General features: G+C 37.2%; 1 protein-coding gene across 1 annotated transcript; it reads left to right on the top strand.

Moving 5' to 3' along the window:
• Positions 1-38,803: 38,803 nt before the first annotated feature.
• PCDH10 (protocadherin 10) lies at positions 38,804-61,386 on the top strand. Its single transcript, XM_003410438.4, has 5 exons — positions 38,804-42,269; positions 43,866-43,924; positions 44,470-44,576; positions 52,878-53,183; positions 61,346-61,386. Exons 1-5 carry the CDS (start codon positions 39,639-39,641, stop codon positions 61,384-61,386), a joined length of 3,144 nt encoding a protein of 1,047 aa, XP_003410486.3. The 5' UTR covers positions 38,804-39,638.
• Positions 61,387-72,089: the final 10,703 nt, after the last annotated feature.

Here is a 72,089-nt window from a genome sequence, read left to right as displayed (position 1 = left end):
AAGCTAGAATTTCTGAACTCGAAGATAAATCACTTGGCACTAACATATTTAAAAAAAATCAGATAAAAGAATTAAAAAAAATGAAGAAACCTTAAGAATCATGTGGGACTCTACCAAGAGAAATAACCTATGAGTGACTGGAGTACCAGAACAGGGAGGGATCACAGAAAATACAGAGAAAATTGTTGCGGATTTGTTGGCAGAAAACTTCCTTGATATTGTGAAAGATGAGAAGATATCTATCCAAGGTGCTCATCAAACTCCACATAAGGTAGATCTTAAAAGAAAGTCACCAAGACATATTATAATCAAGCTTGCCAAAACCACAGATAAAGAGACAATTACTAGAGCAGCGAGGGATAAAAGAAAAGTCACCTACAAGGGAGAGCCAATAAGAATAAGCTTGGACTTTTTTTGGACTACTCGGCAGAAACCATGCAGGCAAGAAGGCAATGGGTTGACACATTTAAAAAATTGAAGGAAAAAAGTTGCCTGCCAAGAATTATATATCCATCAAAACTGTCTCTTAAATATGAAGGTGAAATTAAGACATTTCCAGATAAACCAAGTTGAGGGAATTTGTAAAAACCAAACCAAAACTACAAGAAATGCTAAAGGGAGTTCTTTGGTTAGAAAATCAATAATATCAGGTATCGACCCAAGACTAGAACACTGGGCAGAGCAAACAGAAGTCAACCCAGACAGGGAAATCCAAAAAAAAAAAACAAAGCAAGATTAAAAAAAAAAAAAAAAGCCCACACAGGGCAACAGCGATGTTATTATATAAAAGAGGACAACATTAAAATAATAAAGAGGGACTAAGAAATATAATCATACACCTTCCATACGGAGAGGAAGATACGGTGATTCAAAGGAATAGAAGTTAGTTATAAACTTAGAAAAATAGGGGTGAATAATAAGGTAACCACAAAGGAGGCAAACTATCCTACTCATCAAAATAAAATACAAGGGAAAAATAGAGACTCAGCAGAAACAAAATCAACAACAGCAAATGTGAGGAAAGGACAATATACAAAGAAAATCTACTCAGCACATAAAATCAAGTGGGAAAAAGAAGCTGTCAACACACAAAAAAAGACATCAAAACGATAGCACTAAATTCATACCTATCCATAACTACCCTGGATGTAAATGGACTAAATGCACCAATAAAGAGACAGAGAGTGGCAGAATGGATCAAAGAACAAGATCCATCTATATGCTGCCTACAAGAGACACACCTTAGACTTAGAGACACAAACAAACTAAAACTCAAAAAACTAAAAAAGGATGGAAAAAAATATATCCATCAAGCAACAAGCAAAAAAGAGCAGGAGTGGCAATATTAATTTCTGACAAAACAGACTTTAAAGTTAAATCCATCAGAAAGGATAAGGAAGGACACTATATAATGATTAAAGGGACAATACGCCAAGAAGATATAACCATATTAAATATTTATGCACCCAATGACAGGACTGCAAGATACATAAAACAAACTCTATCAGCATTGACAAGTGACATAGACAGCTCCACAATAGTAGTAGGAGACTTCAACACGCCACTTTCGGTGAAGGACAGGACATCCAGAAAGAAGCTCAATAAAGACACGGAAGATCTAAATGCCACAATCAACCACCTTGACCTCGTAGACATATACAGAACACTCCACCCAACAGCAACCAACTATACTTTCTTTTCTAGTGCACATGGAACATTCTCTAGAACAGACCACATATTAGGTCATAAAGCAAGCCTTAGCACAACCCAAAACATTGAAATATTACAAAGCCTCTTCTCTGACCATAAGGCCATAAAAGTAGAAATCAATAACAGGAAAAGCAGGGAAAAGAAATCAAACACTTGTAAACTGAACAATACCCTCCTCAAAAAAGACTGGATTATAGAAGACATTAAGGATGGAATAAAGAAATTCATAGAATCCAGTGACAATGAAAACACTTCCTATCAGAACCTTTGGGACACAGCAAAAGTGGTGCTTGGAGGCCAATTTATATCAATAAATGCACAATCCAAAAAGAAGAAAAGGCCAAAATCAAAGACCTATCCCTACAACTTGAACAAATACAAAGAGAGCAACAAAAGAAACACACAAGCACCAGAAGAAAACAAATAATAAAACTTAGAGCTGAACTAAATGAAATAGAAAACAGAAAAACAATTGAAAGAATTAACAAGACCAAAAGCTGTTTTTTTTAAAAACTCAACAAAATTGATAAACCATTGGCCAAACCGACAAAAGAAAAACAGGAAAAGAAGCAAATAACCTGAAAAAGAAATGAGATTGGTGATATTACAACAGACTCAACTGAAATTAAAAGAATCATATCAGATTACTATGAAAAACTATACTCCAACAAATTTGAAAACCTAGAAAAATGGATGAATTCCTAGAAACACACTACCTACCTAAACTAGCACAAACAGAGACAGAACAACTAAATAGAGCCATAATAAAAAAAGAGATTGAAAAGGTAATCAAAAAACTTCCAACAAAAAAAAGCCCTGGTCCAGACAGCTCCACTGAAGAGTTCTACCAAACTTTCACAGAAGCGTTAACACCACTACTACTAAAGGTATTTCAGAGCATAGAAAAGGATGGAATACTACCAAACTCATTCTATGAAGCCACCATATCCCTGACACCAAAACCAGGTAAAGACACCACAAGAAAAGAAAATTATAGACCTATATCCCTCATGAATGTAGATGCAAAAATCCTAAACGAAATTCTATCCAATAGAATTCAACAACATATCAAAAAATAATTCACCACGACCAAGTGGGATTCATACCAGGTATGCAGAGATGGTTCAACATTAGAAAAACAATTAGTGTAATCCACCACATAACTAAAACAAAAGAATCACATGATTTTATCAATTGATGCAGAAAAGGCATTTGATGAAGTCCAACACTAATTCATGATAAAGACTCTCAGCAAAATAGGAATAGAAGGAAAATTTCTCAACATAATAAAGTGCATTTATACAAAGCCAACAGCCAACATCACCCTAAATGGAGAGAGCTTGAAAACATTCCCACTGAGATTGGGAACCAGACAAGGATGCCCTTTATCAGCACTGTTACTCAACATTGTGATGGAAGTCCTAGCCAGAGCAATTAGGCTAGATAAAGAAATAAAGGGCATCCAGATTGGCAAGGAAGAAGTAAAAGTATCTCTATTTGCAGATGACATGATCTTATACACAGAAAACCCTAAGGAATCCTTAAGAAAACTACTGAAACTAATAGAAGAGTTCAGCAATCAGGATACAAGGTAAACATACAAAAATCAGTTGGATTCCTCTACACCAACAAAAAGAACATCGAGGAGGAAATCACCAAATCAATACCATTTATAGTAGCCCCCAAGAAGATAAAATACTTAGGAATAAATCTTATCAGAGATATAAAAGACTTATACAAAGAAAACTACAGTACACTTCCCCAAGAAACCAAAAGAGACATAAGTGGAAGAACATACCTTACTCATGGATAGGAAGACTTCACATTATAAAAATGTTTATTCTACCAAAAGCGATCTATACATTTAATGCAATTCCGATCCAAATCTCAATGACATTCTTTAATGAGATGGAGAAACAAATCACCAATTTTACATGGAAGGGAAAGAGGCCCCGGATAAATAAGGCATTACTGAAAAAGAAGAAGAAAGTGGGAGGCCTTACTTCACCTGATTTTAGAAACTATTATACCACCACAGTAGTCAAAACAGCCTGGTACTGGAACAACAACAGATACATGGACCAATGAAACAGAATTGAGAATCCAGATATAAATCCATCCACATATGAGCAGCTTATATTTGACAAAGCCCCCAAAACAGTTAAATGGGGGAAAAGACAGTCTTTTTAACAAATGGTGCTGGCATAACTGGATATCCATCTGCAAAAAAATGAAATAAGACCCATACCTCACTCCATGCACAAAAACCAACTCAAAATTGATCAAAGACCTAAATATAAAATCTAAAACGTTAAAGATCATGGAAGAAAAAATACGGACAATGTTAGGAGCCTTAATACATGGCATAAACAGTGTAGAAAACGTTATAAAGAACGTAGAAGAAAAACTAGAAAAATGGGAGCTCCTCAAAATCAAACACGCTCATCCAAAGACTTCACCAAAAGAGTAAAAAGATTACCTACAGACTGGGAAAAAGTTTTTAATTATGACATTTCTGATCAGTGCCTGATCTCTAAAATCTACATGATACTCCAAAAACTCAACTGCAAAAAGACAAATAACCCAATTAAAAAATGGGCAAAAGATATGAATAGGCACTTCACTAAAGAAGACATTCAGGTAGCTAACAGATACACGAGGAAATGTTCACGATCATTAGCCATTAGAGATATGCAGATCAAAACTACCATGAGATTTCATCTCACTCCAAGAAGGCTGGCATTAATCCAAAAAACACAAAATAATAAATGTTGGAGAGGCTGTGGAGAGATTGGAACACTTCTACACTGCTGGTGGGAATGTCAAATGGTAAAACCACTTTGGAAATTAATTTGGCACTTCCTTAAAAAGTTTTTAAAAAGTTAGAAATAGAACTAGCATACGATCCAGCAATCCCACTCCTTGGAATATATCCTAGAGAAATAAGAGCCTTTACATGAACAGATATACGCACACTGTTTATTGCAGCACTGTTTACAATAGCAAAAACATGGAAGCACCCAAGGTGCCCATCAATGGATGAATGGATAAATAAATTATGGTATATTCACACAATGGAATACTACACATCAGTAAAGAACAGTGAGTAATCTGTGAAACATTTCATAACATGAAGGAACCTAGAAGGCATTATGCTGAGTGAAATTAGTCAGTTGCAAAAGGACCAATATTGTATAAGACCACTATTATAAGAACTTGAGAAATGGTTTAAACTGAGAAGAAAACATTTTTTTGTGGGTACGAGAAGGGGGAGGGAGGGAGGTTGGGAGAGGGATATTCACTAATTAGATAGTAGATAAGACCTACTTTAGTTGAAGGCAAAGACAGCACACAATACAGGGGAGATCAGCACAACTGGACTAAACCAAAAGCAAGGAAGTTTCCTGAATAAACTCAATGCTTCGAAGGCCAGCGTAGCAGGGGCAGGGGTCTGGGGACCACGGTTTCAGGGGACATCTAAGTCAATTGGCATAATAAAATCTATTAAGAAAACATTCTGCATCCCACTTTGAAGAGTGGCGTCTGGGGTCTTAAAAGCTAGCAAGCAGCCATCTAAGATGCATCAATTGGTCTCAACCCACCTGAATCAAAGGAGAATTAAGAACACCAAGGACACAAGGTGATTACGAGCCCAAGAGACAGAAAGGGCCACATGAACCAGCAACTACATCATCCTGAGACCAGAAGAACTAGGTGGTGCCTGGCTACAACCGATGACTGCCCTGACAGGGAACACAATGGAGAACCCCTGAGGGGGCAGGAGAGCAGTGGGATGCAGACCCCAAATTCTCATAAGACCAGACTTAATGGTCTGACTGAGACTAGAAGGACCCCTGTGGTCATGGCCCCCAGACCTTCTGTTGGTCCAGGATAGGAACCATTCCCAAAGCCAACTCTTCAGACATGGATTGGACTGGACAATGGGTTGGAGAGGGATGTAGGTAAGGAGTGAGCTTCTTGGATCAGGTGGAGACTTGAGACTATGTTGGAGGGGAGGGGAGATGAGAGGGTGGAGGGGGTTAGAAGCTGGCAAAAAGGACACGAAAAGAGAGAGTGGAGGGAGAGAGCAGGCTGTCTCATTAGGGGGAGAGTAATTGGGAGTGTGTAGCAAGGTGTTTTTTTTTTTTTTTAGCAAGGTGTATATGGGTTTTTGTGTGAGAGACTGACTTGATTTGTAAACTTTCACTTAAAGCACAATAAAAATTATTAAAAAAACTAAACTAAATGAACAGTCAATGAGCAACACACATAAAAGAATTCCAAATAAATAATAATGAACAAAATCAATGAACAGAGAATAGGATCTTGGAGGAAACAGAAGAAATGTAGAAGAAGAATAATTCTGAAGAAAAAGTAGATAATATTTTCAGAGATAAAGTAATATTTGCCAGGATGATGGTGAAAGAACGTCCTGGGATGACAGCTGTGCTGCAAGTGGAGAAATCGTCTGTTGCAGAGTGGGATAATTAGCTGGGAGGCTTCTAGTGAACATAATCCAAAAAAGAATAAGAAAAAAAAGAGAAAGAGGAAAAAAAAATGTGTTTGATTGTCCTGAGAGAAATTTTATAGGGTTTTGGAAAATTTGGCATAATTTTTAGGTATATACAAATTAAAGACATAATAAAACAAGTTAACTGCAGAAAAAAAATAGTTGTACAAAAAAGAAACCCACACACAATATTTTATTCACAATATAAGTTGTATCCAAAATAGAATCAAATGTATGTGCTCTAAAATCATGTAAACACTGAATAAAATTTTAACAAAAAATTATTTGTTGTTGTTATTAGTTGTGGAATTGATTCTGACTCATGGTGACCCCATGTGTGCAGAGTAGAACTGTGCTTCATAGGGTTTTCAAGGCTATGACCTTTCAGAAGCAGATTGCCAGGCCTACCTTCCATGGTGCCTCTGGCTGGGTTTGAACCATCAACCTTTTGGCTAGTGGCCTGATGCGTAACCATTTGTACCACCCAAGGACTCCCCAAAATTATAATAGCATAATACAAAAGTATACATATAATAAACAAAAACAAAAACCAAACCTATTGCCATCGATTCCAACTCATAGTAACCCTATAGGGCAGAGCAGAGCTGTCCCATAGGGTTTCCAAGGCTGTTATCTTTAAAGAAGGAGACTGCCACATGTTTCCCCACAGAAACATGTAGGTTTGAACCACTGACTTTTTAGTTAGCAGCCAAGCACTAACCAAGGCTTCTCCATGTAATATGTGTACTAGAAAACACATAGTCTAATACTATATAAAATATAATTATATAAATATAATAAAATGTGACAGTATTTTTTTCTATAATAATAGTTGGATAAGGCAGGTAGAGGAAGTGTTTCCATATGCGTAGTGCAGATGGCTAACAAGCTTCCATTCTGGGGCGTTAATATATACATACAGTCTAAAATTGAAAAATCAAGAAATAAAAATAAAAAACATGTAACTTAGGATAACAGAAGGAACAGCTTATACACTGGAAAATACTTGTCCCTGAGGATATGGTGTCTAGGGTGGGAAGGATAAGAATAGAAGATCTCTTTGGCCCATCTATTTGACTTAAATTTATGCTCATTTATTACATTAAAAAATAAATTTTAAGAAGTCACATTAAAAAATTCTGATAATGTGAAACATATTAAGATCTAAACCAAATAATTCTTAGGAGAATAAATGCTATAATTAACAAGTGAGTTGTAACTGTCATATCAAAGTGATTGAAAAATAACGAATGCTACTATTTTAACACTGAAAACTGATTTCCAACTAAGCATACTTTCACTGGGGCCCTGGCAGCATAGTGGTTAAGAGCTTGGCTGCTAACCAAAAGGTCAGCAGTTCGAATCCACCAGCTGCAATACTTTCACTATCTAACTTTTACACTACTTATTTGTTTTGAATAAACTCCCCACTGTCTCAATAAAGTCTGTCAACTCAAACTATGAGACATTCTAAATTAACAAAATTTGAGTTAATACATGGCAGATGCTAAACAGCAAAATTCCAAAAACTCATAAACACTGCCTTTGAATCAACCTCAACTAAAAGAACCCAAACTAGAAATAATATCCAATATTTTTTACAAAGTTAAAAAAAAAAAAAAAAGAAGCTCTATTAAGGAGGAAAAAAAGAAAAATATTCCCTACTATCTATCACAAGTTGAGGTAAGAAACCGTCAAAACAAATATGTACCCCATTCTATTACTAGTACATTATGAGGAGACTTCAGTTCTACAATTTATATGCCCACTGTCATGTGTTAATTTTCAGAAAAATTATTCCTTGCTGAATTACCAAAGTGAGAGTGAAATGAAAACGTTACTGGGGTTGGTCTGGCGTAATGTATTTAGAAAGGTGAAAACAAAGTAAAATTAAATGGAGAACAGGCAATCAAATGAGCCTAAGAATTTAACTATAACCATGGAATAAAAGGTTATTCATTTTTGCAAATTCAAAGCAGTCTCTGACGAGTCTAATTAATGAATAAAATTCTTGTTTCTTTTACAATAGACCTTTAAACTATTTCTACTCAGTAGTCTCAAAATGATTTCACTAGGAGGTACTGTAGTTATTGAGCCGAAAGGGCAGCTGCTATTTTTCTTAGTTTTCTTTATCCCATAAAAGAACTGCTAACTTACATTTGGCTTTAAAACAGTTCTCCGCTGGCAACTCCCCTTTGCTTTGTTTCTCCCCCAAAAGTTTAATCTAATTTAGAGCATTCAAAGGGGAAAGAATTAGGGTTCTTTTAAAAAGTAATTAAAAGCATGATGTCTTTTATCCGCTTGCTGCTAAATTAGGACTGCCCTTTAAAAAAATATTAAATTGAAGTAGAGAATGTTCATCTTAGAAAATACTGTAATTATCTGGGGAAGGAAGGATCCAATGTAAATCAAGCTCTGCCCACCTGTGGTTCAGCAATAACCACATGAAAGAAAGATTAAGCAGCTCTCAAACTGCATTTTGAAGTGTTTGATGAATGTTAACATATGAAATCCTTCATTCTTAAAGATCAATAACATGTATTTTTTATATTTTAATATTTCTTTATCCTAAAAATATATTTTGTGCCTTTCTGGTAACAAAATAAGGTTGATATTGACCCCTAGATTCGACCATAGGTTTATAGGATTCAACAAAATATTACTTAGACAAAAGTATGTAGTCTGGAATTTTTTGGTGGGTCATTTTTGAGCGAATAAAACTAAACCAAAAAGTGGGGGGAGGGGGAGGAAGGATGTAAAAAGGTGAAAAATCCTCTGATTTAATTAATTAAGGGCAACTCCCTCAGACTTTTCACAAGTAAGTATTCTTCTGAGAATATGGATAGGTTAATTAAATAAGTGACTTTATGTTTCTTAATTACTCTCATTTCTCCCAGAAGGATATTCATGACACTTAACAATCTTGCTACAGAATCTAAGACACACAGTCCCAACTTCATGGGATGAAAGGAAGTTAGAAACATAGCATCCACAGGCAAGTATACGTAAAATAATCCTATTTTAAGTATACATAAAATAATAGGTTGTGGAGCCGTGGTGGTACGGTGGTTAGGAGCTCAGCTCCTAACCAACAGATCAGCAGTTCAAACGACCAGCTGCTCCTTGGAAACCCTATGGTGCAGTTCTACTCTGTCCTATAGAGTTGCTATGAGTTGGAACTGACTCGACAACAATGGTTTATATATGTATATATGTATATATGTATATATGTATATATGTATATATGTATATATGTATATATGTATATATGTATATATGTATATATGTATATATGTATATATGTATATATGTATATATATATACACACACACATATATATGTTGTATTAAAGTAGAGCTCATTGCATATGAATGGAAGAATAATTTAAATATGATTCTTCAAAGATTGTAAATCTATAAGGAACAGAATATTCTTTATAGAAAAAAAGCAGGGTTGTAACAAATCAGGCATGGCAAGTCATATGCTAAATACATATGGAGCAGATTTTTAAAATAGACAGTGAATACAATCTGTAATGGTGTAATTTATCTGTCAAAGTTAAAAAAAGATAATCCATCAAAAGTATTTTTTTCAACAAGAGAAACTTAAAAATAATTAATCAAGGATTTCACAAATTATTGATATATAAATGTAAAGATTACTATCCTTAATTTCTTATTAACTTTATATGAAAGTGGACCACTATATTGGAATCATTCTGCAAATGCATTTGAAATGTCTCTACCTTATTAAAAGGACTATGGGCAACAACATTTAACCTTTTCTCTTTGATCTTCACCATGATGAACATATGTAGCACTTCACTGAATTCATTCGGATTTCTGTTTCTCTGTAACAAAAGTCAGCAATGTTTCTGCCTGCCTCCTCACTGTCATCATTTCTTCTTTTCTAATCTATGTTTAACTGTAGCCTAGAAAGAATTAAAACAGTTGTTCTCAAGGTGGGTACTTGAACTAGTGGTATCAGCATCAACTGGGAATTTGTTAGGAATACAAATTCTTAGGCCTCTCCCCAAACCTATAAACTCTGAGGGTGGAATTAGATACTGAAATACAGGAGGATAACAAGCCACCCAGGTTATTTTGAAAAACATCAAATTTGAGGATCACTCAAAGAATATTAACTAGAAAGAAATACATTATCATGTTCATGGAACAATAAAAATAAGTTTTATTCATAGCTCAAATATAATTGGCTTTGGCCTAAAGGGACATCTTTGACTATTTTAGAAGTGGTATATTTTCTTGATTGTTAAGACCTATTTTCTAAGTGGTTAAAATTTTCAGAATCTGACTCTTAGATGTTTCCATAGATTGATAAGAACGTGCAGGCTGCTGAGCTTCTGGATGCATCAATGGAATCACTGCCATCTAAATATGAAGATGCAGCTTTGCACCTTCAAAACCTTAATTCTATAGGTTTGCATGGAGATAATCACACCCTTAGAAAGCTTATTCAAAAGAAACCAGAAAAACATGTATATATTTTAATGTTCATTAAAGTTTTATTATCATTTTTAAAGTATATGAATATAGCTAGAACAGTCACTAGCACTTTTTTTTAAAAAAATCTTTAAAGCAGGAAATTTCATTGAACTGGGGGAATTAGGACAGTATTTTGGTTAACATATAACCAAATATAAGGTAAAATTAAGGGAAAAAATATATATGAAGTTAATTTAGCCTGGTGACTTTATCCTTCTCTACTTTGGTGGTGTTTGACTGTAAATTCTGAAGAATTCTTTCTATTATGGCTTAGCAAATTCTTCTTTTGTCATTTATCTCTAAAAATCTAAATGGTTTGAAGAATTTTTTTTTTTTTTTTTTGGCCAGCATATGAATTATTATGTTGCAGTTTTTTCTACAGTAAGTTGCATTTTTAAATGATTGCTTAGTGTATTCAAAAAATGGGAGGGCATTTTAACCTTGCAAAGTCATTTCCAAAACACAGTGACAAAAAAATTGTGAAAAACTTTGCAATGGGCAAAACAAATGCTGGATGTCCTTTTAATGTAATGCTCAGAATTATCTCTCAGACGTTTCTGGGCTATATGACTCCAGTAGTCTACAAAGATTTTTTTGTTTTGTTTTGTTTTTGTCTTGGAGCTTGTCTTAGGCTGGGTTCTCTAAAGAAGTGAAACCAGTAAAGCATATAAATATATATACAGAGAGATTTATATCAAGGAAATAGCTCACGTGTTATAGAGGCTAGAACGTCTCAAGTCTACAGGTCAGGATAGAGGCTTCTCCCGATTCATGTCACCACAGGGGCTGGCAAACTCAAGATCTGCAGGTCAGAGAGCAGGGCTCTGGCTCACGGACTGCGAAGTTTGATGAATCCCAAGATCATCAGGCAAGATTGCAGATAAGCTGCTAGCTCCAGTCCCAGGAATAGAAGGTTATAGAAACAGGAGCCAGCTGCAGGATCCAGAGCGAGCAAAACCTCCCAAACCTTGCCAGAATGTCCACTTATATTCGATGCAGGCCACACATCCAAGGAAGCTACCTTTCAACTGACTGGTTACTCACAGCAGATCCCATCATGAAAGTGATCGCATTGTATCAAATCTCATCATGGAAGCTGAGTAGAAGTCAACTCCAGGGCTCCTAACAACAGTTATTAATATATGTCTATTCTTTGGATTCTCTTTTAAAATGATTGTGCTACCTTACTGGCTTCCTCATTAATTAATTCATTAAATACAATCTTTGTCACCTGTTCATACTATAGTTATGTAAGTGTCATGAGCTTACTACTTAAATTACCCCTTAGTGATTTTATAGGCTTAAATATCAATGATTTAATCTAATGTATTGAGACAGAAAGTTCCTGGTCTTAAATATGCAAATTACGATCTTTAACTATTAAAAACATTTTCTAAGAAAAAAGGAAAGAGATAAAGTAAGAAGTAGAATAAATTAAATAAATGATAATTAGATTTTCATTGTCTGCTACACGCTGAACATCTGTTTAATTTTTTCAATTCATGAAATAATTACATTATTTTTAATAAATCAATAAAATCAATCAAAATAAATAAATTTGAAATGCAAGTAGACATGCATATGGTAATAGTGTATCCTCTTTTACCTAGAAATATTTGGTCATGGGTTCAGTTTAGAACTGAAATACATCAGTGGAAAAATGTAGTAATTATATTATTTCATATATTATTTCAAGCATGTTCATTGATGAGTATTTTCAGTCTTTAGATTTATACTCTAGATTCTTCTCCTGAGTACTAATTACAAGCATATATATATAATGTTAGCAGGTACATAGAAAAGTCAATGACAAATATTTGTATTATTTATTCTGGTTTGCTGAAATCTCTGCCTATTGTCACCTTCCTCAATCCATCAATTCATCAATTTTACACTTTCCAAATGACTTCATTAGACTTTTCACCATTAAAGCAAATATCTGTGTATTAATGCTAATACCAAATATACCACGTTGAGTTTACTATTACTTTAGTAGATTTCCCTTGGGCACTTAGGGGCATTTGTGGGAACTTGCTCTAATTTTTAGCGCAGTCTTCAAGCACTGACAATAGAGTTAAGAAACCAGTGTGTGATATAGACAGCTAATGAAGACAAATACAAATATAAAAATTTAACTATGCCTTATAGCAGAGTGAACAAATGTAATGGAAATTTATAAAAGCTTGTACATCATAGATACAGAAGCAACAGAGTCCAAGTAAACACCTTCTAGAAACTAATAGCAAAAGTTAGTCTTTACCAATTCTGTTTTATTTGGTGCTAATTTGAAGAATTTATTTATCTAAAATTGTCAACTTAAAAGCCTAGTCTTATATATTAGTAATTATAAAATTAAAATATTTGCCAGATACTTTTAAATAAAATTCTAAAAAAGCTGTCATTACTTTCATATTTTTTAAATAAGTACTCTAGAATATTGTAATCAAAGATCAATCACTAAGCATCCTTTCATATATGATGCTCTTCCACAGTTAAAGTTCTTCAGTGGGAAGAGCAGTGAATGAGCAGATGCACAAACACATGACAAACTAGATATTCAAGCAGGATGAAGGCTCATCTCCAACACAATGGAAAAATAGTACAGAGACAGTTAATTTATGAGCTCAACATGATCCTTCTCCATCCCAGAAAATAATACCAAAAGATGATAGCTTTCCAAAATAAGATACTATTGATTAATCATGACAGTCTTCTTAAAATTAATTCTGTGGCCAAATCCTGTTTTATCTTTTACGTTTCTATATCTTCTGATTTTTTGTTTTCTCTCCACAAATACAGTCAAATGCTGAATCTAAGCAAGAATAATATCTGATATAATATAGCTTCCAAATAACAGGACAATGGGTTCTAGTATAGCTAGAAGTGAGGGAACATTCAGCAAAAGTAGGAGATGATATAAAAAAGAAAATGGGTGCTAAAGCATGTCCTTTTTGGATATGACAAAGAGTTTAGTGATATCACGGTGGGATTTTAGTGAAAAGTAAAGTGACCTGACTACAGGAGATTGGTTAAGTAAGTTACTATAGTAGTCAAGATGAGATGACAGTGGACTGATATGGTAGTGCAGAGCTGGTGTCAATGGTGGGATTTGAGGGACATTTTAAGGGTAGAAACAAGAGGCTTGGCTGATGGTTGCAAGCAGGATGTCAGTTATGAGAAGTTGACTATTTGCTTTTTGATCTGAAAAACTAGGTGAATAGAGGTGCCATTTATTTGTTTAGGGAAGAGAACATTGATGAAGAATTCACTGAGAGACTGGTAAGTGTGAGGTAGCTATTTTTATGCATTACATATTTAAATAGAGAGGCTGAGCACCCAATTGGACATATAGCTTTCTTTTTCAGAAGGAAAAAAAAAAAGTTGTAAGTCTTCTTTATAGAGATGATATATAAAATCATGGGATTAAATGCAGTCACTGAGGGAGTGAGTATTGAACCACATGAGAAGTCAATGAGTGCAGCGCTGGTAGAATCCAATATTTAGAAGAGAGACAGAGAAAGAACTAGCAAACAGTTTAAGACATCATCCAGTGAGTACAGTGGCATATTGGATTGAATTGTGTCCCCCAAAATATGTGTCATTTTGAAACCCTGGTGGTGTAGTGGTTAAGTGCTATGGTTGCTAGCCAAAAAGTCAGCAGTTCGAATCCACCAGACATTGCTTGGAAACTCTGCGGGACAGTTCTATTCTGTCCTATAGGGTCGCTATGAGTCAGAATCGACTCAACAGCAAAGGATTTTTTTTTTTTTTTATGTTAAAGTGGATTAGGGTGGAATTGTAACACCCTTACCCATGGCACATCCTTGATCCAATGTAAAGAGAGAATCCTTGGGGTGTGGCCCGCATCACCTTTTATCTTTCAAGAGATAAAAAGGAAAGAAAAGTGACCAGAGAAGGGGGATCTCACACCACCAAAAAAGCAGTGCTGCGAGCAAAGTGCATCCTTTGAACTCAGGGTCCCTGTGCTGGGAAGCTCCTAGTCCAGGGGAAGATTGATAAGAAGGCCAATAGAGAGAGAAAGCCTTCTCCTGGAGCTCACATCTTGAATTTGGACCTTTAGTCTACTTGGTGTGAAGAAATAAACTTTGCTAAAGCCATCCACTTGTGGTATTTCTGTTACAGTAGCACTAGATGACTAAGACAAGTGGTGTCCTGGAATCTAGAAGAAACGTTTTTTTAAAATTGAAGGTAATCAAGTGTTAAACGCTGCTTAGAAACTAGTAAGGTGTTACTTAGAATCTATGACTTCACAATATGGATGTTGTGGTTGACTTGGAAAACAGCAGTGAAGTAGCAGGCCTGAAGTTGGAATGCAGGGGATTAGGAAGAGGAAAGGAAGACAGTGGAGTTTGAGGGTCCTTCTATACGATCTTTCCTGTGAAAACTTTTTATCAAGAAAAAGTATCTGGGGGCCAAGATGGCTGACTAGGTAGAAGCTACCACGGATCCCTCTTGCAACAAAGACTCAGAAAAACAAGTGAATCGAACAAATACATGACAATCTACGAACCCTGACCATCAAATACAGAACTAAGGAGTTGACCTGAGTGACAGGGGAGCGAAAAGCCACGCAGTAAAGCAGAGACTGCTTCTGGAACTGGCACCCCCCGCCACAGCCTTGAGCCCTCACGGTTCCCTGGTGCCAGAGTGGTTGGGCTGATCGTAGCTTACTGAGATGGGGCAAGCACAGGACACAGCCCTAAACCCCTGGAGTAACCTTGGTCGGAAACCCAGCCAGCGCATGCAGGCTGCACACCGACATGACTGACAGGAGAAGGAGAAATCACGGGGAAGCAGTCACAGGTTTTGGAGCCTGGAGCACAGAGTCCCAGCCAGAAAACCTTGGTGCTGGACTTTGGACTGGAAGTGAAGGAGCTGATCATGACTTCCTGAGGCGGTGCAAACGTGTGAAGCAGGCCTTACCCTCGGGGGCAATTTTGACCCAGTCAGTGCACACAGGCTACATGCCCCTTCTGGAATCTCTGATAAAACAGTCTTCACCAAACAAGATCAGTAACTTAGTCTATATTGCTGTGCAAAACATTGGAATTTCCTGGGCCAGGTGGTGAAGTGCTCTGTGGAGGGTTTTTTTTTTTTTCTCTAACCCATTCTCCTGGCCTGAGAGAAGCAGCAATTAACAATCTGGGAGAGAAAAATCCCTCCCTGACTTCTCTAAACTGGAATAATAATACACAACCACCTCCAGCCAAGCAAAAGAGATCCAGTCTCTGGCTTTCATCCCTACAGGGAACCAGGTGGCTATTATAATACAAAGGCAATTCTGATAGAGATCTGACTGTAATTGTTTTAGCAAAGCAGTGGAAAGACAAGTTTTGGAGGTCTGATATCTCTCTACCTATTAAACAGAGCCCCCACTGATCCACAGCAGGGAACTGAGGGCTAAAGCTCCACCCACACCACCTAGCCACCTGCTAAAGGGGTCTGAGGATAGTGACGCCTACCAATCTTTAGAGGTACAAGCATTGGGTGCCTAAGGTACAGTAGCAAAGCCCACCCACCAAAGTGCTCTGGGAATAGAAACACTCCTACCTCACTGGCACATGGGGGAAGGTGGTCAGCATCCTGCCCTCCTTGGAGTGTGACCCCCTGCCACTACTAAAGTCTGGTGAATACAACCATCACCACTACTCCTCTAAATAATAGGTGATAGCCTACACCGCACAACATGTGACCCACAATCAGCACACCTAAGCTGATTCTATTCAAGAATAGTGAATGGACTCATAGGCTCATATATCTGGTAACAGCTCAAACCAGCTGGTAATAGGACATAAGTAATTCAAAGGTACAACAATCAAAGTAGCACAATCTAGTAGCCCATCTGGGTATACTGAAACAAAACAAAACAAAACAAGAAGACTCAGTGAGCAAATATAAAATAAATCATTACAATATCTTATAGATGGCTCTGAGACAGCAGTCGATATCAAATCACATAAAGAAGCAGACCCTGATTGTTTCTACAAATTCTCAAATTAAAGAAACAAAATCTTTCCCAAATGAAGATACAATCCTGGAATTGCCAGATGTAGAATATAAAAAACTAATATACAGAATGCTTCAAGACATCAGGGATGACCTCATAAATGAAATGAGGCAATCTACAGAAAAAGCCAAGAAACACACAGATAAAGCAGTTGAAGAAATCAAAAAGATTACTCAAGAACATAGTGGAAAAATTAATAAGCTGCAAGAATCCATAAAGAGACAGCATTCACAAATCCAAAAGATTAACAGTAAAATTACAGAATTAGACAAGTCATAGGAAGTCAGAGGAGCGGAATCGAGGAAATGGAATGCAGAGTGGGGGAGTTAGAGGATAAGGCAATTGACACCAATATAGTTGAAGAAAAATAAGATAAAAGAATTTAAAAACATGAAGAAACCCTAAGAATCATGTGGGACTCTATCAAGAAGAATAACTTGTGTGTGATTGGAGTTCCAGAACAGGGTGGGATAACAGAAAATACATAGAGAATAGCTGAAGATCTGTTGGAAGAAAACTTCCCTGGCATCATGAAAGATTAAAGGATATCTATCCAAGATGCTCATCGAACACCATACAAGACTGATCCAAAAAAAAAATCACTAAGCCATATTATCATCAAACTTGCCAAAACCAAAGATAAAGAGAAAATTTTAAAAGCAGCCAGGGATAAACAAAAAGTCACCTGCAAAGGAGAATCAATAAGTTCAGACTACTTGGCAGAAACCATGCAGGCAAGAAGGCAATGGGATGACATAAATAGAGCACTGACGGAGAAAAACTGCCAGCCAAGAATCATATATCCAGCAAAACTCTCTCAAATATGAGGGTGAAATTAAGACATTTACAGATAAACACAAGCTTTTTAGACAATTTGCAAAAACCAAATGAAAGCTACAAGAATTACTAAAGGAAACTGGTCAGAAAATCAATAATATCAGATACCAACACAACACAAGGTCACAGAACAGAACACCCTGATATCAACTCAAATAGGGAAATCACAAAAACAAGATTAATTTAAAAAAGAAAAAAAATGTTCAAAACAGGGAATCATTGAAGTCATTATGTAAAAGATTACAATAATCAAAAAAGAGGGGCTAAATACAGGAGGCATAGATCTTCCAAATGAAGAGGAAAACAAGGCAATATAGGATGATATAAGTTAGGTTTTTACTTAGAAAAATAGGGGTAAATATTAAGGTAACCACAAAGAGGTCTACCAATTCCATACTGCAAAATAAAAACCAAGATAAACATATCAACTCAGCAAAAATGAAGTCAACTACTATGAAAATGAGGAACACACAATTTACAAAGAAAAACTTCTCAGCACAAAAAAGTGGAAAAATGAAATTGTCAACAACACACAAAAAAAGGCATCAAAATGACAGCACTAAACTCATAAACTCATACTTATCCATAATTACGCAGAATGTAGATGGACTAAATGCCCCAATAAAGAGACAGACAGTCTCAGATTGGATAAAAAAAACGTGATCCATCTATATGCTGCCTACAAGAGACACACCTTAGACTTAGAGACACAAACAAACTAAAACTCAAAGGATGGAAAAAAATACATCAAGCAAACAACAAGCAAAAAAGAGCAGGAGTGGCAATATTAATTTCTGACAAAATAGACTTTAAAGTTAAATCCACCACAAAGGATAAAGAAGGGCACTACATAATGATGAAAGGGACAATTTACCAGAAGATATAACCGTATTAAATATTTATGCACCCAATGACAGGGCTGCAAGGTACATAAAAGAAACAGAATTGAAAAGTGAGATAGACACCACCACAATTACAGTAGGAGACTTCAACACACCACTTTCGGTAAAGGATAGGAATTCCAGTAAGAAGCTCAATAGAGACATGGAAGATTTAATTCCTACCATCAACCAACTCGACCTCATAGACTTATACAGAACACTCCACCCAACAGCTGCAAAGTATACTTTTTGTTCCAGTGCACGTGGAACATTCTCTAGAATAGATCACATATTAGGTCAGAAAACAAACTGTTGCAGAATCCAAAACATTGAAATATCACAAAGCAACTTCTCAGACCATAAGGCCATAAAAGTAGAAATCAGTAACAGAAAAATCAGGGAAAAGAAATCAAATACTTGGAAACTGAACAATACCCTGCTCAAAAAAGACGGGGTTATAGGAGACATTAAGGAGAGAATAAAGAAATTCATAGAATGCATGACAAGAGTGAAAACACTTCCTATCAAAACCTCTGGGACACAGCAAAAGCAGTGCTCAGAGGTCAATTTATATCAATAAATGCACACATACATAAAGAAGAAAGAGCCAAAATCAGAGAACTGTCCCTACAACTTGAACAAATAGAAAGCGAGCAAAAAAATAATCCGTCAGGCACCAGAAGAAAACAAATAATAAAAATTAGAGCAGAATTAAATGAATTAGAGAACAGAAAAACAATTGAAAGAATTACCAAAGCCAAAGGCTGGTTCTTTGAAAACATTAACAATATTGATAGACCATTGGCCAGACTGACTAAAGAAATACAGGAAAAGAAAAAGTATCTGTAAGCAGCTAGTACGATGCCCCCAACATATACAGAGTCATTTCATATTTTGAAGAAATGAGTGAATAAGTGAGTGAAGTTAGTGTGCAATTAGATAAGTGCGTTTGTGTGATACCACATATTCATAAAATAAAACTATGAAATTTCAGCAAGACAAAATCCTCCGGAGCACTACACCAACAAAGAGCATTTTGTGATTACGGACTTGGAATGCACAGAGGACATGCCTTACTCTAAGATCGTTGTTTGTCTAATCATGTAACTGAATGAGTTGAGAGAAACGTTATAGGTGTGTGCCTAGAAAGCAAGCCTTATACTGTTGGTCCATAGCACGTTCGAGAAGTGCTCCTCATATTGACAGTCTTTAAGCATTTTCGTTACAACTTAACTGCAATTCAGATTTTCACAAAGGTCAGTGGAGGCATGTTCTGAGAGCAGCCAAGTTGGACAAAGTTCACTGTCATCAGAGATGAGGATTCCTTGTGAAACTTACTTGTTCAAAGGACAGTAATTAGAATTTTCTTTGCTTTTAATTGCTTTATTTTTATTTTCTTGTTTAGCTGTTCCCATGTCAGATAAGGGTCTTACGAAGGCAAATAGAAAATCCCTCAAAGGTCTCCTGCTAGAGACTCACCATCCTAAACCAGTTTTCCCTCCATTGACACTTTCGTAAATACTACCTTAATTTCTGCCAAAAAAAAAAAAAAACTATTAACAAACTGAAACCTACTCTACATCCAGACATCCTTTTACTTTAAAAGCCTTCTTGCCATTAGAATGACAGAGTTACTTTAGTGGTTCTCCCACTAATTTAGTGTTTGGGGCAAATTGCCTAGTGGGAAAACATCCAATTTAGTGGCTGTGAGAAATCTACTTTAAAGCAACTCCTGAAGGAAACCTTAAAAAAAACAGCTGAAGTTTTGTTTATTTTCTCTTCCCGTGGTATAACAGCCATGATTACCTACTAAGACCTAACATCTACTAATACTCTACCTCATTCCTTGCTCTCTACAACCCTCAGAGATGTCAGAAGACAAAAGGACATAATTTTAAGTTATTTCCCCTTAGCCTGCTATTTCCCCTTAGCCTGTTCTACTTTTTACCTTCTAACACACTAGATGTTTTATCTATTTAATATACTTATTTTTTATTATTTGATATAAACACATGCACATACACACACACTAAAATGAAGGTAAGACATCAATCTATTTTGCTCACTCATGTGTCACAAGCATCTTTGCACATAGCAGGTACTCAACATATATTTGTTGAATATACGGATTGATCCATATATTAATTAATATATACATATGAATATAGGAATTAATCAACTAAAATTTCTAATGATTTTCCATTTCAAATAGAAGTTACATGGAACATTGAAAGTTACTAGTTTCTGGAAGGTCCTATATTATTTAAAACTGAGTTCATAAAAGTAGAGGGTCTGATTTCTAGATTATACTATAGGTCCATGTAGGCACAACACAAAATAATGACTTTTATTCCTAGCCCCTAGCCAAATATATAGAATAAGAAAAGTTAGCAGTACTCGCATTGTTAGATACACATCCTGAAGAAGTTTGTTTATTTATTTATATATTTTAGTGAACACAGGCATCAGTAGTGAGAAGGATTGAAATTTCAGAGAGTATATTTAGAAATACTTTTTAGAGAAACATATCCAGTAGGGATGTGGTAACTCTAGGTATGATAGTTATTTAACATGAAAAGATGTTCATCCTCCAAGCACTATTATACTCATAACTTTCTCAGGAAAGCAAATCATTTTAAATAAGGGACGATAAAACCTATGGCCCATTGTACATCTCCAACTCATACAGGAGAACTTAGGTTGGACTATTTTAACAGATTTTTATGACTTCACTTTATTTTTAAAATTCAGTTTACCTCAGCATTTTTAACCAAGGTCCCCTTGGGTTCTTACAGATCTATAACTATTTTATGGATCTATAGCTGTTTTATAGCTGTTTTACACTCCAAATGTTGACGGGTTTTCAAACTCCAAATGTTGGAGAACTACACCTTATCAACAAATAACATTTATTGAAAAGTATTTAAGAAACATCATTGACATTTTGAGAAATTATCCTTAATGACCATGAAAAAGAGCAAAAAAAAAAAAAAAGAAAAACTTAAGGAATTGTTTTGATCTGGAATTTTCAAGGTCTGCTTACTTCATTACAGAATCAATAATGTTTACATATCAGTTTAAAAGAACCAAAGGGTCCTGGGGGGGTGGTGGTCAGCATTAATGTGAGCATTTACAACCAAGCAAGCCTATCTCAAAATCATAAGCTATATATGGGGCAAGAATTGCAAAGTAATCAAATTTATTAAACTGAACAGACAAACTACGTTGGGTGGCAAAACAAACAAGCAAACAAAAAAATACTCAGCCAAGAAAATACAAATACAAATTACTACTGTTTCCTCATCAGGGGTTGTATTCTGTAGTGTCAGTCCTACACCAAAAACTATTTATTTGATCTTGGGCATTTCTCTGGTGATGTAGTGGTTAAGAGCTCGGCTGCTAAACAAAAGGTCGGCAGTTCAAATCCACCAGCCGCTCCATGGGAACCCTGTGGGGCAGTTCCACCGTATCCTATAGGGTCACTATGAGTCAGAATCGAGTGGATGGCAACGAGTTTTTGTTTTCTTTTGTTTATGGTATAAATGAGATAAAAGGATTTCAGATGGGGAAATAGGGGTGTGCCACAAAGTTCAACATGTAAAAGAAAACAGCAATAAAGTTCTGTAGGGCACTAGAGTTGGACCTACTTGCATCTTGGGCTCTTACTTCTACTACCCCTGTGGCATATTCCCATTCCTTATGCCTGAGTAAACTTCATGAATCCTTTCCATGAACTTTTGTGAAAGTCTCTGGAAGGAATCCTGTCAAAGGACTGACCCTTCTAATACCAAACATTTCTATTCTCCATGAGATGCCACATTGTGGCTATTGATCATTTTACAGTTTATACTTTTTCTCTTCAACTCATTCTTTATTACCATCCCCATGAATATAATACTTTCAGGGTGGACAGGAGGCATAAAAAAAGTAATCTTCTCCTTCACTTTCTCAGCAATAGATATGACCCTTCGAGATGTTAAATGAGGAAGACATCTCATTTTTACAACTTAGCACTCATAGCATATTTATTTACCTGTAATGCTTAAAACAGAAAATGAAAGAAACAGGATAAAAATTATCAGTTACCGGTTAATGTGCAATTCTAAGAGTCCTTTCAGCTTTAAAATGCTTATCTTAATATTATATAATATATATTATATCAACTGGTCAAAGAATATACTTTTTCTAATATATCTTCATGTAATAAAATTAAAAACACTTTTCAACTACTTTTCAGAATTCATATGAGATTTGAAATACTTCATAAAAGCACCTTTTCATCTGAGGAAGTTTATCTGGTGTTCTTATGTTAACAGCAAAAAAGGGGAGGGGACTAAAAAGGGGGCTAAAATGACAATAAGCTTAAAATACATAATTGTTAACCCACTGAAAAATCTTCTGTCTACCTGCAGTAAGTAACACATAGAATTTAGCTGTGTATACTGCCACCTACAATTCACTGACGTATAACACAGTCTTCTCAGATCAAAGCAAGAACAGAATAAAAATTCAGCAGGGACAGTGTGAACATCAACAATTTAAGACAATAGCGCCATATTAAGTAGAAGTCCTTAAATGTCATGGCCTTTATTTTTTCTCTCATTCATTTTATTCACAATTATTAAACTAAAACTCTGATTAAGGCGCATAACGTTTCTGCTTTTACATCTAAAACTTGTCTTCATATGTGTGGATCTGATTTAGGAGCAAGGAAACAGTGAAGTTCTTGTAACAGTTTCCAAGCTAAGAATCAGATCTTGAACTTCCTGTATGCCCTTAATACATAAAATATTACATAAGCTATTGCGTAATAAGCTGTTACGATGCCAGCTAAACCCATTTGTTTTAAAACACTAACTGAATTTTCCCATCTGGACACAATTTTGACAGGTCATTTAAAGAATGATGATACACATCGATATTTATTTAAATAAACATCTCATGTGTCCCAGGTTGAACATCTCCTCATTCTATGCTTCTCTGGGAGTACTGGCTGGTGCAAATGGTTAACACACTTGGCTGCTAACAAAAAGGCTGGGAGTTCCAGTCCACCCAGAGGTGCCTTGGAATAAAGACCTGGGGATTTAATTCTACAAGATCAGCCACTGAAAACTCTATGAAAACCCCTCTAACACAAATAGGGTCAGCAGGAGTTGGAGAAACTCGATGGCAACTGATTTTTATGCTTTCCTGAGATAGCCGTAATTTCATATATTTTAATCTTGGAAAAAATATAGTTAATCACATAAGGACCAGTGTACTAAAACATAAACAAGCAAAAACTTTTAGAGAAAATTCCAGTGCAAATTTCAGACAGAAATTGTTGCTTTTAATTGCCATCGAGTTGATTCTGACTCATAGGGATCCCACATGTGCAGAGTAGAACTACTCCATGGGGTTTTCAAGTCTATGACCTTTCAGAAGCTGACCACCAGCCCTGTCTTCTGAGTTACCTCCAGGTAGGTTTGAATTGCCAACCTTTTGGCTAGTAGTTGAACACTTAACTGTTTGCACCATCCAGGGACAGAAATAAAAAAAACATAAAATAATCATTAACTTAGTCTCCCATTAGAAGATAATTTCTTCTGATTAGAAGATAATTTATCAAAGCAATCTATGCATGTTAAAATTAAGAGATTCTAGGATTCTAAAAAACCATTTTCCATTTGGAATCTAAAAAATCGGTTTACTATTTTGAGTGTCTCCAACTAGAATAAGCCTTTTTCTAGAGTTTCTGGGACTTCATCCCCAACAATTAATTGCATAATGGCATTTTTTTCTCTCCTCTCTTAACAAGCAATATAGTAAAACACTGACAATCTTAATTCCCATTCTTCACACAACAATGTCAAAAGAGACCCACATTGCAGTGGTAAAGAGGTCCATAACTTTCAATCCTGGGTTTCCCACCCAGAATCTTTATTTGTTGCCACCATCAGCAGTTCCCAGTGACAGGGGTTACTTCTGAGTAGCTCTTACAAGAGGGTTGTCTTAGTTACCTACTGCTGCTATAACAGTAATACCACAAGTGGACAGCTTTAACAAAGAGAGTTTTATTCTCTCACAGTCTACTAGGTTACAAGTCTAAATTCAGGGTGTCAGCTCCAGGGGAAGGCTTTCCCTCACCTTTGTCTCTGGAAGAAGATTCTTTGTCATCAATCTTCCCCTGGTCAAGAAGCTTCTAAAATACGGAGACCCCAGGTCCAGAGGACACGCTTTACCTCCCAGTGCTGCTTTCTTGGTTGTATAAGGTCCTCAACTCTCTGCTTGCTTCCCTTTCCTTTTCATCTCTTGAGAGATAAAAAGGTGGTATAGGCCACACCCCAGGGAAACTCCCTTTACATTGGATCAGGAATGTGACCTGGGTAAGGGTGTTAGAAACCCAGCCAAATCCTCTTTAACATAAAATTACAATCACAAAATGGAGGACAACCACACACTACCAAAAATCATGGCCCAGCCAAACTGATACACACATTTTTGGCAGACATAATTCAATCCATGACCAGGGTACTGCTCTCCATTTTACCGTCTTGTATGATTGGAACAGCTTCCCTATTTCTGCTGTCCTTGACGTATTTCTAGATTGTTTTTCTCTGTCTTGAGGAATAGACCTGAACAGTACAATACCAAGTCCTATTTTATATGCATATATATTTTTTCAATGCTATTATAGATCTAGTTAACCTGTGATTTTATATTTTTAATTAATGCTTGAATCCATCTGAAATTGCTTTTGTATACTGTGGGAGATGAAAAACAAAACTTTTCCTTTGGCAAGATACACAACTTCCCATTGTAAGCCAAGTGAATTTCTACATATGAGCTGAGTTTGTGTGATAGATTCTTTTTCGAGATCTGTTTACATTTCCTTATACCAAAATCATAGTTTTAACTGTTATGCCTTTTTTTCTTGCCCATGTGTGTGCATGCATGTGCATGCTTTAAAATTATACCTCTTCCTTCTGCTTTAAATCCACCAAGTCAACCAGTCTTTCTTCTTCTGAACTCACAACATGCTTCAAAATTATAATACCTTCTGATTCTACCTAAGGCAGCAAATTTCTCCCATGTTGACCTTATTTACTGTTAACATCTAACATGCCAATTGTGTGTGTGGGGCGGGGGAGGCCCTCTTTCTTAGCTTGTCATCTTGACCTTCTAAAATGAATAAAACCATTCAGAGTACTGGCCATTGAACCCTACTCACATTGATACATTCTACACGTTGTTATTAATTGCCATCAAGTTGATTCCAACTTCTGGCAGCCCCATGTGTGCAGAGTAGAACTGACCCATGGGGTTTTCAAGGCTGTGACCTTTCAAAAGTAGATTGCCAAGCCTGCCTTCTGAGGCTCCTCTGGGTGCGTTCCAACAGCCAATCTTTTGGCTAGTAGTCATGTACTTAACCATTTGCACCACCCAGGTACTCCTTACATTCTACATAACCCAAAACTCTGTTGCCTTTGAGTCAATTCCGACTCATAGTGACCCTATAGTACAGAGTAGAACTGCCCCATCGGGTTTCCAAAGCTGTAACGGCATAGGAAAGTGCAGTGTTTCATTCTGTTATACAGAGGGTCTCTATGACTCAGAACTGACTGAACAGCACCTAATGACAACAAATCTTTAACTAAAGGGATCCCTGGTGGTGCAGTCGTTAAGTGCTGTGCTGCTAAACAAGAAGTCAGCAGTTCAAGCACACCAGCCACTCCACGAGAAAAAGATGTGGCAGTCTGCTTTCATAAAAATTACAGCCTTGCAAAACCTATGGGGCAATTTTACCTTGTCCTGTAGGGTTACTGGAAACCCTGGTGGCGTGGTGGTTAAGTGCTACGGCTGCGAACCAAAGGGTCAGCAGTTCGAATCCGTCAGGCGCTCCTTGGAAACTCTATGGGGCAGTTCTACTCTGTCCTATAGGGTCAGTATGAGTCAGAATCGACTCAATGGCAGTGGGTTTTTCCACAGTGGGATAGGGTTACTATTAGAATTGACTTGAAGGCAATAGGTAATCTTTAAGGAATCAGACTGCCACATCTTTCTTCTGTAGAGCAGCTGGTAGATTCAAACCACCAGCTTTTAGGTTAGCAACTGAATTCTTAACCACTGTGCTACCAAAGCTCCTTACATTCTATGTACAAACCGAAACCAAACCCATTGCCATTGAGTCGATTCGGATTTACAGCAGCCCTATGGGACAGAGAAGAACTACCCATAGAGTTTCCAAGGAGTGCCTGGTGGATTCAAACTGCTGACCTTTTGGTTAGCAGCCATAGCTCTTAACCACTATGCCACCAAGGGTTCCACATTCTACATAAAAAAATATATATATATTTTTTAACAGCATATACTAAATAAGAAGAAATTAGAAAACTCTAAGAAAATATACTACTTGAGAGAAATAGTAGTTTGGAGAGAAAAGAAGAGATTTTAGCAGTTGTAAGTAAGAGGTGGAGTTCCAGGACGGTGTACACTGTTAATGTGCCTGGCTGTTAACCAAAAGGCTAGAGGTTCCTTTCCACGCAGAGGGACCTCAGAAGAAAGTCCTGCTGATCTATGAGAAAAATCATATATTGAAACTCTATGGAGCACAGTTTACTCTGACACACATGGGGTCACCATGAGTTGGAATGAACTCCAAGGTAAATGCTTTAAGAGATAAAGTGTTCTAACACACTTGTAATAATATACAGTGAATATTCCACTTAGGTAAGGTTTCTTTGAAATAACTATCTTATAAAGATCTATCTCAAAAATATATTATTAAAAATATAGCTGGTTAGAAAGAGCTCTTAAGATTAATAATGGTGGATGACTGCCCTGATAAGGAACACAACAAAGAACCCCTGAGGGAGCAGGGGAGCAGTGGGATGCAGACCCCAAATTCTCACAAAACACCAGACTTAATAGTCTGACTAAGGCTAGAATGACCCTGGAGGTCATGGTCCCCAGACCTTCTGTTAGCCCAAGACAGGAACCATTCCTAAAGCTAACTTTTCAGACAGGGATTGGACTGGACGATGAGATAGACAATGATACTGGTGAAGAATGAGCTTCTTGGATCAAGTAGACACATGAGACTATGTTGGCATCTCCCGTCTGAAGGGGAGATGAGAGGGTAGAGGGGGTCAGAAGCTGGCCGAATGGACATGAAAAGAGAGATTGGAGGGAAAGAGTGTGCTGTCTCATTAGGGTAAGAGCAATTAGGAGTACACAGCAAGGTGTTTATAAATTTTTGTATGAGAGTCTGACTTGATTTGTAAACTTTCACTTAAAGCAAAATAAAAATTAAAAAAAAAAGATTAATAATGGTGGAAAGCAAAGCACTCGTCCATTCAGTCAGCATGCCTTTATTAAGTACTAGTTATGTAGCCAGCAAATCCATGGAAATTTTAACCTTTCCCCTGAAAGCTTGTTAGGTTCCTTGGGCTTAAGTAAGTTTCTCTAAACAATACTTCTATCATTAGTCCTATCTAGAAGAATATAAATATGTACCTGCTAAATTAGATACTTGGTTAGGTAGTATAACTAAAAAGTTTTAAAAAATAAAACGTTTAAAGCAATATTTTGGGAAAATCACCACTCGACAATTAGTTTAAACAGCTGCAGCCAAGGTTCTCAAATATATATGCTAACGAATAAGCAATAATATCAGGTTTTATCATAATTCTCAGACTGAACATTGGCTATTAGCCCAAGCCATACCAAAAGCATTACTCAAGTCTGAATGCTGAATTAGGATCTTACTCATGTCTGCTGACCTTAAATTTTGCGAAGATCTTGAGGAAGGGTGTGGGAAGGAATAAATCAAATGAAACAAAATTGAGGCTGGCTGGCAGCATGGGTTTAAGAAACCAGGTTTAAAGTCAGGATATTGGCCCATAATTGAAAAGATTCACTTTGTTGTTTTTACAATCTCTATAGAAAAGCTTTTTGCATCCCTGCCTTCACTTCTTTAATGAGCAAGTCCCTATAATCTGCTTTAGATATTTCTTTCTACTAATCTGTATCACTGTTTCCTTTAAAACCATGGGGAAAAAAAAAAAAAAACTGCCCTTCTCTAGAAATCTTTGTCTAATTAATTTATTCTAATCTTTTCTTTACTCCCCAGGCACTCAGCAGTCAGTCATTATATGTATTTAGCATTGTTTTATATTGTTCAATGAAATTATTTAAACCTTTCTATATATATTCTTTGCTTTATCAATTTGATTATGAGATCTTCAAGAAATATACCATGATTTACATTTCGTTCCCATGATCTCAGTATTCCTATGGCCGGGCTCCTATCACGCCAACATCAGTGCACGTTTTTGAGAGACACTGCTTCTCCAGTCATAAGAAGTTATTACAGGGATTGCTAATAACAGCAATACTGGGTAGAAAACAGCAAGGAAGATAATGATGAAGACGGATGTAAAATATAATTGAGGCTTAAGGCTCAGAATTGGGCATTCTAATAAGTTCATTGTATCTTTAAGTAACTCACTTTTCATCAATTTGTTTTTAATTTTGAGAATTTTAGTACATAATGCCATGAATACAGTAATAGGTATTAAGATTTTACATCAAAGAATTGGAAGAAATACAATTGACTCTGTCAAATAAAAGAATCCTTCAATCCTAAAACTATAGAAATAAGAAAAGCAGTATTTTAAAATAAAAGAGCCATGTTCTTAACCAAAATGATAAAAAGTTCATTAATCGGTTTTATCAGATATTAAAAACACCTATAGAAAATTTAAACCTATCTTGAAGTAAACAAATAAAAGTGTTCTAATAAAATACCATGATTCTGGAAAAAGCCCAAAATTGATATTTTACAATTTCAAAGCTTAACTAAAATGTAGCTTAGTCTTTTTTCCTTTATTACTTATGTCCAGTGTTTAAAATTATAATTTCCTGCAAAACAAGAACAATGTAAATTTTTCTTTTCAGTACCAATAAGTCTTTATCCATTCTATTTTCCCAGGGAAAAGAAAGGTGAAGCTAAAAGGATGAGCATTTGGTACAAAATGATGGAGAAGGGAAAGGAAGTACTCAATACAGTAAAATAAACCATCAAATAAACATATCCCAGGAACGGAGGTCATCAAAACCCAATGGGGCTCAGCCTACTGCCTTCAGGAATGAGGTGAAGGGATCAGACAGGTATTTGCTTTCCTACCCTCCCTCTCACCCAATAAATTCAAGATTTCACACAAAGCTTTGGTTTCTAGCAGAAACATGGAGTTACATTCTTCCCTGTCCTATTAAACAATCTTGCAGCCACTTTGACAGAAGTTTCTTGCACCTGCATGAAAGTTCCTGAGTGGCTTGGAAATACACTCATCTTCTCTTTCTTGGTCTCTCACCCCCACTTTCTATGTGGAAGTCTCCCATTGCTTCTCTCTATCTTATCTTTGGAGATTAAATAGCTTTTGTCCATTGAAAAACAAGTTTTGGCATGAATCACATCAAGGACTGACTGGTCTTGACTCAGAAGGCTGGAAACAAGGAATGGACTGTACCTAGCTTCTTTAGGTTTTTTGAACAAGATGATTAAGAGTTGTGGAGACACCCCCAAAATAAATGTGTATATGTGTGGGTTTAGGGAGGTGCTAAGAAAGTGGTAAGGGTAGGAGTCAAATTTTTAGGACAGATGATCTTGCCCAAAAGAGAAAATAGGAGAAGGGAAACACAAAAGAAAGGATGATTCAAGGTTCCCAATTCAAGAAGAGGGATCCTCAGGCTTATGTTTCAGATCACTTGGCCTGATGCAAAGCCTGTCAAAGGTGTGTTGGCTCCTTCTCTTTCAAAACCAAAGAAGTCTGTAAACAAAAACCCAGAAGAGCATGGAGAAAGACCAACACATTATATTTACACAAACTAGGCCACCTAGCAATCACCAAATCAGCAACTCATGAAGTTCAATAAAACCCAGGTGAACATAATAACTTAAAGGGGGCAGCATTTGGGGGAGACAAGATTCCAGGATCAGACACACATCACCCAATACATCCTACTGCATTTGCCCTGTTTCTCAACACAGAGAAGTACATTTGCAGTGATCTCACAGCATGTAAACGAACCCCCCTTTCTCCTTCAGTTACCATGACACTATGGCAGCAAGTCAGGACACTGGCTCCGGGCACCACAAAGAAGCTCTTGCTTATGGGTCTCTCTGGAAGCCAAGCAGGAAAAGTCCAGAATTTTAAAAAGGTTAAGTATTTCAGTCCTTGATCATATATCCATCCTGGGTAGCAGAGGATGGGTGTAGAGGTATCATTCTGAAAACTTATGCTATCTAAACGTATTTTCACACTCACACTCCCTGTTGTGCATGGTAGGCTTAACCCAATTCAGTGAAGGGTGGGTCTGGCATGTGAAATGAGTCCCATGCCCTAGCATTAAAGGTTTGGAACAGGAGTCCCTTAGTACATTAATAGACAACCCTCAGCTAACCTCGGCTTCCTTTCTGAGCCTTTCACGTGGCCTAGCCTCTCCTAACCTCACTTCACCACCTTCCTGTTCACACACTCCCATTCTGCCAGCAGCAGGAAATCAAGTCATGGGGCAACCCAGTAAAAGAAGTAGTGTAAATTTTTGTTGCACCTGCTTAGTAAATACTTTAGTTTTATATTTGATAAGAGAAATAAAATCCCATGGAAAAGCAATGCCAGTTACGTTCAACAAATATATCGATGTAAGTACCATCACATTCAAAACATCTTGCTATAGAAATAGTTAACATTTACTGGGAGTCTACTGTGTGCTCAGAATTTTATGTCTATCATTTCAGTTTTAGTCCCACAATGACTCCACGAGGTCAGAATTGTCATCACAGTTTAACAGATGTTAAAAATGTTTAATAAATTTTAATGGAATTGCAAGAGTTAAATAATTTTCCCAGGTTCAAATATCTAAAGAAATAAGTATGTGAGCCCAATTTGCCTCAAGTTTATAGTCTTCGTGATTCACCTCACCATTTTCTGCCAGTTTGGGGCCTTCGGAAATGAGTAAGATATAGAACCTGCTCTCTAGGACTCACATTATGCTTTGAATTATTGGGTATACTTCTAGAAGAAATTTGATTTTTGTTCCTGCTGTCAATACTGCCAAAATATTAATAAAAACTTACTTATAGTAAATAAATATGATGTCACACTCATATTCCTGTAATTATTTCTTTCCAAATTTAAAATTTTTAACTTCCATTTTTCTGCTAGCATGCTTGTCAAATAAATTCATTTAATTTTCAAAAACTTCAAATGAGAAGTAATACTTTCTGAGCAACACAGGAGAAATGACTACTATAAAGTGATAGCTGAAGCTTTACTTAAAAAACAACACAGTTTCCCTTTTAAATTAAAGTGCAGTTCAGAAATATGTAGAAAATAAATACTAATGTTTGCTCTTTGTAAAGTGAGTGCGCCTGTTTTTTTGTTTTCCTTGCTTTTACTCTGTGATGAACTAAGTGAACAACCCAATGCCTGTGGATCCATTGATCAACGTCATGTTTTTCAAGAATCAATATAGAGAAGAGGTGCTTTCCCTTTGGATAGGTTCATTTTATCCATTTCCATCTTCAGTCATTAAAATCTGATTCCCATGTCAGGCACTTCTGCAACATAAAGAATGTTTGCTTATAATTTTACTTCCTTGTAAGAAAATGCATTCAGGCTTTGGTTTTCCAACAAAATCAAAAACATGTTTATGAATTTCTCCACGGCTCAACTCAATGATGTACTAGCCAACTTTGACTAAGATAAAGTCAGTTCTCCTGTCAGTCTAAAATCTGGATTAACCTCATTTCTGAAATAATTTTTTTTTAATATAGCTAGATTAGAGGAACACGATGTAGTAGAATGAGCCTGGACATGAACATCAGGAGTCTTGGATTTGAATTCTGTATTACTTTGGGTGAGTTACCCAAATTACAAATGGACTTAGTGTTCTTATCTATAATGTTGGGACAATAATACCTACAGAGATATATATAATAATAAGATAAAAAAAAAAATAAGATAGGAGGAATCAAATATTATAAACCAAACCAAAAACCAAACCTAGGGCCGTCAAGTTGATTCCAACTCATAGTGACCCTATAGGTCAGAGTAGAACTGCCGCATAGAGTTTCCAAGGAGTGCCTAGTGGATTCAAACTGCTGACCCTTTAGCTAGCAGCCGTAGCACTTAAGCACTATGCTACCAGGGTTTCCCAAATATTATAGCTTACGTAAAAATGCTTGGTACCCATTAAAACCAAACCCGCTGCCATCAAGTCGATTCCAACTCATAGGTACCGATTAGCTACTTAAAAACCATTATCTTCTTTCACTTAAAAAAAATAAGAAGTTATAATAAAATAAAGCATTGTAATAAAATATAGTATTGCTGAGCCTATTTAAATTAGAAATCAAACCTTTTATGCAAAGAGTTATATTAATCAGGCAGTAAAACTGAGAGATATATTTTTATTAAGTATCTGTTTTACTATATATCTTCTGATTTACTATTGTAATTCTAACATAATTCTAATAACTAATGTAATTCTTAAGCTTTGTCTGATATTCTTTCCAAAGCATATGCCTCCAATAATATTTTGAAACTCTCCAGAATATAGCTCTATGACTTTTAACCTTAATCACAATCTGGGTTATCTCTTTCTGTATTTATAAAATCAAGGGACTTTCCCTTAAGAAAATAATTTATACTTGCCAGCCAAACACTAGTATTAAGCTGACTTTGTATGCACTGTCAAACAAGAAATAAACCTGCTGGGGAAGAACAAAGAGACCTTTCTAGGCACTTTCTCTCTTACTCATATAAACTTAATCAGGGCTTGCAATTAATTTTTGAAATTGTTGTATATCGACCTCAATGTCTGAAGCTTCATTTTCTGCCTCTGGGCTCCATCAGTAAAACCCACACATCTCCCTGTTAGCAAAGCAGCTGGCTTTTTAAATGTGATGTCTTGTAGTTCTTATTTACAATCCTAATCACATCATTGATTTCAGTAATCTTTCAGTAACGGTGGTTATTAATGCTGTCAAAGCAGAAGTTGGGATTCAATTTTTTTGTCTTTTTCTTAATAAACCTGGATAATTAAGATTAAGCTTAATAATGTGACCCCAGAGGTCTCTAGGTGATTAGAAGTTTCCTGTGGTTGTTTATGCAATATAGCAAAGACACTACCTTCACTAAAAAGTCTATACCCAAAACCCAAAAACCAAACCCACTGCTGTCGAGATGATTCTGACTCATGGTGACCCTATGGACAGAGTACAACCTCTCCAGGGTTTCTAAGGCTGTAATCGTTATGGAAGCAGGCTGCCACATCTTCCTTCCGTGGAGCAGCTGATGGATTCGAACCACCAACTTTTCAGTTAGCAGCCAAGCACTTAAGCACTGCTCCACCAGAGCTCCTCAACAGTCTACACGCGCCCCCAAAATACCCACTTAAGCAAACCACAACTGGTTAAATAAAAAATGCTGAGTAGTCACTCTTCATAATGCAGAAATAACTAGAGTTTTGTATTTTTCAGACTCAAACACAAGCACCATATAAAATTTTATAGGATTGATTTTTTTTTTCCTGTAATTTAAAAAAAAGTCCATACAATCTATTTTGGCCAAAACTAAAGTTAAAAAAAACTTTAGGAATATGAACTTTTTACTACCTATGATGCATCTTTTCAACACACTAAGGTATAAAACAATGTTATGAAAAAGCAGGAAGAAACCATCTGAGGTTGAGACATTTTGGAGAAATCAGACTTTTCAATATCCAAAACCATGGAATAAAAAGGTAAGATGAGGTCATGCATTTTGATCATAGGGAAAAAGAGGTCATGATTTAATAAATATTGTAATTCTACATCAGACCTATTTATTTTGCATTCCTAAAGGTGGTATGGTAAAGAAAAGGGAGTTTCCAAAAGGCTATGTCTTTACTATTAAGAGATGTGTGAAAGAGATGGCAAGTATCATCAATGTTCATCACCTCCACCTCCGACAAGCCCTCTCCAATATAATATTTGGAACCAGGATCAAACACTGTTGCCTAATTTTAAAATATCCCTGGACCTCTTATTGATCAGTGTCTCTTACAGAAAGTAGAAGTGTATAGCGCCTGAACTGAAAGAGTATTATTAGAAAATGATATCGTGAGCATTAGGATGTATAATTCATGTTGCCTTCATTTGCTCAGGCCATTGTAAAAATCCATAAATCATTTTCTCGTTCATGTATCGCTTAAGTGCAATTTGTCATTTTGCATTAGACAGGTGCTTCAGCTTATCAGTGCTTTTAATTCACTGTTTAGAGTTTAACAAAACGCTGGGCCTGTTCATAACTGCAAAGACTAAAATTCGAAGCCACACCACTATTAACCAGCTTAAACAAAATGGTAAGTATATTTATACTTTGCATATCAAGATAATGGCGCTTAATGGAACATCTAGCGTTCTCAGTTCGAAGAACAAGAATTACTTCTTTGTTGGGTTCAAACCTTTAGACCACAGAAACTAAAGCATTACCTGAGTGCTTACAAACGCATCATAAATGCATTATACCCCATGCTGTAAATCTTTTCCAGAACGCTAGTGAACATTCCCTCTTTACTTCAGGTGAATAAAAGCGAACACTGCTTGTGGCTCTGCCTCCAAAGCATTGCCTTTCCACCTCCTATGTTAAGTTACATCGTTACAAATAGCCTATTCATACGTATCAATAAGTCATGCAAAGAAGCCTGACTTTTTGCGTTTCCCCTCTGAGCTGCGCTTCCTGGGAATGACCAAAATCATGTAGCTCAATCGTGGGTGAGCCTGGCGTTTGGAACATCCTTTATTGACAATTTAAATTTTTTTTTCTTTAAAGAAAAAAAAAAAAAAAAAACTCTCAAAGCTCTGGGCACACTGCAATAACAAGAGGATTTAGAAACAAATTGCTTTCCAGTCATGTTAAATCAAGGCAAACACTCATTTATCCAAACGCTGGTTAGCAAACTTGCTTCCCTCCTGCCCTTTTCAGTAAAGGGTAGGGAAGAAAGCAACCCTAGTTTCAAAGTTTGTAGCTATGTATATAAAGGAGGCATCCGTGGGATCCTTAGCGGCCCTTAGCCCATTTCTGCTGCACTTAGTTCAGTGAAATAGAGGAACGTGTGTTATCACTCTAGATACCAAGCAGGACTCTCTTGAAAATTTATTTTGAGCCCAACCTCCCCCTGCCCTGCCTTAAAAAATGCTTCTTCCGTCTCTCTTAGGAAACAGTTTGTCCCATGTCGTTGGCTCAGAGGTGGTTTCTTAAATGGCTAGGGATTGCTTCTCCCTTCCCGCTACTGTAATGGTGGGTAGTAGGACGCAGTGTTTCTTGATCTTCCTCATTTTAAAGAGGTCATCAACCCCATCACCAAGTCTTTTATTTACGTAACCAAGGGCTTCACTAAATTCTGGGAGCCGGAGGGAGGATGAAAAGAAACAGGAAGGGGAGAAAAATCGGCCTGAATACTACAGCACAGTGGAAAGAAAACCGATTACATTTAAGAGGCATCTTTAAATGACAACTTTAAAGTGCTGTTTTGTTTGGTGGGGGACGGGGTGAAGTTGTTTTAATGGCTCCAGGGTAAGTAGGCAGAGAAGGCTATTAATGCCATATCTGAATCTTGGCTTTAAACAAGATGTTCTTGGAATTGCCCTTGGCTGGAGCTGCCTAGTGGGAGGTGGAAGGCCTGGCTCGAGTCTGTGTTCCCCGGAAGAAGACCCCAAAGTCACGCCGCCAGTCCCAGGCCGGCGCCGCAGAGACTGGAAGTCAGAGAGGCGAGACCTCTAGAGGATCTGGGCCGGGCGTCGCCGGCGCGGACACAAGCCTCTGCGACCCAAGAAATCCCGCAGAGCCCCCAACAGGCGAGCCTTGCTCAGCGAAGGCTCCAAGCAAAATTCTCTCGTTGCCCTGTGCTCTTTTCGCCGCTAGGAGACGCCTGTAACCCACGTTTGCGAAGAGAGCCCCATTCAAACACATCTGCTACCAAAAAAAAAAAAAAAAAATGCAGCTCAAGTGTTACAGTGGACGTAGTGATTATTTACAGGCAAATCTGGCCATCTCTCCTTGTTTTCATCTCTACCTCTGGGAGCTCCCTGGTTCCAGCCAACGTCCCAAGTCAGGTCTAAGTTCATCTACATTTCTAGAGCAGAAACCCCTTCCCCAAACAATTTCTGGGTCTGCATTGTCATTCAGCCACATGTCTCTCACACGCAAAACAGTCGCGCGCGCACGCACACACACACACACACGAACGTTCCAGACATACACACGAACGCATTAGAAAATTACCATCATTTTAAAAATGCTCCTGGATTCTGATGAGTCAGCTTGAAGAGCTCAAAGCATTTCATTTCAATCCTGCAGAAATGAAGAAAAAGAAATGGGGGGAAGGGCGTAGAGACCCAAAGCTGTATTAATATTCAGATACACTATAGTGTCCTTTTCACGGATCCACAGGTCCTTGTATAAACTGCCGCTCCATTCTCAGCAGCAGACGTGATGCTGAGATTATTTTAACTGCTGTGGTTTTCGCTTGGCTTTGGCCGGTCGTCAATTCACTGCAGCTGGAAAAGGATTAGCCATTTTTGCTGGCATCCTTTCCTTCTAACCGCTCAAAGGCAGTACCTATCTCCATGAAGAGGGGTGTGGGGGACAGTAGACACGCACTCACGGGACTCGCAAGGGCTTGCCTCAGTCTACAATCACGCCCACGGACCCTGCCCTAATTCCCTGAGGGGGAGGGAATGGCAACGCACCTCGAGGTCAGAGAAAAGACTCTTTTTCCTACAGGTTTTGGCGGTGTTACTCTCGGGTCATTCATTACCAGGAAGTCACAGGGGACCTTCCTATTTTGTGCAGTAAGAAGACTAAACAGGGACTGCTTTAGCGAATAAACGACCCAGTCCTTGCGGACAGCTTATTAATTAATATAAAATATATTATTTTTTCTTGGAGAGTAGATATTCAAACTACTCTCTATCCGAAGAGTTCGGTGCTGTATTTTAACTTAACAAGAACTGGATGCGTGGCTGCACCGCGTCGCCCCCGAGCCTCGGGAGTGGACACTCGCTGCTCTCCAAGCCCACCCTTAGGGACCAAGGGAGGCTCGGTTGGGGCTTACACAGAACTGTGCGCGGAGCCAGAGACGACCGATGAGAGCAGCAGACAAGTGCAAGTGCGTTCGCTGATACCCGCAGCCACACACACTCGGACCCCCGTATGCACCTCTGTGTGCGTCCTCCGTGTGCTCCGCCCTGCCCGCGGCAGCTGCCGCGTCGCCGTCCTGGTCCCAGGAGCCAGACCCCGGCCTGGGCAGGAATCAGGGCCTTGGCTTAGTATTGGGGGTGGGAGGCGGGGGGGGGGGCATCTCCAATGGCCACAAGAAGCAGAAGGTAGCCTGTCGGCGCAGCCTCCACGGAACACCTGCCGCGCGACGCTCCAGGGTATTGTTGCGCCTCTTGGCGCCCCGCAGGGGCTCGGTGCTCGGTGCTCTCAAGCCCGGCACTAGGATGGCGAGCTCGAAGGCAGAAGCTCAAATGAAACTCCTCGGTCATTTACCCAAGAGCTCAAAGCTCGAAGCTAGGTCGCCAAGCGAGTTAATCTATTGGGTAAGAATTCTGTGGATACGCATATATGGAGGGAAGAAGGCACGTCTAAAGCATTAAATCTATAGGAGCTACCAGAACACACGCTTTGGCTTGAGTCCCTCGGCTTCTTAGGACCCATCTCCGCCGCACTCCCCTACTGCTTTACACACAGCCCCTTCTGTCCCTCACGCTTAGTTTGATTCATGCCACATTTACATCCATTTTTTTTTTAATGTCCTAGCAACTTCTGCCAGAGTCCTTTAATTAGGTAACTCCAGTCAATTAGTGGCTTTTCTGCAACTTTTCCCCCCTCGCGGTGATTTATTTCCAAGACCTGGAGCTGGGGAGATACCTTAAAGGAAAAAAGAATGTTAGCATCATTGGAAACCCCGCTCCTGGGAGATGATACCGCTGCTGTTATGATGTTTTTCGCATTTGCTGATGCAAACAGGGGAACCTCTCTATTCCCTCTCCATTACCTGCGGCTGGGGACTGGGAACTTTCCGCGGCAGAGTCCCCAGCTAGCACCTCGGGACCTGCCGGGCTGTTCTCGCTCTCACACTCACACTCACTCACTCGGGTCGCCCAGGCGCCGGCTCGGCCTCGCCCCGCCCGGCTGCAGCGTGACGCTCCTGCTTGACAGCCACACTGGCCAATCAGCGGCGGCTCGGTGGGAGGTGCTCCTCGCCGACTGGTTGGCAGAATGAGGGCGCTGCGCAAAAACAGAGAAGCCGAGCGCTCCAAGCTCAGAAACTGCTAGAGGAGATCACAGGCTGTGAGGCTGAGACAGGAGGAGGGAAAAAGGACTGGAAGGGAGACAGACAGATTAGAGGGAAAGAGTCTTGGGAAGGAAACCACGGAGAAGAAACTGCTCATCATACTAACAGACAGTGGAGATAAGGACCGAGAAAGACAAGACTATGAAAGCCAAAAAATACAAATAGAGGAAAAAAATGCCAAGAAGAACATCCATCCGGAGAAATGAAGAGAATGAAAGTTTTATGCTGCAGAGCCGTTCTGTGCTTTTTCGGCACAAAATTCTCTCGCTGTTTTTAAGCCCTTTTGCATTTGCCAGCAGTTGACATTAAGAGGCATGTTCAGCGGTGCCAGCTGCATCTTCTCTTCCTTCACCTCTTCATCTTCCTCCTCCTCCTTCTCCTCCTTTTCCTTCTCCTCCCATCAGCAAGAAGACAAACCGAGGACAGTCTTGAAATATCGAAATTTCCTCCTTGGGATTTGCCAGCGCCGCGTTGCGCCAAGACTGTGCGAATAAAGGACGCTGACTATTGTATTATCATTATTTTATTAATTGGTCAGTGGGAAGATTACAGATGAGGAAAGGGGACGCCTGTCACCCTTCCTGCGCTAAGATTGAAAAATGAGGTTGGACTGGGGGAAGCCCTAAAATGAAGCAAAAGGAATAAGATTTTTAACGACAGAAAGCCACAGAAGCTCCCCACGTAGCGCACTTTTATTTGTATTTTTTTTTTTCGTGGTGGTGGGGGAGGTGATCGGGTGGCTGACTGGCTGCGGGAAGCTGCTTCCTTTCCCTTTGGAGATGATTGTGCTATTATTCTTTGCCTTGCTCTGGATGGTGGAGGGAGTCGTTTCCCAGCTTCACTACACGGTACAGGAGGAGCAGGAACATGGCACTTTCGTAGGGAATATCGCTGAAGATCTGGGCTTGGACATTACAAAACTTTCTGCTCGCAGATTTCAGACAGTGCCCAACTCAAGGACCCCTTACTTGGACCTCAACCTGGAGACCGGGGTGCTGTACGTGAACGAAAAGATCGACCGCGAGCAAATTTGCAAGCAGAGCCCCTCCTGCGTCCTGCACCTAGAGGTCTTCCTGGAGAACCCCCTGGAACTGTTCCGGGTGGAGATCGAGGTCTTAGACATCAATGACAACCCCCCCTCCTTCCCGGAGCCGGACCTGACAGTGGAGATATCCGAGAGCGCCACGCCGGGCACCCGCTTCCCCTTGGAGAGCGCATTCGACCCAGACGTGGGCACCAACTCCCTGCGCGATTACGAGATCACCCCCAACAGCTACTTCTCCCTGGACGTGCAGACCCAGGGAGATGGCAACCGATTCGCCGAACTGGTGCTGGAGAAGCCGTTGGACCGAGAGCAGCAAGCGGTGCACCGCTACGTGCTGACCGCGGTGGACGGAGGAGGAGGGGGAGGAGGAGGAGAAGGAGGAGGAGGCGGCGGGGGAGGGGGCCTGCCCCCCCAGCAGCAGCGCACCGGCACAGCCCTACTCACCATCCGAGTGCTTGACTCCAACGACAACGTGCCCGCCTTCGACCAACCCGTCTACACTGTGTCCCTACCAGAAAATTCGCCCCCGGGCACGCTCGTGATCCAGCTCAACGCCACGGACCCAGACGAGGGCCAAAACGGCGAGGTTGTGTACTCCTTTAGCAGCCACATCTCGCCCCGGGCGCGGGAGCTCTTCGGACTCTCTCCGCGCACTGGCCGGCTAGAGGTGAGCGGCGAGTTGGACTATGAAGAGAGCCCGGTGTACCAAGTGTATGTGCAAGCCAAAGACCTGGGCCCCAACGCCGTGCCTGCGCACTGCAAGGTGCTGGTGCGAGTACTAGATGCTAATGACAACGCTCCAGAGATCAGCTTCAGCACCGTGAAGGAGGCGGTAAGCGAAGGCGCCGCGCCCGGCACAGTGGTGGCCCTGTTCAGCGTGACAGACCGTGACTCCGAGGAAAATGGGCAGGTGCAGTGTGAGCTGCTGGGGGACGTGCCGTTCCGCCTCAAGTCTTCCTTCAAAAACTACTACACTATCGTGACTGAGGCCCCCCTGGACCGAGAGGCGGGGGACTCCTATACCCTGACTGTGGTGGCCCGGGACCGGGGCGAGCCGGCGCTCTCCACCAGTAAGTCGATTCAGGTGCAAGTGTCAGATGTGAACGACAACGCGCCGCGCTTCAGCCAGCCGGTCTACGACGTGTATGTGACCGAGAACAACGTGCCGGGAGCCTACATTTACGCGGTGAGCGCCACGGACCGCGATGAGGGCGCCAACGCCCAGCTAGCCTACTCTATCCTCGAGTGCCAGATCCAAGGCATGAGCGTCTTCACCTACGTGTCCATCAACTCCGAGAATGGCTACTTGTACGCCCTGCGCTCCTTCGATTATGAGCAGCTCAAGGACTTCAGCTTTCAGGTGGAAGCTAGGGACGCTGGCAGCCCCCAGGCGCTGGCAGGCAACGCCACCGTCAACATCCTCATTGTGGATCAGAACGACAACGCTCCTGCCATCGTGGCGCCCCTACCAGGACGCAACGGGACTCCGGCGCGCGAGGTGCTGCCGCGCTCGGCGGAGCCGGGTTACCTACTCACCCGCGTGGCCGCCGTGGACGCGGATGACGGCGAGAACGCCAGACTCACCTACAGCATCGTGCGAGGCAACGAAATGAACCTCTTCCGCATGGACTGGCGCACCGGGGAGCTCCGCACAGCGCGCCGGGTGCCAGCCAAGCGCGACCCCCAGCGGCCTTACGAGCTGGTGATCGAGGTGCGCGACCACGGACAGCCGCCCCTGTCTTCCACAGCCACTCTGGTGGTGCAGCTGGTGGATGGCGCTGTGGAACCCCAGGGAGGGGGCGGTGGCGGTGGTGGGGGGTCGGGGGAGCATCAGCGCCCCAGCCGCTCCGGTGGCGGGGAGACATCACTGGACCTCACCCTCATCCTCATTATCGCCCTGGGCTCGGTGTCCTTCATCTTCCTGTTGGCCATGATCGTGCTGGCCGTGCGTTGCCAAAAGGAGAAGAAGCTCAACATTTACACGTGTCTGGCCAGCGATTGCTGCCTCTGTTGCTGCTGCTGCGGCGGTGGGGGCTCGACCTGCTGCGGCCGCCAAGCCCGGGCGCGCAAGAAGAAACTCAGTAAGTCCGACATCATGCTGGTACAGAGCTCAAACGTACCCAGTAACCCGGCCCAGGTGCCTGTAGAGGAGTCCGGGGGCTTTGGCTCCCACCACCACAACCAGAATTACTGCTACCAGGTCTGCCTGACCCCAGAGTCCGCCAAGACCGATCTGATGTTCCTGAAGCCCTGCAGCCCCTCTCGGAGTACGGACACTGAGCACAACCCCTGCGGGGCCATAGTCACTGGCTACACCGACCAGCAGCCCGACATCATCTCCAATGGAAGCATTTTGTCCAACGAGGTAAGGCTGAAGCGAAAGGACCACCATCTCTCATCTCCTCCATCTGAGAGCCTCCTTTAGTCCGGCCCTTGTATCTCTGGTGCATTGTGTATTTTTTAGGGTATTAGCTTATTTGTATCGTTGTAGGGGCGGGTTCACCTTCTTCCACCCCTTCGTGTGTAACCTAACCTACGTGTTGTTTCTAATCTGCGCTCCACCCCTCCACGTTTATTTCCATTCCCTCCCCTTGGTGCTTTGCCACCTTGGAGCTCGCTATCCCATCTTTCCTTTAAAATCTGAACCTCCTCTCAGTCCTTTCCCTTTTCAGAAACCTTGGGGTAAAGTGGGATGTGCGGGGAGGGAGGGAGAGTGCGGAGGAGGGACTTCCTAGCACTGGCAAAGATCTTTTTCCTTTTGATCTGTCCCAGGCGTTAATAAAGTTGATTCTATTTTGCTTTGTTTATCGATGCTTTCAGTCGCGTGTAAAAGTAACCTATAGATTGTTCTAACTTTACACAGTTGTCTAAACTCGAATGCATGTTTTAGTGAATGAGTTATCAGATCCTTGTCCTCTGAACTCGGGTTGCAGAAAAGCCTTCAGTTCTTCTCTGGACAACTTTCACAGACGCTCTTGAAGCCGAACGCCCACACAGTGTGAATTTGAATGAAGTTGCTTTGGCACAAACGCCTGTAAGAGTAAACTAACAAAAGGCTTAAACAATTGTTGTCTTAAATATATCTTTTACCCAATAATCACCTTTTTTTTTTTTGCCACTGTTTTTTGATCAAAATATGCTGTTGGCTTTCTTCATCAACTAATTTAGCTTGTCAATTCCGATTTATCTTTAAAAGATGCAGAAGTGGCAAAGTTGGAGGAGGGTGGAGAACAAAGTTGATTTATGTAAAAGAAAGTTTGGACTAGAAAAGGTATGTGGGTGGTGGAGGGAGGAGGAGAATACTGAGGGCTTTTGGAGGGGAAAGAATTGGGGGAGGGTTATGAACTCTTTTCTTGGCAGATTATTTTATTTATTTGAGTAGCAGACATTATTATTTGACTTTCACGAATATTTGTACAGCTCATTTGTATCTTAAACACATTTTGAAAATAAACAACAAAATAATTCCATGAAATATCCAAACTTTTTTTTTTCTTATTGAGCGTGCTCTTTTTCTTGTGTCAACCAGTATGCACTGAAACATTTTTTAGGCTACTAAACACTTTCTTTTGAAAGACCATATAGTATAACTAGGTTGATTGGGTTAGAGACAAGTAGTTCATGAGCACTATGAGGCCATTTGTGTTCTCTCCAAAAAAAAAAAAACACACACACACACACATCTAAAGTCAACCTGTATTTCTGCTATTTAAGAAGTGTAGTTGTTGTTTTTTGTTTTTCCCTTCCAAGCTACTAAAAACTAGATTCAGGTTTCTTTGCTGATGCCTGCTTATCTCCCTTACTCAGCAATCATTAGGCGAAGGTGTTAGGTGAGCTTGGAAATTTCTAAGAATGTGTACACAATTACTTAAGCTAGTTATCGTACCTAACTCAAGAGGAGAGTATTAGTTAGACTCTTACCATTCAAATACTCTTTATTTATTTATTTATTTTTTCCTAGACTAAACACCAGCGAGCAGAGCTCAGCTATCTAGCTGACAGACCTCGGCGAGTTAACAGGTATGGATGTTTTTTCCTAGCTTGGTGTATGGATATTGTACTGCCTAGCAAAGTCAGAAAGTAGGTATATTATCAGATATTAAAACATAAAACTTGCTAAAGGATTTCTGATTAAGGCAGGCAATAACTATCGATCACGTTGGTTTTCCTAGATGATACATTCAAAGATGGGTGTGCTTCATTTATTTTTAATTTACTAAAACATTTAAATATTTTATCAGTTTACACTCCTACGCTGCTTCAAGACTCCCAACTCTTCCAGATGTCTATTTACATGTATGTTTTACGATAATGATATATACACTTAACTCCAATCATACAATAATGCCTAACATTATGTGAATCAGCATTCAAATTGACTGCTAATACTCAATTTCGAAGAGTTAGGTTTAGGTGATGAAAACTAGCTTTATGCACAAATAAAGCCGACTGAGGTCTATGAGAATGCAGCACCACCCGTGACCATGTGGTGGCAGAAGAATGTTTCCTGTTTTTTTCACTTTTTTTTTTTTTTAATTCTAATATTCACATTTTTGTACTTCTAGTTCTGCATTCCAGGAAGCTGACATAGTAAGCTCTAAGGACAGTGGCCACGGAGACAGTGAACAGGGAGATAGCGATCATGATGCCACCAACCGCGGCCAGTCAGCTGGTAAGTGTGGGTATGATCAAAGGGCAATCTAAATGTGGGATTTTGTTAAAAAAAAAAAAAATTATTCTGAAAAGAATAATGTTCTAGATAATTTTCTGGTAGCATTACAAAAAGGTGGTATCATCCTATACAGATAGTCATACATTCAAAGAGGATTTTAAAAATTTATCTATTGAACCTTCATGGGTTGGAGAGTTAGAAATTAATTGCTGAGTATGTTAGGATAGGAAAAGTTTCTTCTTTATGTAATGTTCTTTAATGGAATTTTCCTGCATACGAAGAGCCACAGCACTTTCACCTGGTCCAATCTTGAGTCTTTAGTCAATTAAGGTATTATTAGCCTCACTTATGAATGAGATAACTGAAGACGAATGAGATTGATTGAATCGCATGAGGTCACGAAAGCATAAATGGATGATTGGGGTCTAGAATCCAAATGTTTTCCAGAGTAATGCATTTTGTGTTCCACAAGGTATTGAATGAAATGTGAGAAAGAATAGTGGTTAAAATTCACAAATAGGTTGAAAGTAATATTTCTAATTTTGGGTCCTTGGGCATAAGTAAACATATGATAACATATATTTTCTGCAAGGTCCTCAGTCTCCTCATATTTCCAACAAGGTCCATGACCTGACAAAAGTTGAACTTGTGTATATCAGTAATAGTCGATGAGAGGACTGTGATATGTATATTTTATATTATCTGATTTTACTGGGTTACTTATTTTGTAATCTTTCCCTATATAATTCTAACTTTTAAGTTTTATAGTATCCTTATAACCCTGATTACTAAATGTTAAAATGAAACTCTTAAAAGATATAAAGTACATACCTTGTTTTTTGTTTTTATTTATTCTATTTTGTTTTGTGTTTATCTGAAGCATAACAACCTGGAGAAGCAAGTCAAATTTATAACTTCTAAATACAGCCATCATTGGGTTAAACTCAGTTCCCTTGACACTTGACCTTTACTCTGGCTAATGTTATAACCATAGAGTGACAGGGCCCTCATTTTCAAGGTAGCTTGGTCCTCGAGAGCATCCATTCCTTAACATACTCTCTGAACCTTTGAATGGTGCTGAGGCAGTGTGTCAAAGGGCAGTGTATGCCCCATGGTCGCCTGGCAGCAGCGGTTGCTGCAAGTCTCTCACTTAGCTAATGTGTGCTGTGTGTGCGTTGCCCTTAGCCTTGGGAAACCCAGGCAGGAGGAAGGGGAAAAAAGGCTGCTCAAGGGTCTCTTTATATTGCTGCAAGTCATTAATATGCAGACCTAATGAGACTTGAGAACTGCCAAGAATCCCCGGAGGTCTCTGCCCCTTGCGGGCCTTCACGCTAAGTGAACAGAGCATCTATTTAGTGTCTGGGAACCTGACAACAAACCAGATCTTGCCAGAAGTTTATATTTGAGAACAAAGCCCCTTTCATTTTTGGCCTATATATGGCATATGATTTATTGTTATCTTTTCAAAGCTGTACATTTAGAATTGCTCGTTCCTATTCTTTTTTTCAGAATTTCTAATTTATCAGTCTTTCAACTGTAAAGCAAAATGCTTAAATATTAGAAAAAAAAAAAAAGGATCTGCATGTTTCCTTGGATGCGTTTTATTCCCTGCCCACCACCCTCCCTTCGTCTTTCTGTAGCACTCCAGTCTCAATCGACATTTCAATTAATTTAGTCCCTCAGCCATGATGAGCCGTAATAACCTAACCAAAGAGAGAGAAATGAATAAGCATCTGCAAAAGGGGCTAAGTTTGAAATATAGCTGGGAATGTATCCTTATCAGTGCCTCTTACCAGTAGCTGTTCCCTTTGACAGGCACTCAGTGTTACCACTCTCGTAATGTTTCTTTCACATTTTTTGAGATGTCAAAGCATTTAAAGGAGTAAGGAAATGCTAAAATGTGTTTCTACAGAAAAGATTTACAAAAGAACAGTCTGTATTTTTCTTGATAAAAATGGAAAAATCTTTACTCTCTTTAAATTCTTAAGCATGTAGAAGTATGACAGAGTTACCAGTCTATTCATGTGTTTGATTAGCAGTTACAGGCCGCCACAGCATGCTGGGCACGATAATAGCTGTTTTAGCGTTGTAATAATACACTTATATTAAGAAGTAAGTGCACTTTTGTGCTCTGAATTGCAGTCAGATTTACTATGTCTAATTTTATTGTAAAAGCACTTTTGAAATGTTTTCTTTTTCAATATAAAACCCTAAATACAGAGAATTAAAACACATTTACTTAATGACTTCTTTTCAGCCCATATTGATGATGTGTACTGTAAACTTACACCCAGTAGCTCAAGTATTTCCAAAAAGTAAAGCCCATTTTTGATAAATAGGTACAAAATCTGTTTTATTTCTTTGTAAGGTCCAGATCGACATACTTAGGAAATATTATTCATAACACATCTATTTTCAGATTAGAAAAAAAAATAATAGTAATTTTTACTCAGCTAGGTTTTAGATAGGGGAAAATGTTAGATTATCAAGGGGGAAAAAAAAAAAACAACAGTGGAAAGATACCGATATTGGTTTGAAAACTCTTAGTTTGCACCTTCTTCCTATACTATTTAGCTTAGTGTTTCACTTGTTTAAACGTCCTAACTTTTTCTTTATCCTCACTTGCTTTTTCTCTGTTAGCATCACTTGGTATCTATTTATTTAGGTATGCCTTCCATTTATTTGTCTATGAATAGTTTTAGTTTTTTTCTTTCTTCCCCCTTTTATTTTGTTTTATTTTTGCTTTTCTCCTTTTTAAACTATTTGAAGTCACCAGTCCTGCTCATTGAAGGGCTTTAAACACGGAGGCAGCTGCAGAGAGAATTACATAAGCTTTTTCAGTTTTCTCCTGCACCTGGCTGCATGTGTGAAATGGTTCGGCTTGACCACTGCTCTGTGGCACTTTCTTTCTATAGCCTTGTCAAGGTGCTTTCCGTTTTTTTCAGCACACTATTGATGTATTGGTTAGATATGGCAGAAGTCCAAGAAGATGTGGTAAATGCATGCATAAACCATCACAAGAGGAAAAACTGATTAATCACAGCTTTAAGTGGCTAAGAAAGTCAGTAAGAAAGAAAGTCAGAGTGGACTTTAAATAAAAATGTTTCCAATTGTGTTTATTTTTCTGTAATTCAGATTTTAAAATTATGTCATCAGATCATAAGGTATTCTTTCTAACAGAATACTGATAAACATTATTGAATATAAACATAGTTGCATATTCTTGAACATTTTTAGTATTAGTGGAGGTATTTAAAGGAAATCTGTTCGTTAGCAAGAAACTATTGTTAACTATGGACAGTGTGCCTATGACTGGGATTAGTTATGAATTTGTTAATAGTACTTTGAGGATTTTAAAAAAATGTTGAAAAAGAGAATTCTAAAAATGATTCAATTAATGTTACTTTTTATTTAACAAGTTACCTGAAAATTTAAAAATTTTTCTTCTCATGAATTTTTCTTTGTTATAAGAGAAATTTAGCCTGTAAATATGCTTAGTTCTTGACTATTATAAGATTTATACATCATACCTGGTTAAAATTTAGCTATAAATTAAAAAACAAAGTGATATGAATTGCCAGTGTTAATCTAATTAGTAGATAAAGTATGTCTTTAATTGCATTAAGTCATTGCACTATTAAAATACGAAAAAGAAAATTCTTGGCTCAAACATAAAATACAAACTTCCCATTCCCAACTCTAACAAGAATTTAGATATTGGCAAACTAGCTACTGGGTTTCTAGATAAAATAAAGTTAAACCTGTGTTTGAAAAAACCTCTACAGGTTTCTGGTGAATCTCTGAGTTACAGTCTGATACTGTGGAGAGATTTATAATGGGGGAAAATATCTGGAAAAATATTGAGAAAAACGTAGACGTTTGGAAGGATGATAGGTAGGAAGAAAATGTTTTAATCTTTTTATTAGTGAATGATCATGATAGTTTTCTTCCCAAAAACATTTTCCTAAAAATCATGGCAATATTCATGGTTAAAATTAATATCTCTTAGTTGTCCTGGAAAAGCTGGTGGAGTAGTGGTTAAGTGCTATGGCTGCTAACCAAAGGTTGGCAGTGAGAATCCACCACGAGCTCCTTGGAAACTCTATGGGACAGTCCTACTCTGTCCTATAGGGTCGCTATGAGTTGGAATCAACTTGATGGCAACGGGTTTAGTTATCCAGTTTTAAGTAGGTAAAGGGAAGACTGGAAATTTCCTCAAAAAATGAAGAGTGTTGATTTCCCTTAAAATTATTTTATCATGTTTGGTTGGAAGACAAAAAAACAAAAAATTTTTTATGAAGACCCATTGCATGGGAAAAATATACACTTATGACATTCATTAGAAAATAGCACAAATGGAATACAATTCTAATAGTTTTGAAACAACATTTTGTTCACAATGGTGATACCCATTGCCTCTGACTGTAAGGGACAAGCTACTTATCTTTTGAAAATACGTATTTTAAAATTTGTCTAAATATAACTTTGTATAACAGGCAGTCTATCACGTCAGCTGTCATTCCTTGCAGAGCAGTTTATTTCTGCAAAGTGCCAAAATATAAATAACTTAGAAAAGAGGTTGCAAGTGAAAAAATGTATATACGTTGAAACACGTCTTTGAAATTACTAAAATTTCAGAAATGAGGGTTACCCTTTTTTTAGCATAAATTCCACTTGTTCTATGGTAAGAGTATTTGAGAGAGAGAGAAAAAAAAAGGGAAGTTCAGCTTATTTTCTCTTGGGCCTTCAATTCATGCCATTAAAAAAAAAATTAGGAGCAAGGTGAAATCCATGGAATTTAATTTTTAAAATGTACTATATTATTTGGCATCCCCGTGCATCATGTGGTCATGTATCACAACAAAAAAATAATATTTCTGCTTATTTGCTATTTAAAGTAATATATTTAATAGGATTAGTGATAGATGATAAAAGATAAACCATCGTTGGTAGTACAGTGATCCCTAATGTGAAGAGAGGTAATGGGATAAAGCCATTTGATTTTCAAACTGTATATCTAAAAGACAAATGTATAATATCTACTTTCAATTAATATTTCTGTTACTTATTAGAAGTTTATTGATTTGCTATCTATATTATATGTTTTTTAAGGTTTTATTTATGTTTTGATATTTTCCTAATGAGAAATAAGTGCATTTGTTTTATCAGTAAAACTGATGAAAAAAAATTCATGCCCAATTTGAGCCGTCTTACTTTTCATTCTAGTTATATAAAGCTGTATGTTATTGCTATGGCAGTTCCATCTGAAAACCAGTAATGTTTAAGTTTACCAAAAATATTATTTACAAATTTTTTTTTCTTCTATTAAGTTACACTCTGTTCTTCCAACAAAAACCTTAATATATTTCTCATTTTCCTTGGTATGCACATGATTTATATATATATATATATATATTTTTTTTTTTCCTACAGATTCTCAACTCATGAGAACTCTGTTACCAATATTAAGGGAATTTTAACTAGCTTCTAGTAATTAAGAATGGCAGAAAATCATACACTAGCAAGAGAAAGAAATGGGCACCCCTGAGTATAAGTGACGTGTGAAAACAAGTTATACTGAAACTACCATCGAACATAATCAAACATCTTTATATTAATGTTCAGATACTAGTTTATTAAATTTTTTGGTGTGAGAACTTAACATATAAAAATTCAAAGAGTATTTGGACATAGTGCAGAAAAAGATGTGAAAGACTGTATGGTTTTATGTGGTATATTTAAAATACTGTCGATCATGCGAAGAAAATTGTATTAATTCCAAATTTTAGATTCATACCCATCTTTTTAGCAGGGGTCAATAATAAAATTCTGTCTTAATATTTGAATTCTATCGACTCTTAAATTTTAATATAATTTAATTTTAGTTTGAAAACAAATAATCATTCATAAAAAATTTTCCACTAAAGAAAATCACATCTGTCAACCCTCCCATCACATTATAAATAACCCGTTGCTGTCATGTCAATTCTGATTCATAGTGACCATATAGGACAGAGTGGAAATGCCCCATAGAGTTTCCAAGGAGCACCTGGTGGACTCAAACAGCCGACCTTTCGGTTAGCAGCTGTAGCACTTAACCATTGTGCCACCAGGGTTTCCACACTTTAAGTAGGAAGCTTTTAGAGTAAAAAGTACAGTGTGTCAAAATGAAAATCTCCTCTCTGCTCTTATATCTCCTCATCTAGTACGTAAATGTGTGTCAGGGACATTCTCCATTCGCTTCCACTTTCTAAATATCTTCTTGCAAAAATAGGATAAATGACTGAGCTTCTCTTTGTCTAGTGAAACATTTACAGGTTTTAAATGCTGTCTTCAGTCTGATTTCCTTAATCCCAGCTTCAGCTCACGTCTACATTCCTCAACAGTTCACTGATCAGTAATTTATTTCCAGGCTTATGCATGGCAATTATCAATGGAATGTTATAATCTAAGTCAGGCTTGGCATTAATACAGTCTAATTTCAAATAAAAAAGTCATTATAAAAAGATTAATAAATGATAAAAAGATTGGTGCTATTTTCTTTAAATTTACCTAATTAAAAAAAAAATTAACTCTCCTTAATTCCAAAATACTTGTGTAGAGTGTTCATAATTTTGAAAACTTGTTTTCTCTATTTATATATGCAGATATTAACGTATATATGCAGAATATGACAGAATACTGTAAGAATTTGGAAATCAAAACTTGCTCAAGAGCTCAGCTCTCATATCTATAAAAGAAATATCAAGTATCCTCGTTAAATAAATCTTACTCTGTTAAATAAAACCTAGATTTCCGCACTAGACGTGGACATGAGGGTTTCTTCTGTACAAACTGGGGCCCTGGTGGAGCAATAGTTAAGAGCTTGGCTGCCAACCAAAAGGTCTGCCGTTCTAATCCACCAGCCACTCCTTGCAAACCCTATGGGGCAGTTTGACTCTCTCCAATATGGTCGTGATTAGTTAAAATCAACTCGATGGCAACCGGTCTGTACAGATTAATCATACTTCAGTTATTTCAAATTGTTTCTTTTCTGAAACATATTCAATAAATGTTTCTTTATCTAGAAAAACATTAAAATGCTACTTTTGTTTTTGTGCTTGCTTTTCTGCATAGTGCTAAATATGAAAATGAATATCAGTACTTTATAGTGCTCGGCAATTGTTACGCTTTATTTAAGAAATTGAATGAGCTTTCTTGTGTCATAATCAGATAATGTTTAGTAGTCTTGTCAATCTAAGGAAGAAATAGAATTTGAAGTTGTCATTTGTAATCTTGATATTAGAGGATTAGTAAGCAAACAGTACTGGGTTGACTGGGCCAAATGTTTTCCAATATAGAGCAAGCAATAAGGCATTTGTCAATAGTATCTGCAGCTGATTCACCCTACACTTGGTTACCTTGGTTTCTCTAATTACAGTCGTTTGTTCTGGGTTTATTAAGGTGGTAAATGATTTAAAAAAAAAAAAAAAAAGAGGTTTGTAATAGTATGGAGTATCAGAGTGTCACTGAGAAATACCCTTTAAGAAGCCATTTCCTAGGAATCTAGAAAAGCCTGCTGTTGTCTACTCATGAATCTTACTTCATTCTTATTAATTGCTGATTTATTAATGCTTATGCCGTAGTTCTGTTGAGTTTCACTTATGTTTCACATCCAGATTTCATAACCTAAATATCATTGCTAGCGCTTGGCGTATTTTTGACTCTAAGAAAAAAAATGTCAGATGACTTATCATCATTATGAATTACTGTTTATGAATTGCTTACAAAAGAAGTGTTTTACACTTCTTTTTCTCTCTCATGAACTTCACAAGAGACCTTTTAAGATGTTCATTCTTCTGCTCATGACTTCCTAGTTATTTAAATAATTGACCTCCAGCATTTCTTCTCAAAACCTTGAGTAGTTTAAAAACATTGTCTCTTTGGCAGAGGACTCTTACCTTTACCATCGCAGATCCTTTTGCCTTTTTTTAAAGTGATGAACAAAACAACCAGAGATTTTTGTCTTCCAGTGGGTAAGCATTTGGCTGCTAACCAAAGGTCGGCAGTTCAAACCTACCAGATGCTCCTTGGAAACCCTAGGGGGAAGTTCTACCCTGACCTATAGGGTCGCTATGAGTCGGAATTGACTCAATGGCAGTGGGTTTGGTTTGGTTTCAGTTTATCATGTTAACCCAAGAAAGACTGGCTAAGACATCTTCACCCTTCACTCTTTATGCAACCTGTAATCTTTCATCTCTAAGCAACTGCTCGTGTTGCTGAAGCCTGCATCTGGAGTTTCTTTCTTTTTTTTCCTAAAAGGTATGGATCTCTTTTCCAACTGCACTGAGGAATGTAAGGCGCTGGGCCACTCAGATCGGTGCTGGATGCCTTCGTTTGTCCCTTCTGATGGACGTCAGGCTGCCGATTACCGCAGTAATCTGCATGTTCCCGGCATGGACTCTGTTCCAGACACCGAGGTGTTTGAAACTCCAGAAGCCCAGCCTGGGGCAGAGAGGTCTTTTTCCACCTTTGGCAAAGAGAAGGCCCTTCACAGCACTCTGGAGAGGAAAGATCTGGATGGACTGCTGTCTAATACACGAGCGCCTTATAAACCACCATATTTGAGTAAGTATTACACAAAAAGCTGTATAAAAGTGTTCCCTTGGAGGAAATAAAGTTCAGTACTCCATTCTTCTAAAACTAGAGTTCAGATTGTTTTCAGAAAGAATGGATAAAAGTAACTCGGCTTGAGGCAGCACCTAAGTGTGGGACAGGTTTCTAGTGTGTTAGGTCATCATCGTTAGCAACAATAGAACATAATTTTTGCTTGTGTTGAAGAAAATGTTTTCCAAATGCTCTTCATACCTTATTTGACCTCTCTTGCTTGTGTGATTTTTATGTGTTTTGGAGGGCTAAATTAAGGCAGAAGAACTTATGTCTTGATACTTGAGTTACTTGAGATGTGTATTTTTTAATTGATGTCAGCATTATTGCCTAATTGTGCTTTTACCATAGTCATATTTAAAACCTTAAGAAAACCCAGAAAACAATACAGACATCATTTTGACCATTTAAAATGATTTAGTAATACATTATGTCTGCAAGTTCCTGATCAGAATTATGGGATCTGAGTGACAGAAATGTATCCATACAGGAATACTCTTCATTTATTTAAAATAATACGTTCTTCTAACATAGAAAGGGGCCCTGGTGGTGCAGTGGTTAAAGTGCTTGGCCGCTAACTGGAAGATTGGCGGTTCGAACGCACCCAGTGGCTCGACGGGAGGAAGAAGTGGCAGTCTGTGTCCATAAACATTGCAGCCTTGGAAAGCCTATGGAATAGTTCTGCTGTGTCTTGTAGGGTTGCTATCCGTTAGAATCCACTCAGTGTAATGGGTGCTGACATGGAGACAGTTCCTGGATTGTGCAAAGGGTTAGTATGCTCGGCTGCTAACCATAATTCTGGAGGGTCAAGTCCACCTAGAGGTAACTTGAAAGAAAGGCCTCGTGATCTGCTTCCAAAACATCAGCCATTGAAAAACCCTGTGGAGCAAAGTTTTATCCTGACACACACGGGATTGCCATGAGTCGGAATCGACTCAATGGCAGCTGGAAGATAGAGATATGGATAATTGTTGTCAATTATTTCAATATTGGGACCATATTCTTTTGGTGGATTATTTTCTACAACCCCCGTGAACAATAAAAATGCTTTGAAGTTCTGTAGTATATATTTTTTTGAGGATCTTGGTAAAGGAATTATTTCCATTTATGCTCTGCTACCTAGGAATCTTTTCCTTTTAGTTAGCTGATATATACTACTGAAAATTCAGTGTCTTGGTCAAGCCACATGTGAAGAAACTAAGCTCATAGCAACTCAAACAAATAATGATTTTTATCTTACACAGCAAACTCCTTGTACATGGTTTTTCTTACTTTCATCTTCTAATGCAAAAAAGTCATGGGACCATAAGCTAGAAAGATGAGATGTATAGCTGTATCATTTCTATTATGATGCTAAAGTGAGAGGAAAAAAGAAAGAAAAACACTAAAGGAATATGTATTTTAGTTATTATGATTATATCATGGGAAAGGCATGAATTGAATGCATTGAGCCCATGACTGTTAGACTTCAGAAACCAACAATTGTGCTTTCCTATAAATCACTGATTTTTTTTATTTGCTTTATTTTTTAAAGTCATAAAATAAAAGAGCACACCTGCTTAATGAAAATAAATGCGTAAAATAAATGCGTAAACATAATAACTAAGATGTAATTTAGATGCTAAATTTCTAAAGTTTAGCAGACACATCCATCCACATATACCAGTGATTTAACATAGCCTAAATTCTAATTTTCTTAATAAATGAGAACTATGAGGTGGTTTTTGCCTCTCAAATTGCATTCTGAATGCTTGAATTTTATTTTATTATCAAAAACCAAACATTTCCAAAATTTAGGCAGAGCTTTCTCACTATTGTTTTGCTTAAACTAAGAATATACATTATAGAGCTACATTATCCATAATTTAGGGGGAAAAGGTCAAATGACCTATGAATCTGAGTAATTAAAATTTGTACTTATAAGTAAATACAAATATTTAGTATTAATATACGTAACAGATAAATCTACTTCTAATATAGTAAAAAGAAATCAATTCACCCTCATTGTTATTTAGGACTAATCTCGGTGAAGTTACAATTACATATAGAACTGAAATTTTAAATGTCTGCAAATGTCTTATCTTCACTGACTAACTTTTCTTTTTAATTTTAACAATCATAAACAATATTTTAATCTTAAAAAATATGAATGCATACATTTTAATCCAAGTGTCTCTACTTCTTAAGGATCTAATGTTCTCATTTAGAAGTTTGATTTCAGGAATTATAAAGTTGATAACAGTTACGTGTGTTGCTAGATATCAGTGAATACATCTATTATTTTACCAAGAAACCTTAGATTTGTTTGCATATCGTCCAGATATATGGTTAGAATAAATAAGTTTTTAACAAAGCTTTCTTTCAGCTTTATCTGTTTTAGCCCGTTCACAGGGCTCAACACTTAGGGTTTGTGTTGAAGTGTGACCTAGATGGAAAATTAGCAGAAAGATAGCTGTTAGGTTGTTTTTGCTTATACTCTCCTAAGTATTTCATAAAACTCTAATCATGTCTCAATTCATTTATTTTTAACTTCTAGTGTTTAATGTCATCTTGGACTCACAATTATCTTCAAAATTGCATCATGATTCTGATTTAAAAGGCATAATCAATTTTATGGCTAATCTAACACTACAAACTATAAGTCAAAACTATTCCTGACTACTGTATCCCCAAATTCAGAAGGTGAATTTGTTAATATATATATCATTTAACATCAGAAAAGGAAATATTCTTATCATCTAAATTGAAAAGCATGTCCCTTGCGTAATTAAAGAAGGTAAAAATTGACACTACTTACTTGCTTTTAATCAGAATGTTTAAGTAATTATTGAGGTAGCAGTTTTTCTTTTGCTAAACACGAATTTAGTTTTATAATGAACATAGTGTACCTTTTATGATGTTCAGAAAAGTAGCTGTATATTTAGTTATTTTTATAAAGATCTAAAAATGCCTAATGAGGCTGCCACTGTCATTTATAAAATGATGACAGAGAAGTGGTGCTATGCTTAATAATACAAATGAGACCATTGTTTATACTCAAGAACTTTCCATTTCTGTACCTCTGATAGCTAAAATCAAAATTAAAAACTGCAAGAAACCAACTTTTACACAAAATGAGATGCATTCACACGTTAATGTACTTTACATTTTTAGAAGAATACCAATACAGTCATGCCATCTTCTCCTTTTCTTCTTCCCTTTTTTAAATATATATACAAGAAAAGATTGATGAAGAGGATACATGATGCCTTTAAAAAATAAAACTCATTTTCTTTGGTCAGGAGTAATTTTGAACACATCTATCAATAGCTGATTAGTTAATCATGAGCACTTTATGAATATGCTTTCCCTCATTTTGGTTTTTAATGTCTTGCTAATATTGTTTAATGTGTTAATGCTTGCTAATACTATGATTGGCAGCAAAGGTATACACAGGAAGACTGAAGAAAGATTTAAACACATAAAATACGGACCTATACTCAAAACACAGTTTTTAGCTTTTCTTTTAATTTAACATCGTTACCTTAAAACGTTAATGAACGTTAGCTTTGCTTTGGGTTTTTTTTTTTTTCAGAATATTAAAGAAAAAATGCCATTTGAATTAAAGTGAATTAATTGCTTCTAACACTTTAAATGATAATAAAATAACACAAGAAAACCCATTCTTTCAGGTTTTAAAATAACATTCATTTTTATCATAAAGAATTCAAGAATTTGTTTAGAAATTTTAGCCATCTATCAAATGACATCATTTCAAATGGCAATAAATTATGTGTAAAAACTCTAGGTATTATCAGCAAATAATAAACATAAAAGTAATCTACGTTCAAGAGTGTAATTTATAAAAGCTGTAATTTCGTGTTTAAACACGGGCAGTGTTTTGTTCTGTTATACATCGGGTCACTGTGATTTGGATCCAACTCGACAGCACCTAACAACAGCATAATTTAGAAGAACCTCAGTGGTTAAAACAATACTCATTAATCATTCTTATTTTTATGATTTTGGCTTCAAATTTTTGACATTGTCTCTAAAGTACAGCATTCCCTTTATCAGCCTAGAGCATCGTTCATTTTCAGTACAGCTTATGTTAATACCATGCTAAAGGAACAAGGATTGTTACACGGAACCTTGTTGCTTTCTTGTCAATATATGCAGTTCATTTCCTAAAAATAGAAGACAATCGTAAGCTAAATAAGCGATGAAATTTTATCTAAGTATGGTTGTGAAAATCCTTCTATCACTTGTTTAAATTCATAAGTAAATTATATTGAATAAGGTGGAAAAAATATATTAACATAAGGATTTTTTGATTTCCAAATCCACATATTTTTTTCTAGAATCAAAAGACCAGAGTAGACCATCTAGTGAAAAGTGTAGTGTCGCATTCCTGTTCTCCTATCAGACAACATTTAGATTACACGTCCTTATATACCAAAAATCGACCCTACTGTCTCCTGACCTTGCTTTATACTCACCAACTTGTGAGCCCCTTTGAAATTTCATCTCAGCTCACCCATGTTATAACAAAAGAAAATGTGTTAAAACTTTGAAACATTGTATTTAAAATATTGACAACACTTTGCCTAGACCTGTTCTCAGTAAGCCTCATTTTGGAAGAATCTTTTAGGCACCTATATTTTTTGTACGGGAGTCCTTGGGTGGCACAAACGGTTAAGTGCCGGACTTCTGGCCTAAAGGTTGGCAGTTCGAACCCACCCGGAGGTGCTTTGGAAGACAGGCCTGTTGATCCATTTCCTAATGGCCACAGCCTTGAAAACCTTAGGGGGAAATACTACTCTGCATACACGGGGTCACCATAAGTCAGATCAATCTGAGTGCAACTAACAACAACTTTATTTCTGCAGAGCACTTTCCATTAATTTCTTCCAGTTTTTGTATGGATTAGAATTGGAAAACATGTTAGGTTTAGTAGCATCTCTTCCAATCTCTTCATTATCTCAGTCTGCCCTTTGTGAATTATTAACTCCACAATGTGGTTTAAGAACGTATATAGAATTCAATATAAAAGTATTTTCTTATTGGTACACATTACCCTCATATTTGCATACCCCTGTGTGGTATTTAAAGGAGCCCTGGTGGCGCAGTGGTTAAAGAGTAGACTGCTACCCAAAAGTTGAGCAGTTAGAAACCGCCATAGGCTCTGTGGGAGAAAGACGTGGCAGCCTGCTTCTCTAAAGACTTCAGCCTTGGAAATCCTGTCGGGTCGCCTGAGCTGGAACCTACTCGGCAGCAGTGGGTTTGGTTTTGATGTAGTATTTAAGGAGCCTTTTTTTTTTGTGGGTGCAGTGGTTAAGTGCTTGGCTGCTAACTAAAAGGTTGGTGATTCAAAATCACCAGCCGTTCTGTGGCAGAAAGATGAGGCGATCTGCTTCCTTAAAGACTTACAGCCCTGGAAACCTCTGGGGCAGTTCTGTTCTATCCTGCAGGGCTGCTATGAGTCAGAATTAACAGAACAGATAGGTACTTTTACAGATACAGTATCTGCTCTAGGATTTGTATATATTTCTTTCGTATCATAAATATAGCATCACCTTGTCAAATATTAAAATCCACAAATAAGTGTTTTTGTCCAGAACCAGAACCTTTTAAACATTTCTGCCTTTAGGTATACACATCACATATATATATATATGTTCTTTCCTAATTTCTGTTCAATTTTTCTTCAAGTTGTACTGTTTTGTTGTAGTGTCCTCTTGACGATTTTTTGTTTTGTTTGGTTTTCTCACTCTTCTTTATAAGAAAACATCTAGATTCTTGAAACTAATTTTCTTACTTTTTTTAGTTTGCCCCTGTGATGAAACTCTGGCCTTATAATCCTACCAGTCATACTATTTTTCCTTTAAATTCCTTACTTAGGAGTTGAGCTTAGATCTCTAATAAACAAAAAAGGTGACTAACTTCAACCCTGCTGAGCAGGAGACAAATAACAACTCAGGATCAGGAAAAAGTATGGAAAAAAAAAAAATAGAACAAAGCAAACACAAAAAACCCAACGGTTCATATTTTCTATATATTTACTGTTAGAAGTCAGTGTTCTGATTATTTGAAAAATGATAATTTATCCACAATTCATGTCATTACTCCTGGTAACTGATGGAGCAGTTGACTGGAATCTCCTTGTAGGACTAGATACATGAGATACGATATTATCTTGTTTTTTCTTTATTTATTGGCTAATGATGTACCACAACTAATCAGTCTTGAAGTGAAGGCTGTAAAACTACTTATGAGGTCCGGATATGAAACAGAACTGTTCATTTTACATCCATATTTCTGGCAATTTATGTAGACAGAATTTGCTTTTTACTTCTTCGGACACCGATACTTCTCTGTGGCTTATATAATTTAAATTCTGTGCCTTTGGGTGCATTGGAACTAGTTAATATCCAAGAAATTTTTATTCCCTTTGTTGAAGAGTTTTCTAAATTCTTTTTATCAACATTCCTATTATCTGTATAAGTCTCTGTAATATTTAAGGTGCCATTTTAATATGACATCAAATTAACTTGACTTTATTTTGATTATTAGACCTGTGGTTACCCAAACTTTCATACTCTAAAAGCAAAATTTACATTGTCATTGTTAAATAGTATGCTTAGCAAATATTGTTTCACCCTTTATTAACCTTGCTAAAATCTGCTTCTGCTCTACCTTTTTTTTTGTGTGATACAAGTACTGCCTTGGCATACTTAGATCCATTACCCATCTATCCAAAACAAGCAAACAGACAGACAAACCCGTTGCCATCCAGTTGATTCTGACTCACAGTGACCCTATAGGATAGAGTAGAACTGCTTCATATGGTTTCCAAGGAGGGGGGCTGGTGGATTCGAACTGCCAAATTTTTGTTTAGCAGCTGCACTCTTAGCCACTGCACCACCAGGGCTCCTACCCATATGCGGTATATTATAAATGCTAAATAATTATGATATTAAAAATGAATGCATGAATGAATGTGTGTTTTTAAAATACTCAGATTTTCTTTTAATGCCATCCCTATGCTTTCATTTATAAACATGTCTGCACACACACAGTTGTGAATATCTCCAAGCAAACAAGCCAAACCCATTGCCGTTGAGTTGATTCCGACTCCTAGTGACCCTATAGGACAGAGTGGAACTGCCCCATACGACTTCCGAGATGCGCCTGGTAGATTCGAACCAATGACCTTTTGGTTAACAGCCATAGCTCTTAAACACTATGCTACCAGGGTTTCTTGAATATCTCCAGACAAACTTTTTCTCTTCCAATTTTTTTTTTATGTTTTATTGCTATCGTAGGGTGCTGTCAATTCTGACGTATAGTGACCCCATGTGGCAGATTAGAACTGCCCCATAAGGTTTTCTGGGTTGTAATATTTACGGAAACTGATCGCCAGCCTTTTCTTCCAGAGAGCTGCTGGTTTGACTCAAACTGCCAACCTTTTGGTTAGCAACCAAACTCTTAACCATTGCACTACCAGGGATCCTTTTTTATGCTTTAAACTAGTTTAATTCCCTGTAGCTTGCACCTGCACCTTTTTATGAGAAGTAGATTTGAACTCTTTCAAAAGATGGAAATGCACCTAACCAGAGTGTTTTGTAAAAAATGATTGGGTTTTTCAATACTTTGGGATCTTAAATTTCTTTTATTTGGTCCTAGGAACTTATTTCCTATTCTCCAGAAGAGCTAAATTTGTTTTCTATTTCTTAACTCTCTTAGAATTTTAATTACTCCCTTTTCTTACCTTGTCTGTAAGATCTACATATTTACTAGTCCCCTCCTACATTAGCACTCATCTTGCACTTTTTTATAAAGCTGTAGGCACATATTTCCCTCTGGTTCAGTCACTTGTTTTTCTTATGTAATTCTCATGCAGGACCTATTTACTTGCACGCTCTTAATTACATCTGTGAGTTCACAGATACTTGATTAAATACAAAGTTGTACATTTAGTTTTTTAAAGAAGATTTTATTGATAAAATTTATTTATATGTTTATTAAATATTTCACAATGCTCTAGTTTGTTAGTCTATTATTCAAAGCAATTTATTTAATGCATACTTTGAGTTTGAATTTAGCATATTAATATTCTTTATAAACTTCATTTTGTATTACAGATCGTTTTCATCATCTTTCTTGTTTTGTACATTGGAAGTAAACCCATATAAGCACTTTGTCCATCATAAGAGCTTAACAAAAGAAGATTACCACTTAAAATGTAAATAGAATTATTCAGTGCAAAGGATTGTCTACTTGGAATTTTTTTTTTCTGCCTCAACATACTGAAGATTACATAGGTCAAAATTTAAATGCATTAATTTATGAAGGTATTGTAAATAAGTCTAGAATATACAAATTCGATTGCATTTTAATATCATTAAACAATATTTAATACACAATGCGCCAGACTTTTTTTGGGCGAGTGTGTGTCTTCTGAAATCCTTTTAATAGGAATTAAAAAAAAAATAGGAATTAGATAGCATCATTTAGGTAATGTATCTTGGAAACTATTTCAGGGTGTGAGATTCATTGTTCAAAATTAAATAATACTGCCGAATGAAGGTAAAACTCAACATAATGTTATTCAATTTAATGTTTCTCAAAGCTTAACAAAATCCTTGCAGTTTTATATTGAGGTCTTCTAAGACTCTCTAATCACTGAAAAGCTTGATCTATTTTTAGGTGAGAAGAACAGGAGATTTGAACATATGAAACCCCAAAATGTAATTATGAACCAAAGGAACATGTACAATAACAAATTGGAAGCTAGAATGTTGCAAATAATATTTTTAAGTTATGATTTATTGGTGTGAATTTCACTTCTGATTCTCTTAACTGATGCATGATATGGCCTCATATGTATACAAATATAGTAAATAACAAGGCACTTACTTACCTGTATTCTTTTCCTAGATATACATTTCTTTTAACTATATGGATTGAAGAGATCATATTTGAACTTTATTGGATAAAGTTTGTATTTACACTAAATCCAACCAAACCCATGACATCAAGTCGATTCTGACTCACAGTGACCCTATAGGACAGAATAGAACTGCCCCAGAGGGTTTCCAAGTGGCTGGTGGATTCAAACTGCCAACCTTTTGATTAGCAACCGTAACTCTTAACCATTGCACCGCCAGCGCTCCAAGGTTTCTATATATGTGTAAAAAAAACAAAACTAAACCCATTGCTGTCAAGTCAATTCCTACTCATAACAAACCTATAAGACAGAGTAGAACTGCCCCATAAGATTTCCAAGGAGTTGCTGGTAGATTTGAACTGTGGACCTTTTGATTAGCAGCCTGACCTCTTAACTACTGTACCACTAGGGCTCCACTGTTAATCTGAATTACCAATGATATCTTTTTTAAGTTGTTGAGTTCAGCGAGTGATAATAAATACATCTTCTATGTTCCTGTTTCAGGATGCAGTTGCGTGGATATACTTGTACACATGCACATCCATTATAGAGGCATTATACTTTTAAGTAGCTTATATCCATCAATTACCAGAGAAAGAATAGGCTGAGATTGTGTTAAATACAAGAGTAAATTTATTTAACTAATGGCTGCTTCATGATCAGAACATGACAGTATGGTGCTTGCTTAGAGCCAGATAAGTGATACAATCAAATTTGGTGTTTGTTTTTTTTTTTTTAATTTTACTTTTTAAGGTACTGGTTGTAATTTTTTCTTAGAACCTATTCAGAATATATAAATGTAGCAAAAGTAACCATGGCAGTAAAGAGAGTGTTAGATAAAGAATAAAATTCATTACTGGTGAGTCGATTCTATCTCATAGAAATCCTATAGGACAGAGTAGAACTGCCCTACAGGGTTTCCAAGGAGTGGCTGATGGATTTGAACTGCCAATCTTTGGGTTAGCAGCCATAGCTCTTAACCACTGTGCTGCCAGGGCTCCCGGTGTCAGCTACCAGTGTTATGTATTTATTGGGAAGACATTATTTTACTGCTTGGAAAATATTGCAATTACTAAGACTTTTTTCCTCCTTTTCATGTTGACATTAGGCAGAATCTTGCACTAGATGCCAACATTACCTGTGTTGGATATTTACTTACACATACTAGATGATCAAATGTTCTGAGGCTCATGTATGTGCCAGTAACTATTTGGGCTGAAAATTGAGAGTTAATACTTCCTTGCATACAAAGCATATTTTTAAATGTTTCTTGTCAAAATTTTTTCAGACATAAGTGTCTTAAATAAAAAAAAGACGTAAGTGTAGATATAGTACATAAGTAAAATTGGTATCAAATGCACTTTTCTGGATTCAGTTTTGAATCACCCGAAGGAAATATGGGGGGGGTCCCCTCTTATCTCATGTATAAGTAAATTGATACGGCCTTTTGTCACTTAAAAGTAGAATACATGTAAGCAGTCCTCAGAAGATTCTAAGTGAACAGTGGCAACAGTCGACCAAGAGGATCTAGTAATTTTTTCTTGATGACAGAAAATGAAAAATCCTGTAATGGTTTATGTAAGATAAAATGTTTCACATGTAGCTTTAATTGAAATGGTGCTAGAAATAAGTACATAGATTTTAGAGTTAGTGTGGTGGTTTGACAGTTGCCATATATTAGTATCCCTCAAAAATATAAGAAACCTAGAGTCTGACCTGTGAAATTAGGATAAAGTTCTTGTTCTTTTTTTTCCCATTAATAAAACTGATGTCAGAACTAAACCCTTTGCTATTCACTAATAGTGCTGATTTGAGATTTATTTTTAGAGAATCACACATCAGATGATTACACTAGAGGCCATATCAACAATACCTACCTATATTTCCATCCTTAATTTATCAAAGTATTTTTTCCCATAAGAACAATTTTAATAAAAAGCAATATTATACTGAGTTTATAGAGTTCTACAGAATTATGTTAAAAAAAATTTTAGGATGGAAAATTTCAAGCATATACAAAAGTAGAATAGTTAACTAAACTCCTTAGGTTTTCCATCACTCGATTTAAACAATTATAAAAACTTGGCTAAATTTGTTTCATCCAAACCCTAACATCCAAACCCTTTATTCATATTAAAAAAAAAAAAAAAAATCCAGAGATTCTGTTGTTTCATCCAGTAATATTTCAGCTAGTGTTTAATAAAGTTTACTTTTAACACAAGAGTAGTATTTCACCTTAAAAAAAGAAAAGGAAAAAAAAACCCATAAATTTCCTTACTACCGTCAACTATTGTTCATATGTCCACAATTTTCTCATAAATATTATCTCTATTTACAATTAATTTGTTGTGATTCATGATTGAAATGAGGCTCATAGATAGCAATTGGTTGGGGTGTCTATTAAGTATTTTCATTTTAAAACTGTTTACTCAAGAATAATATACATAGAAAAGTACAAAAATCATAAGGTATAGCTCAAAAATTTTAATAAAATGAGCACACCAGTGTAATCAGTAGCCCAAACATTAGTAGGTACTGTGTCCAGTAGCCAAAACTTTACTGATTTTCCAAGAATGCAGAATTTTGTCTCCTATAGTCACTACTAGCCCAAGGGTTGCCCCTGGCTTTTAACCAAAGATAGGTTTTAACCTTTTTATATTTTTAATAAATGATGTAATGCATCAAGTTTGAGTTACACTAAAATTTAGTAGCCGGTTATTTTCAATGATAATATAGGGAGAGCTATCCACAGAGCTTGATGTTCATTGGTGTGTAAGCTAAATAGACAACTTAGTTGGTATGTGTTCTCCTTGGGTATGATTTCTTTCACTATCTTTGGAGTTCTTTTCGTGTCTAGTCCTTCAAAAATGCTCAATGTTTGTATTTACACTTTTATTACTGATTGAAGCATAATCTTATGTTATCGTACTGATGTTTTTATGGAAACAAACTTTCAAATATGTTAACCCAAATACCAGTAAAAAAATTGAGATGTTGGTACTTCACGTTTCTCTGAGCCTTTATTAGACAATTACGGCAAATTATAGACTTTAATACTTCGAGGGGACTCTGAATATAGTAAAGAGATTAATATTTTGAAAAATAGTTTAGCTGAAGAGAGTTTAAAGGATTGAGAGTCTGTGAATTCAGAAAGGGAAAGGTGACATAATAGATGTTAAGTATTTAAACGAATGTTACACAGATAAGATAGTGATCAGTTAATCTGCCTCTATTGAGAGCTGAAAAGAGGAAATGGATCTATGTTCCATCTGGAAAGATTTAAGTTACAAATTATAGGAAATATCCTGGTCCTGGCATTTGCTCCTGAGGGACGTGGAAACATTTTACCTTGCAAGCCTTACAAACTAAACATATGCATGTCATCTGTGACTTGGTGGAATAAGACTTTCTAGCCCTGTGATGTTACTTCCCAAAAATGCTTTTCAAACCTGGTCCTGGCAACGGGGTGAAAGGGAAGAGTCTCAAAGGAGAAAGATGACTATAGATTTAAAAGATCTTTGTCGAATATTGAGTTTTCCCTTAACCGAGAAGGCTTACTTCTCTTACACTAAGAATTTTCCACTTCTGACATCACACTATCTCCTGCTGAATTTTGAGGAAAATCTTTGGTGGCAGTTAACTGTGAAATGGCCTGGAATTAAATAAAAATGAAAGACCTTATTAATGATTCAGGGACAACTTGTCTGGTATTCTTAACTGTAGTAGTAATATGTGCTTTCATACTTATTTTGGAGATAGAGCAAGCAGGCCATATATGCTCATTACATTATTGGTTGATAATCTAGAGAGCAGAATAAAATGCAGCACTGGCTTGGTAATACGGAAGTGTGAGTTAATCATACCTATAAGAAAAACAAAATGAAAAGGAGAATAATCAAATGGTGAATTCTTTAGCTAAATATTAGGGTTAAAATTAAAAATAACAGTAGTAGCTACCTATTGAGTGCCCATTTTATAGGCATGAATAGGTGATATAAGACATAATAAAGGCACCAATTTCCTAAATATTCAGGAATGTTATAAAGGAACAGTTATTTTTACGAGTCAAAGATAATGGAATCTCAGACCTAGTAAACATTTTTGTGTCAGATACATGAATATTTTATTATTATAAAAATATATTTACTTTTAAATAGGCAATAGAAAATGTGGAAATTACTTTTGTATACAGATTGGACTGGATTCTAATTTTCTTGAACTTGAATTAAGCTAAGAACTAAGGAAACCTGTATTTTTAAAATTATGTAGTGGTACAAAGATGATAATTTCTCAAATTATATAACAAGATAATAGACTCTTACTGAAATTGCTGTTAAAGATATATGTATTTTTTAAATTCAGGCTTATATTGGAATTAGTTTTAGGAAATACTTGACATTTAATGATTTAATTTTTATCTCCAACACTTAAAATTAAGCTTGTGACCTAGAAACATAATCTTCGATAATTTAAACTGCTAAAGCTTTGTAGGAATTCTTTGTAGAAATTATAGTTTCACGATGCTTATAGAAAGTATGCTAATATATCTAGTATGATGGAAGATTCTTTCCTTTAAATAAAAACCTTTAAAATCATTTACAATGGGCATGTAATATTGCTTTGAAGTTAATTTTAAGGCTATGGCCTTTTTTTAATCTTCCAAAGTTTTCACATTTACCAGGCTTTCTTTAATTTCAGAGAGATATCAATAAAACCAAAAAACCCTGTTGCCGTTGCATCAATTCTGACTCATAGTGATCCTGTACGACAGGGTAGAATTGCCCAGTAGGGTGTCCAAGGAGTGTCTGATAGATTTGAACTGCCAATATTTTGGTTATCAGCGAAGCTCTTAACCACTGCGCTACCAGGGCTCCATTATTTTTAGTACTACTATTTATTGTGAATAGCAACATGACACTTGAATATTGTTAAAATGTTTTTAATCAGCTGTTTGAGGCAGGTACTCTCAAATAGCTGAGAAAACAGTGTGACCTACATTTAAGAAAACTTACTGTTGAACACCTATTATTCCAGGCACAGTGGTCTTCAGTTTTCTTTAGAACTAGATGTTATGAATGTCCTCAAGGTCTGGGGTATGGGAATGTGGTTATGGCTCATGAACTTATCACAAGCTGGTGTGCATATCAGAAGGTCAGTATCTTAATTTAAAATACACATAAACTTAACTGCTTTTGAGAACTGTCCATTGGAAAAATACAAATGCTATCAGAATTCTGAATGAGAACGTAAAGGAAATTAGACTGATTCCTGGTGATCACACAGAGCCTAATCCTCGTTCTGTATAGGGATACCGTCTCTACTTCACAGATCGAAATAATCAGATCAGGTCATCTCAGCAGCATCTGTTTTAATTATTGACATTTTTTTTCCACACCTCCATGCATACCACTAGCCCTCCATTCAGATAATTTTAAAACCTGAATAAACCAACCTTGGGTGTATTACAGTACTAGTGGAAAGTTTTCAACTTCCTTTACAGTGTTCATGAAACACAACTTGCTCACCTGGTTGGTCTGTAGTCTCTTCAGTGAATGCTCAAAAAATATTGTGGTCTTAATATTTCAGAGAAGGGTTTTCTAAGTATTATTCATTTTATTCATTTTGTCATTTTCGTAGCTTGGCACTTTCAATTTCATAAGATAGCATTTTCTGATTTTGTTCTGAAAGGATGCATTTCCTTTCTTCACTCTCGTGACCTTGTACGCACTTAGCAGAGTGGTCCTCATACCAGAGAAGTGATTTGCTGCAGTTAAAAGCTCCAAGATGGGGCCAGTCTGTGGCACAAATACTGATCCAGCCAGTTACTAGCTGTGACTTCTACAATTTCTTTAACCCATCTGTAACTCTTTTCTTCTCATCTATGACATAGATCTGAAAAAGCTCATTTTGGATATTAAATTATTTAATATATTTAAAGCAGTACACGCCTGGCCCAAAGATGCCCTCATTAAGTGTTCAGAGCAACTGTATGTTCAGTTAAAATTGGAACAGAGACATCAGCCTGAGTATGGACAAAATTAAAATTCTAAGCTTAAATAGTCACAAAAGCATGATTATAACTTCTAAATCTTCATATTCTCAGTATTTTACTTAATTTGTGTATTTACAGTGAGTGAAGAAGTCACTTGATACATGCAGCAAACAGCAAAAGTAATCTTACAAACGATACTCTTTTTTGAAACAGATTTTATATTTTAGTCTGAGAAGCAGCATCTTATCTTTGAAGGTTATAGAAAAAGACATAAAATATTTTTTCAGTTCAAAAACTTAAAAAGTGATAAAAACCAATGGCCATGTACAAAGTGACTTATTTAGACAATTCTGGGCTTAAACAGGATATGTTTACTCCAAGAGATAATCACCATGTAAAAGACACCAAAACCAAAACCAACCCATTGTCATAGACTCTATTCCAACTCATAGAGACTCTGTAGAACGGAGTAGAACTGCCCCCATAGGGTTTCCAAGGCTGTAAATTTTTATGGGAACAGACTGCCACATCTTTATCCCGAGGACTGGCTGGTGGGTTTGAACTGCTGACCTTTCGGTTAGCAGCCAAGTGCTTAAGACACAGATGCCCTAAAATCATCACACAAAGTAACTGCAGTTTGTTGGTGTGAAAAACTGTAAGATGTTTCAAAGATATCTCTGTCCGCCATACAACAATGTTTAAAAACCTGTTGTTAGCTGCCCCAGAGTCCAGCCAACTCATGGTGACTCCATGTACAAGCGAATGAAGTGCTGCTCAGTCCTTCCCCATCCCCATGATTTGTTGCCAGTCGGACAGTCATGATCCATAGGTTTTCTCTGGCTGATTTTTGGTAGTACATGGCCAGGTCTTTTTGCCTAGTCTGTCTTAGTGCGGATGCTCCAGACCCAAAGATTCTCTTGCCTTTTTTCTTCACGAAAATCCTGTTATCTGATAAACCTCTCTCAGTCAGCCTCATATTTACATTTTTGTACCTTTGTCTTTCAAATTTAGAGCCAGAAAATGGTGTCACAAGGCTATTTGAGAAATGCCTAAGAAATCAAACACATATTATTTTCTGTTAATGGTTTATTTATTGAGCTCTCCATGTAGTTCTCATGTTTTTATGACTTTGTGTGTTTTCTATCTTCTGCCTTCCATATCAGTTTTACATATATATCACTATTTCACCTGAATAAGAAGAGACCTAACAACTAAGTCCTAGTACCTAATTGTATTTAAAAACCATATATTTGCAAGTCTTTTTAGATTTATGTCTCATATGAAGACCAAAAATTTTTCATAAAATGTTGACGCTTCAGGCATTAAATAATGCTCTTTCCCAACAATGAAAGGAATAAGGTTTTTAAAAGGTTTAATTCTTTTTTTCATTTAATATTATGCTTGTGAAATTGTCATAGTCAACTGCAATTAAGAACTCAAATGCACTGGTTTTCAATGATTCTATGTTGTTTTAGTTTTGCATCTTATTAACAGACAAGAAGATACTAATGTTATTAGAATAAAATGTCTCTGGCTATCTTTGTCAAAGATCCCTTTCAGTAATCAAGGAAGGATTCATAGAGCTGTACTTTGGGGTCAATAGTCTAGTACGAACTGTATGATTTTAACTGGTAGAGGCAAAAGGCATTCTAGGAGCAGGGCATAGCATGACCAAAAGTATAGAATTACAGAGCAGATAACTGACATGGAGATATGAATATTTTGGGTTGCTAAATATATAAGATACATACAAGAGGGTACTGTATGTTAACGTTTGAAAGTTATGTTTTGAATAACAATACCCAGAGTAATTGTAGCTAGGAATTATTGAGAACTTATTATGAATCCTGAAATCCCTGGGTAGTGCCAACTGCTAAGCACTTGACTACTAGCTGAAAATTTGACTGTTTGAACCCAAATGGCCTGGTGATCTGTTTCCGAAGGGTCACAGCCTTGAAAACCCTATGGAGCACAGTTCTACTGTGTACACATGGAGTCGCCATTAGTTGGAACTGACTTGAAGGCAACTGGTTTGATTTTGAGCTAGGCTCTATTCCAAACATTTTTCAGATATTAATCCATTTAATCATTACAATAACAAAATGAGGGAGATAGTCTTACTATTCCCATTTTATAGATGATGAAACTGAGAAAAAGAGATGCCTAGTAACTTGGCCATAGTCTCTTGGTTAGTTAGAGAGACCCATGCTTTTTACTTGGGACTACACCTGATACTATAGCGGGAGTTTATAACCAATTCACTGTTTGAATCCCAGACTTAAGAAACTGGACACAATTTAAGAAGGAAGTCAGTAAGGATTCATCGCATGTTGTGTTTTTGTTTTACTGGCAGAGTCTTACTGTAGTGGTCAAGCTTTGTGGCAATAATGACCTGAACAAAAATACTAGTGGTTGAGAATAAAAATTAAGGGATCACTAAGGTTTTTTTAAATGAAGAAAATTTGGAAAAAAAAAATTCATATGATTAGGAAGGTAAATGTAAGAATAAAAAGTAAAGAAAGTAGTTATTAAAAACAGTTCTCAAGTCTTGAGACTGGACAACTCACAGAAGAGTGCATCCCCAATGATAATAATTTTTTCTTTAAGTTTATGGACAGGGAGAGCATCAGTTTTGATTGAAAAACTGATAAGCAATTAGGAACACCCCAGAAACTGCATTTTAGTAAAATGAAAAGGTAAGATATCAAATTACGTATGATACATGTTTTACTGTGTAGCGAGCCAGTGAGAAAAACAAGCATAGTTTTCTGTTTAAAATTGTTTAAGATTTTGTTTTGGAAATGAAAAGTAGACAAGAGGAAAGATCATAACTAAAAAATACTAGTAAATGAGCTATGAATGGAGTTATTTTTGGACAGAAGAGACTTGACCAATGTACGGGACCTGTAAACACTTAAAATACGTTATATTAAATATGTTATTTTAAATGCCGTAAAAAATTGCCTGTGTGCTTTCAGTAGTTCTGTGAGTTGCACACCAGATCTTTCAAGGGTGAAATTTACTCATAAGTGCCTCTCTAGGAAAGAATAACCCCAGAAGCAATCTTTTATAAAAAGAAAAAAATTGAGTCTCCTTGTCCTAAAGTGAATTTAGTATTAGCCTATGATCATTATCTGTCTTATTTTTTCTTCATTAAAATTTGTGGAAAAAAATGTCTGGTTTACTTCCGCAGGTTTCTAGCTTTTATTGATGCTGAGACTACCCGAGGCTTGAGATAGAGGAACAGAGTCACTTCTTTGAGCAAATCATTTCATCACTTTTTTCCTTCTACAATTATATTGAAGGTATCAGTCGCAAAACACCCAGGCAGACTTTCTGACTGCAAAACATTTTGTTAAGTTTTGAAAATCTGCAGGGAGGGAATGCAAACTATTCCCTGATAATGTAAACTTTAAACCCAGGGTTTTCTCCACTGAACTCTCTGAAAAAACACACACTTAGGTTTTCTTTTGCATTCCCCAAACTCAACCCGTCCTGCCTAGTTCGCCAAAATCAAAAATCTGTTTTTCCACTGGAGCCTTGGTAGCGACGTGGTTCAAGAGCTCAGGCTGCTAACCAAAAGTTGGCAGTTCAAATCCACCAGCCACTCCTTGGAAACCATATGGGACAGTTCTACTCTGTCCTCTACAGGACACTATGAGTCGGCATTGACTCAACAGCATACAACAACAGTGTCTATTAATTAGATAATTGCTCTATGATTCTAGTGTCAATTAGTTAGATGATTTCTCTAAGACTCTAATATTCTCCTCATTCATATTTTTCAGGCTGTCTGTTGCCACCACAATTACATTTACATCTCAAAGTCCCTTATATTTAATCCCTGCTGACATTTTTTACTTCGTATTATTCAATGCTTCTGTCAGTTTCTTGATACACCATGTTTTCTCAGGCCCTTTTGTAACTTTGCACATTTTTTTCTTCC

Source organism: Loxodonta africana, chromosome 5 (assembly GCF_030014295.1).
Source record: "Loxodonta africana isolate mLoxAfr1 chromosome 5, mLoxAfr1.hap2, whole genome shotgun sequence".
Taxonomy (NCBI): Eukaryota; Metazoa; Chordata; class Mammalia; order Proboscidea; family Elephantidae; genus Loxodonta; species Loxodonta africana.
Note: the sequence above shows the minus strand (reverse complement) of the source record. Positions and strands in the feature narration are given on the sequence as shown.

Bases quoted from the DNA above. Each gene is read 5' to 3' on its own strand.
- PCDH10 (XM_003410438.4), top strand. From the start codon at position 39,639: ATGATTGTGCTATTATTCTTTGCCTTGCTCTGGATGGTGGAGGGAGTC. The intron at 42,270-43,865 runs GTAAGGCTGAAG...ATTTTTTCCTAG, and splicing joins GAAGCATTTTGTCCAACGAG to ACTAAACACCAGCGAGCAGA. The intron at 44,577-52,877 runs GTAAGTGTGGGT...TTTTCCTAAAAG, and splicing joins CAACCGCGGCCAGTCAGCTG to GTATGGATCTCTTTTCCAAC.